This window comes from Corvus kubaryi, unplaced genomic scaffold (assembly GCF_017639235.1).
Source record: "Corvus kubaryi isolate FWS band 111438036 unplaced genomic scaffold, C.kubaryi_AGA036_p1.0 37398, whole genome shotgun sequence".
In the NCBI taxonomy this organism is placed as follows: Eukaryota; Metazoa; Chordata; class Aves; order Passeriformes; family Corvidae; genus Corvus; species Corvus kubaryi.
Genome location: NW_024581137.1, coordinates 1,339,942 through 1,408,083, shown reverse-complemented (window position 1 = coordinate 1,408,083; position 68,142 = coordinate 1,339,942). Strand labels below are relative to the sequence as shown.

At 42.6% G+C, this 68,142-nt stretch overlaps 6 protein-coding genes across 15 annotated transcripts; 1 reads left to right on the top strand and 5 right to left on the bottom strand.

Annotated features, from left to right (window-relative positions):
* Positions 1-11,505: 11,505 nt before the first annotated feature.
* On the bottom strand, positions 11,506-19,831 carry RBFA (ribosome binding factor A). 2 transcript variants are annotated; one of them, XM_042043647.1, is made up of 7 exons: positions 19,522-19,831; positions 18,476-18,518; positions 17,692-17,868; positions 16,297-16,409; positions 15,007-15,091; positions 13,285-13,355; positions 11,506-12,235 (listed from the first exon to the last, which is right to left on the bottom strand). In XM_042043647.1, the coding sequence occupies exons 1-7, from the start codon at positions 19,629-19,631 to the stop codon at positions 11,842-11,844; spliced, it is 993 nt and encodes a 330-aa protein (XP_041899581.1). In that variant the 5' UTR covers positions 19,632-19,831; the 3' UTR covers positions 11,506-11,841. The 2 variants fall into 2 exon arrangements, with proteins under 2 accessions (XP_041899581.1, XP_041899582.1); XM_042043648.1 differs by having other exon boundaries at positions 18,476-18,604; positions 19,522-19,606.
* A 278-nt stretch (positions 19,832-20,109) lies between these two features.
* Positions 20,110-25,423, bottom strand: LOC121671634 (probable 2-ketogluconate reductase). 2 transcript variants are annotated; one of them, XM_042043650.1, is made up of 6 exons: positions 25,347-25,423; positions 23,960-24,344; positions 23,042-23,213; positions 21,868-22,046; positions 21,257-21,353; positions 20,110-20,878 (listed from the first exon to the last, which is right to left on the bottom strand). In XM_042043650.1, the coding sequence occupies exons 2-6, from the start codon at positions 24,339-24,341 to the stop codon at positions 20,725-20,727; spliced, it is 984 nt and encodes a 327-aa protein (XP_041899584.1). In that variant the 5' UTR covers positions 24,342-24,344; positions 25,347-25,423; the 3' UTR covers positions 20,110-20,724. The 2 variants fall into 2 exon arrangements, with proteins under 2 accessions (XP_041899584.1, XP_041899583.1); XM_042043649.1 differs by lacking the exon at positions 25,347-25,423 and adding an exon at positions 24,843-25,286.
* Positions 25,424-29,776: 4,353 nt separating this feature from the next.
* LOC121671892 (probable 2-ketogluconate reductase) lies at positions 29,777-36,003 on the bottom strand. Of its 3 annotated transcripts, none has more exons than XM_042044179.1 (6): positions 34,843-36,003; positions 34,155-34,539; positions 33,491-33,662; positions 31,312-31,490; positions 31,007-31,103; positions 29,777-30,160 (listed from the first exon to the last, which is right to left on the bottom strand). In XM_042044179.1, the coding sequence occupies exons 2-6, from the start codon at positions 34,534-34,536 to the stop codon at positions 30,004-30,006; spliced, it is 987 nt and encodes a 328-aa protein (XP_041900113.1). In that variant the 5' UTR covers positions 34,537-34,539; positions 34,843-36,003; the 3' UTR covers positions 29,777-30,003. The 3 variants fall into 3 exon arrangements, with proteins under 3 accessions (XP_041900113.1, XP_041900114.1, XP_041900115.1); XM_042044180.1 differs by lacking the exon at positions 34,843-36,003 and adding an exon at positions 34,717-34,818; XM_042044181.1 differs by having other exon boundaries at positions 30,031-30,160; positions 30,973-31,103.
* A 95-nt stretch (positions 36,004-36,098) lies between these two features.
* LOC121671890 (probable 2-ketogluconate reductase) lies at positions 36,099-44,533 on the bottom strand. Of its 3 annotated transcripts, none has more exons than XM_042044177.1 (8): positions 44,470-44,533; positions 43,367-43,626; positions 42,601-42,842; positions 40,109-40,493; positions 38,675-38,846; positions 37,664-37,842; positions 36,839-36,935; positions 36,099-36,460 (listed from the first exon to the last, which is right to left on the bottom strand). In XM_042044177.1, the coding sequence occupies exons 3-8, from the start codon at positions 42,793-42,795 to the stop codon at positions 36,304-36,306; spliced, it is 1,185 nt and encodes a 394-aa protein (XP_041900111.1). In that variant the 5' UTR covers positions 42,796-42,842; positions 43,367-43,626; positions 44,470-44,533; the 3' UTR covers positions 36,099-36,303. The 3 variants fall into 3 exon arrangements, with proteins under 3 accessions (XP_041900111.1, XP_041900110.1, XP_041900112.1); XM_042044176.1 differs by having other exon boundaries at positions 44,356-44,525; XM_042044178.1 differs by lacking the exon at positions 42,601-42,842 and having other exon boundaries at positions 44,356-44,525.
* A 68-nt stretch (positions 44,534-44,601) lies between these two features.
* Positions 44,602-52,977, top strand: TXNL4A (thioredoxin like 4A). Of its 2 annotated transcripts, none has more exons than XM_042044184.1 (4): positions 44,602-44,692; positions 44,848-45,021; positions 51,882-51,985; positions 52,697-52,977. In XM_042044184.1, exons 2-4 carry the CDS (start codon positions 44,869-44,871, stop codon positions 52,866-52,868), a joined length of 429 nt encoding a protein of 142 aa, XP_041900118.1. In that variant the 5' UTR covers positions 44,602-44,692; positions 44,848-44,868; the 3' UTR covers positions 52,869-52,977. The 2 variants fall into 2 exon arrangements, with proteins under 2 accessions (XP_041900118.1, XP_041900119.1); XM_042044185.1 differs by lacking the exon at positions 44,602-44,692 and adding an exon at positions 46,355-46,432 and having other exon boundaries at positions 44,933-45,021.
* Positions 52,978-55,543: 2,566 nt separating this feature from the next.
* On the bottom strand, positions 55,544-58,232 carry HSBP1L1 (heat shock factor binding protein 1 like 1). 3 transcript variants are annotated; one of them, XR_006018657.1, is made up of 4 exons: positions 58,116-58,232; positions 57,931-57,997; positions 56,582-57,036; positions 55,544-55,995 (listed from the first exon to the last, which is right to left on the bottom strand). XR_006018657.1 is itself a non-coding variant. In XM_042044187.1 (4 exons), the coding sequence occupies exons 1-4, from the start codon at positions 58,158-58,160 to the stop codon at positions 55,990-55,992; spliced, it is 213 nt and encodes a 70-aa protein (XP_041900121.1). In that variant the 5' UTR covers positions 58,161-58,232; the 3' UTR covers positions 55,544-55,989. The 3 variants fall into 3 exon arrangements, 2 of the variants coding, with proteins under 2 accessions (XP_041900121.1, XP_041900120.1); XM_042044187.1 differs by having other exon boundaries at positions 56,942-57,036; XM_042044186.1 differs by having other exon boundaries at positions 55,909-57,036.
* Between the last annotated feature and the right edge of the window lie 9,910 nt (positions 58,233-68,142).

Below are 68,142 nucleotides of genomic sequence, written 5' to 3'. Positions count from 1 at the left end.
TAGTATTTATGAGTTTCAAATATCATTGGGAAATTTTCAGTTTCAATTACATTAGAAGCATTTTAGCCAAATTTGAAGAGAGCATGTCTAGAAAGATTAAATATCTCTCATTTTTAAAAAAATCCTAAAGTCTGTACAGTAATGCAGAAAATCTACTCCTCAGTAGGTGTAAATATTCTACTTTAAGAATTCCTTTAGAAAATACAATTCAGTCTACTTTTCATAATTTCACAAGAAAATGTTTTACAAGAAAATGTTAGAAAAAAACAACCACCAATGCTTTTGCCAACACTTTGCACATACAAGTCTGATATTTTCTTTTCAGATGTTTTCTGTTTTAGAAGACGAATTTAAAAACAGTTTTAACGAAATATTGGGTGTTGTCAATCTTTGTCTTTTTAATGCCAAACATCCCTTCAAGTTTGATCCAATTTTCTCTAGGTTGTTCTGGAAGTACAGAGGTATATGTTTACCAGTACCACAGGCAGATGACTAATTTAGGAGTACACATTTGGTTCACACAGTAGGGCTAATAAGGCTGAGTAAATCCACTAGAACGTCAATGTTTCTACATTATTTTGAACTTTATTGAACTGGAGGAGATATCAAAAGAATAAGCTGTATTTTTTTCTCACCTCTATTTTCTCCTTGTTCAAGTTTTACCAGCAAATAACTTTCCTGTGGTGCTAGATGTCACATGTAATTTGTGTAATAAAGAAGAACTTATTCATGCAGATTCCTACTCACTCAGTCTTTCTCCTGCTCACATCGGGCAGGCATTCTGAGAAAGCTGTAAACCGGGATCATACAGCTTCTTTCTGAATTATGTACATATTACGTATCAACTATTTTTCTTCATTCAGAAATAGTGTTTATCAGGTTCTTAGAATAAATGCAGTTCATGAATGTATTCATTCATATAACCACAGTATTCAGATTGTAGTCTTTAAGGACAGGCAACGTTGGATTACCCCATCTTGGTTCAGCTTCCTGTTCTGGGCATTTGATGGGAGATAAGATAAAACATAAAACAATTGATGTTTAACAGAGTTGCAGAGTAACCTATAAAAGAATAATTAGTGGCTTGTTGTCACTAGATTTAACATTAAGTGGAGTTTTTTTTTTAATTACCCAACCAAACTAATAACACGCCTTGTCACTGGCCAGGTGTAAAATCAATGTATTTTAGCTAATTCTGAGAAGGGCTGACTTTGGACAGTCCCTGCCCAATGGTTTTGGAGTTCTTTGAAATAAATTAAAGCCTTGTTTTTCCAGTCAGCATGCTGCAGACATACTTGAAATAATTAAGTGAATATTTAAATGTTTGACTTGTGCTATTCACATATAAATTTTTTTTTCCTATTAATTTGAAAGGTAACACCTTCAACTTCAAAATAATTGACACTTGAATTAAATATGCTGTTCATGGTCATTCTCAAAAAGTTCTAAATTCCTTTCTAAAAACATAGTAGTGTCATTTGAGTATGTCTGGGGTTGAAGATCCTTTGCATAGAGAACAGACACTTAAATTTAGAATTAGAGTGCTTTAGCTATGTAACACCGTGAACAATCTCTTCTCTTGCGTGCATTCAGAGGTTTACTGAAATATTGCTGGGAAAAAACCAAAACAAACCAAAACAAACCCCGAGAAATAAGGGTCACTTACTGTGGAGTCATTGCAATCTCTCTAGACAGCTTGGCCAGTGCCCACCACTGATGACTGGCAGACTTGCTCTTGGAAATTAGATTCTTCAGCTGAGTAGGTGAAAAAAATGATTGTGGTGCTTCTCCCTCTTCCAAAGCTGACCTATAAATCCAAGTCACAATATCTAAAAAGTTGAAGAGATTATTCCGTTTTACAACCTTTCAGATACCTTGTCTTGACATATTCCTAATGTGGACAGAAAGGTTTACCTTTTATCTTGTGAAAGATTGAGTTTATATTGAGTATGACAGGTACACATGTCAGCTGGTAGGACAGCAAGGAGATAAGTTTTTGTTGTCTGGTCTTGGCTAAAAATGTGTGGGTTGGACAAAGAATGGATTGATTTCATCAGTATCTCAAAGCAAATTCTGAATCATTTAGATGCATACAATTTCTTTTCTCCAAATTCTAAGTATTGCTTGAAAAGAGGATCGATGAAGAGGCCCATTTAGATAATATTCCAAGACTGCCTTGTCAAGATTAGAATCTTCCTGTTATCTTACCCTGATAGTTTGCCATACAATGGTTTGGCTAGAGAGGTCCCAATGAAGGCTGCTGGAATCTCAGGAAAATTGTAAAGGTCGAAGGCAGTGGCAGATTCACAGCTGACAAAAAGTGTTCAAGAAAAGTGGGGAAAATGTGTGATTTTTGTGAAATTTGGCTTAATACAGCTGAACAGATTCAATTGGATTCAGTGCTAGCAAAGGAGGAGCAGCATAGTGATGATTAGGAAGCATTACTTCAAAACACAGCACCTAGGGGTGATTGTGAAGAGCCTAGTTCTGTTCCTGTTTTTCTGTTCCTGTGTCTGAAGCTGCTAATATGAAAGTCCTCCAGACATACAATTTTTTCAGCCTCCTCACAGTTCTCTGGAATTCTCATCCTGCTTAGCTGCCTAGGGACTTCTCCTTTAAAGGAGCTATGCTTCACATCTCATTAGAAGACTCTGTATCTTTTTCTAAGATTAATCCAACTATCAAAGTCCTGTTTTCAAGCAGGTACCAAAACTGCCTGCCAACAAAGTGGCTGGTACAGTTGCTTGAACAGCCGTCGCTGAGATAATAGTGTCAGGGAAGTTCATGTTGAGGATGTCTGGGCTAAAGGACTGCTCCTCCTGATTCCCAGTCAGAAGAAGGGATATCAATAGCCTAAATTGAGAAAAAGCATGAGGCATGGTTAAAACAGGAGGGTTTACTTTTGGGAATAGTTGGACTAATGAGGTATAGCTTTCTCATCAACAGTATTTTACCATTGGGTTTCAGTGTCTTTGATAATGTGAAAGCATCCCTCATGGCTTTCTCCACATCTGGGGCTTGTAGAACACCTTGCTCTTTATCCTAGTTTCATCTGGGATTGAGTTAATTTTCTTCCTTGTAACCAGTACAGTACTGTGGGCTTGGGTTCAGTATGATCCTGATGTTGATAACACACTGATGGCTCAGTTGGTGCTCAGCAGTGCTTACCCTGAGCCAGGAGCTTTTCAGGTTCCTGTGCTCTGCCAGTGAGGAGCTGCACAAGGATCTGGGAGGGAGCATGGCCAGGACAGCTGACCCAAACTGGCCAAAAGGATATTCCAGATCATACGATATCATGCCCAGTATATAAACCGGGGGGAGTTGTGCTGGGAGGGGCATGTTCTTGCACTTAGCTGCATGGGGAACTGGAAGGGAAGTGTGCTTTGTGGAGGAACTATCATGGTACTAGGTGTTTCCTGGCTGCAGCAGATCATTGGGGAAAATAAGCAAATTTTGAGGGGCCACTTGTTATTTGTGACAGAGTTGCATTGTTGGACTAAGTATCAGAAGTTCTTCAAAATTAAGAATTGCCAAACGTATGGACAGAAACCCATGTTTTCAGGTTACTTGGACTCTTTCCACAATTAGTTCAATATGCAAGATGTCATTAGGGATCTAAAATCTTTCTTGCGCTGTCAGCTGGGTCATGAAACAAACAGGCTGTCTGTAACTATAAACTGTGTTTCAAATTTGTCTCTACGAGCATGAACCCACACAGAGAACAGTCCTGTGCAAATATGTGTCCAGTCAGGCACACATTTGGATGGTGTAATCAGTGGTACAGAAATAATCAACCTGCCCAGAAGTATCACCTCTGCTAGTGCCTTTCAGCAATAATGCAGCACTGTTATTCCAACCACTTTGGCAGCCAGACTGTTTCTTCACTGTCTGCTCTTGCTCATGGGGAAAAAAAAAAGCCTACAAGTACTGTGTACCAAGACTGAGAAACTAAATTTTAGAAATTTGAATTACTTAGAAGCTGTACTTAACCCAGACCTTTTGGAGGGAAATAAAGAATAACTTTACTTTTCAGCTTTGTAAGCACTCTTGTAACTTGCCTGTCTCCCTTTCCGACATCTTTTCCTAAACAAAAATCCTGAAGAATCCTGACAGATAATGTTTGTCCACAATCTTCCATGCTGGAATAACTATTCACTGTCTTGTGGCACAGCAGTCAGATAACATAGGAAAGGGTGCGGAAAAATAAGTTGTTTTCTAGCTAACACAAATGTGTTTACTGATACTGACTTATAAGTGTCTCTGATCATCTACTGACAGAGCAGCTTCTACATTTGCCCTACTAATGAGACACTTTGTGACCTCATGTAAATAATTGGTTCAACATCCACTCTCCTATTTTGAATTAGATTTTTAGAGTGTTGCTAGTAATCAGTTACAAAGTGCATAAACTCTACATATACATAAATATATATATAAAATAGAATCACAGAATGGCTTGGGTTGAAAGGGACCTTAAAGATCATCTCGTTCCAAACCTCTCTCCCATGGGCAGGGCAATTGCTTAAAGCCCCATCCAACCCAGCCTTGAACATTTCCAGAGATGGGGCATCCACAGCTTCTCTGGAAAACCTCTGCCACTGCCTCACCACCCTCACAGTTAAGAATTTCTTCCAAATATCAAATCTAAACCTACCCTCTTGGAGGCTCTGTATCCATTAGACCAGCACTGCCCCATCATAAAGGTCAGGAAAGATCAACCTTCTAAGCTTATTCCCTCAAGCTCTCAGTTTAATTTCCTGATTACTATGCAGTTTATTATCCACATTCTTTTATTACCAATTTGTTTGTCTGTTATTTTGGACATTCTTCAAGCCTTAAGTTGCACTTTGTTTCTATGCATAACTACCATTCGCAGGAATGGGGCATCCACAACATCCCTGGGAAACATGTTCTACTGTCTCACCACCTTCACAGTAAGGAATTTCACCCTAATAGCTAATCTAAACCTACTCTGTCAGTTTTAAGCCATTCCCCCTTGTTCTTTCACTACATGCCCTTGTAGAAAGTTCCTCTCCATCTCTCTTTAGCCCCCTTTAGGCACCATTTATCAATTTTAAAAAACCCAGGCAATGAAGTTCCTTTGTATATGAATAATATCATCAGTAATTTCATCATATTGACAATCTCACATGGTTTCAGGTGGATAGAAAAAAACCTCATTGCTTTTTGGCAGCTATCTTATAGGTGTGTAGGTACTGGCAATGGCCTTTTGGGGTTGGTTGGCCATCTGGCCAGCCACATCCTTACCCACACAAGCATGATCAGCAACAACCTTCCTCTTCACGAAATACCTGCAGGATTAATTTAAAAAGTTTCTGACCTTTATTCACAGTCCTGGAGAGTAAAGCAGACAGCAGTGCCACAAACTGCATCCCATTGACCCGCTAGTGTTTTACCTCTTGGAGCTTTCTCAGTGACTGGCACTTTCTCCAAGGAAACTTCTAAAATGGAAGTTCAGTTAATTCTGGCTGTGGGTATTTCCTTTCCTAGGAGGAGACATCCAGTGCTTGAGTGACTGGACATGGATTTCTGCTCCAGCCTGGAAATATGGGAGTAGGCAAATGTTGCTGGAGGCATGAACAGGTCACAGGGTGTGGAATTATTACTAGAATTACTGGGGAAAGATTACTGAGACCAAAGTTATATCCACATCCTAAGAAAGGATGCAATGGTAAGGAAACTTTCAGAGTGGAATGTGGTTGGCATGTAAGGAATCTGTTCCCCGAGCAAACATAGCTTGCACCTTTAGATGTTGGCAACACTGGGGGAGCTTTGTGAGATGACCTTAGAAGAAATAGAGTGGAGGGTGGAGCAGACTGGAGACACCACAGGCAGGCTCAGTTGTAAATCACTGCCAGTATGGAACTAAATGATGTTCTATAGCTCATAAACCACAGAGCATCTGCCACACAAGAGATGTATTGGTTGCTGAACTAGCAATTGATTAATTTTATGGTAAAATTGTTCCCTGTGGATGACATTTGCTCATTATAATACCAAAAAACACCTCCATCCCAAAAGCTACCTGCCTCCAAGGTGTGACCACTGCTCACTGAGCATGTGCTCGACATTTTTCCAACCTATACTTTTAAAATCAAAATGAGAAAATTCTACACCAATCGGTATGACAAGAGTCACTCAAGCTCCACCTAAACATAAAAAAACAGTACAATACCTTTGTGTGTGTCAGGCAAGATATTTTTGTAGGAAAGGCACACATTGTGCAAAGCGCTGGGGAAAACTCATCTGTACCACTGTGGACATTTGTCATTCCTCAGGTTCAAGGAGGAGAAATTCCATGTGAGGTGAAGGCAAACAAAGACTAAGCAGCTGAGTAAGGGCATGGAGGGCCTAGGGAATAAGAACGCAGGGCAAGACAAAGGTTGAGAGGTGTGTCATCACATTCAACAAAGATAACAAGGATGAAGACCAAGGAAGGAAAAGAGTTACTGAAGTGCAAGGAAAATGATGGTCAAGAACACAAATGAATTCAGTACTTCTTTCCAAAAGGAAAACCTCACCATCAACAGTATGGTAGCAAATGTCCCTTGGTGTATTGGGAAGAATGGTGAGGGAATCATGCATGTTCTCTATGCCTCTGCAAAGTTAATGCAAAGGAAACCAAAACCCTATCTTTCACCTCTGGCATCACCACAATCAGATATGCCCTTACTTACACAGTCTGAATGTACATATCAATTTTGACACCAACATAGAAAATTACAAGCATAATATATTCCTTCCTCTTTCAAGGCTCAAAATACTAAATCCTGAAGGAAGAAGAGACTTACCAGGCTTTTGTATAGCTTCTGACCATTTCCACATGAATGGAGATGAACAAATAACTTTCAGAAAGGTTTAAGTCACCAAGGAACTGTGAAAGTTCTACCCTGTGGATGGAGCCCATTTTGTATCCCATATAAACATAGCCAACTGGGCAGCTTAGTTTCAGTGGGAAAAGGAGATGTGAGGGTGATAGCAACAACGGGCTGTTTTACAGTTTGGAAATTTGCCTGGCTGTGCTTTGGGCATGGATCCAAATGTTCTAGGTCTGAAAACAAATAGCCGTTTGACCACACCTCCTCCCCCTTGTTTTTCAAAGCCTGTGTTATTTCCATAGTGGTCTCTTGGCACTGTTCATTCCAGCCAGTGGAATACATTTGATTGCATTCTGGCTTTTGAGCCAAAAGTATAGTGATGGCTTCAGGATGAGAGAGAAAAAGGCTCGGGAATCTCCTGGGAGATGTGACCAGTCTGTGCATTGAAGAGGTCTTGCTCACATACTCAGGGAATTGCCAGTTGCTAGCACTGAGATCAGAAGGGGTTTTCCCCCACTGCAGATTGGCACTGGTCCATGGGGATTTTTGCCTTCCCGTGCAGCACCAAGCATGACCACTGGTCAGGGCTCTCCAGTCCCTTTCTTCCAGGTTGCTCATGCACCTTGAAGAAGACCTCTTGTGCCCTGCAGCTGAGAGGAGGAAGGCTTTTTTTCCCCCCCATGGTGGGCTAGCAAGTGTCTCCAGCAGGTGTTTTTGCCTTCTTCTGCAGCACTGAGCATGGCCCCTTGCCAGGGCTCCTCTGGGCCCCTACAGCTTCGTTCCTGCCTGCTGCACTTGCGCTTCCCAGCCACCACTGGTGCCCTGGGTCTCTCTCACTCTCCTGCCCATTGCAAGCTTGGAGCAAGAGCGAGCTCTGCTCTCCACTTTGCTCAATTTTCCCAGGGGTTCTTGCTTCTGGTGAACAGCCTTGGAAGCCTTCCTTCCTTGCTTGGAAGGGCTCCGGGCTTGCTGTCCCATCCAGAGGGGATGCCATTTTTCCACTCTTTCAGAGGACAATACAAGTGTGGATCAGGGACAAGAGCACATTTCATTCATCCTTGGCCAAGAAGCACAGTGGAGCACATTTTGGAAGGCAAAAAGTGTGCTTGACATCGATATGTGTCCTACTTTGGATAATATCCCATGGTACCACACACCTCTTTGCTCTCTTGTGTGTGTAGTCAGTACCAATCCTCATTCTTTTCATCCTCACTCTTCAGGAAACAGAGACTGCTTGGGCTGCATTCCTGCAGCTGCTCTCTGTGCCTCTGTAGCTTTTCTTTGCCAAACTGCAAGGAATGTTTTTTCAATCTAAAGTGAAGAATGCACCAGCCTACTCCTGGCTACACCTGTACATTGTGTTAATGCTTGCAAGCATCAGCTATGAAAGAGACTCAGAAAAATAACAAAAAATGACATAACATTCAGATAGAAAATTCAGATATAAAAATAAAATACCATTTCCCTTTGTAATCTTTCAGATTTGTGTCCTAGAACATATTTTTGAAGATGAAAAAGACTTGGTATTTCAGGCAAATAAGAGTCTCATAGTTATTTGACTCATGGTGAGCATAGGGAATAAGAATAGAATAGAATAGAATAGAATAGAATAGAATAGAATAGAATAGAATAGTTCTGCTGTGTTATGCCCAGAGTTTTGCATGACAAGCTATGACCCAGGTCTGAGTGTTCCATCCAGGAGAGCAGCTCTCTGTAGTGTAAGTCCCAGGCCCATCCAGGAGACGGGGCAGAGACACCTACAGCATCACTCAGGCTGAGCTGGAATATGCTCCTGGAGCCCTGGGCAGGAGTGGGAGGTGGAGAGGGGAGGGCAGCCTACAAGCACAGCCAGGAGCCTGGCAGAAGATCTGCACTATTCATGTTCTCTCCTGTAGACATTGATGGTTGGCCACTTTGGAGACAGAGTTTTGGGCCAGATGAACCTCAGCTCTGATGGAGCACTGTTGTTCTCTGGGTCTTGTGTTTTAGTGGGTTTTTCCAAGGGAAACAGCTCAGGTATTTCTACAGCTGGGTACAAGGGAGGAAAAAAATCCACAGGGAAATGAACATGTATTGCTCACATCAAATGGTTTGTAACCATTTAGTTCTGAAGCACCTCTTGCTCCAGACCGAGGGATTGATCTTAAAGCCCAGATCTTTAATCTGAGTGTCAGAGATGAGGGAGTTTGCCATCCTGTGGAAGCCCAGCTAAACTGGATAAACACAGAAGACTTTCAAAAACCACAGTTTCTGTGTGCTTTTTGCAAATGTGTTCAGGTGATCAAATGCTCTTGAGGTTATCCACAGCTTTCAGCCCCATCAGAAGGTACATGTCTCCTTCCTACAAAGTGACAGAGCCAATGCCCAGGCTGGGACACTATTGCCCATTCCATCCCTTCTTCTAGTGAAGGGCTGGAAAGAAACGTCATCAAAGATATCCTGAGCATCTAGGGGTAAGGAAAGGAGGAGGAAGCAACAAGACCCAAATAAAATCAAATTGGATCAAATTGAATTGAAAAGAGCTGAGTTGGAAGGGATGATCATTGAGTCTAACTGCCTGACTACTTCAGGGCTGACCAAAATCAAAAGCATGGTATTAAGGGCATTGTCCAAATGTCTCTTAAACACTGACAGGCTTGAGGGATTGACCACCTCTCTCGGGAGCCTGTTCCAGGGTTGAACCCAGGGTTTGAACACCCACTGGGTAAAGAAATGCTTCCTCTTACCAAGTCTGAACCTCTTCTGAGGGGCACAGCTTTGAGCCATTCCCACATGACCTGGCACTGGGTCCCACGGAAAAGAGGGACCTTTTCCCCTTCCTCCCTTCAGAAAATTGTAGACACCAGTGAGGTTGCCCCTCAGCCACCTTCTCTCCAAACAAGAACACCCCAGTGTCCTGAGCTGCTCCTCACAGGACACCCTGCCAGCCCCTTCCACAGCTTCGGTGCCTTCCTCTGGATGCATTCAGGGACCTTCACATCCTTTTGAAATTGTGCAGCCCAGAAGCACACACAACACTCAGGGTGAGGCCACGCAAACACCAAATACAGCAGGATAACCCCCTCTTTGGAGTGGCTGGTGAAGCTGTGTTTGATGCATTCCAGGGCACACGGTTTGCCCCCTAGGCTGCCTGGGCACACACGGCTGATTCCTGTTGAGCCTCCTGCCAGCCCCAGACCCCTTCTGCAGCGCTGCTCTCCAGCCACTCCTCACCCAGTTTAGACTTGTGCCTGCCATTACTCCTTCCTAGGTGCAGAATCTGGCATTTATTCTTGTTCAATTTCATGCCACTGGTGTTTGCCCAAATGCTCCAAGCTACCCAGATCCCTCTGCAAGCCATCTTGTCCCTCAGGAGAGTCAGCAGCACCTCCCAGTTTGGAATCATCAGTGAACTTGCTCATGGTGCATTCAAGCCTGCATCCAGGTCATTGATAAATACATTGAACAGAACTGGCCCTAGGACTGATCCCTGAGGAACACCACTGGTGACCAGTCACCAGCCAGATGTGGCCCTGTTCACCACAACCCTTGAGCTCTGCCCTTCAGCCAGTTCTTCACCCAGCACACCATGAACCCACTCATCCCACAGTCAGAAAATGTGCCCCAAAGGATACTGTGATGGACAGCAAACAAAACCCAAGAAAAACTACATCCACCGCATTCCCTTCATCTGCTGGGCAGGTGACTTTATTATAGGATACTGAATTATTTAAACTGGACCTTTTTTTTTGTGAATCTGCATTGACTATGACTGATGATTGCAGTGTTCTTGAAGTGTAGTGATAGGACAAGTCCTAAGTTTTAAATGAAAAGAGAGTAGATTTAGATGAGATATGAGGAAGAAATTGTTCCATTAGGGTGGTGAGGCACTGGCACAGGTTGTCAAGAGAAGCTTGTCCATGATGCCCCATCCCTGGAAGTGTTCAAGGTCAGGTTGGATGGGGCTCTGAGCAACCTGGTCCAGGTAAAGGTGTCTCTACCCATGGCAGGGAGCTTGGGTCTAGACGATCTTTAAGATCTCTTCCACCTATTCTGTGATTCTGCTATATTGTAGGGCAACCTCCCCTGTGTTCACCTCCCCATTAACTACTGGAATTAAATTTTCTGCATTTCTGGTAGAATTCCCTTTTACTACCTTGTTCATTATAATTTCTTTGAAGCTTGAAGCCTTCTGCCTTTTTTCACTCATGCTATTATTTTTTATGTGCCTTGAGTCAGAAAGCTCTTTTTATATGATTCCCTATTAATTTTCAAATCTCAGTTTCTAGGACATTCTTCCCTGCTGCTCTTTCTCCGCTTTTCAAGTTGTTAATACATTTTTTTAAGTCACAGTCAATGCTTTGGCTGATTTTACCCAATGGATAAGCAGTTCTCCATTTTTTTCTGATTGCAGTTCCCCTTGCACAACTATCAAATTATTTTCTTTCAGGGTTGCAATTTTATTGGCCACAATTTCAGTAAGTTTCATCTTCTTGTGGAAAGTGTTCCTCCATTAGACTGGTCCTCTAGAGAAGACCCTGTCCTGGTCTTTGTTTGAGGAAGCTGAATACCACTGTCATTATTTTGCTTCCCTCTTCCTTCCTGATATCAGAATGACACCATCACTTTGTGATAATTTTTATACAGGTCGCTAAAAAAAAAATTAACAAAATAATTAAAAGAAATATTGCAATATAGCAACCATAATTTTATTGGAAATAGTCAACACAACTGCAAGAAGTTTTAACTCAGGGCTGCAATAGGTATATTTTTTCATTACAAAACTGCTCTCCAGTTGGAAGTCCCTCAACTGCAGCAACTTGAAAGCTGCTTAACAGAATATCACTAATGGCAGCTTTTCTTACATACTTTGTACTAGCAAACCTCCTCACATGTGGCAAATCTATTAGTTTGAATGAGGAAGTGGTAAACATGTTGTATAAAATGAATCTTTCAGTAGCTATGGCAGTCTTTTTTTTTTGCTATTGGCAGCCTCCATTTTGAAGGGAGTGGCTTTTTCACTTCATTTCAGTTTACCAGTAGACTGACTTAAAGTTTTGTCATCATCCATCTCCAACTCATCCACCTCTTCCTGTAATTCATCCTGCAGCTCATAGTCCGAGGCTGATTCAATGTTAGCATCCCAGTAATCAGCTTCGTATCTGTCCAGTAAGTGTTTCTGTGGCATAACATCGTCATTGTCAGGAGGATTCCTTGTTTTTCTCTTTTTCATTTTCTTTTGAATCTTAGAAAGCTGCTGCTCCTGCTTCTCTGTCCAGGCAATGCTTTCCATATGTCTTGACGCTTTCATTTTTTTATAGTCCATAATCTGTTTATTCAGCAGTTCATGATCAATACCAAAGAGATTAGGCCTCATGGGTGAATCTGAAGATTGAGTTGTTGAAGGGAAGAGTTTGCTGTGGAAAAGAAAACAAGTATTGGTTTGGGTTTCCTCCCTGCATATATTTTGAGGAATAATGCTATTTTTGACAACTTGAGTAACACAGAAATAAACTGGACTTTTCAGTTTGACTTTATTAACACCCTGTGTTCCCTGCATTACAAAGGAAGAGATAGCACCATATGATGTGTCCAAGGACAGTCTGTGTCAACAGATTTAATGGGAGAAGGCCAATAAAGCAACAACGTGCCAGATGAAACTGCTTGTCTCTGGGAAAAATGTGCACAGGTGAGCACTGGACCTGGGAGCCCCAAGGAACTCAAGACTTCTCCCAGCTCTTCCAAGAAGTGAGAAGCAGCAGCCTGTGCCCAAAACACATCAGAGTGATGTGACACTTTATGCTGGACTTGACTATTTCCCCAAGATACAGTGGAAGATGTTAGGTGCCCTTTGGGGAATCTGTTACAGCAATGACTTCCCACAGGAAGCTATTTCTGATTCACACCTGATGAACCATCCTGTGAGATGCCGAGGCACAGAAAGCATTTCTACCAACAGACTGCAGCACACAAGTGCAAAGGCTGTTGGCTTTGAGAGCATCCAGAACCACCATTCCAACAGGTTGTTCAGCCCTCTCTCTGCGCAGCCAAAAATCTCTCACAGAAGAATGCTAAATTAACTTAAGGGGATCTATCAGTAAACTGGCAATCCATGTATAACAAACCAAACTTGTATCAGAAAGAGGTGGACAAGTAGAGCAGTACTGGTAAATGTGGTTTTCATCCTCATGAGATAATTACCAGAAAGAAACAAATATTACTGCTGCAGAGCATTTTTAAAATTTTGATTATCATAAACACATCAAGTCTTGAAATCCTAGAAATTCTACACACATTTCCCTCATAAAAATTAAGATATTAATACCGTAACAAGTATAGGGTCTGTGAGTAACAATGTACACATCTAATTAAAATATACTTTCTCTTATGTCAAATAATACCAAATTTAATTGGCCAACAGAGATGAAAATGGACACTTGTACAATTCTGAATCAAAAAGACCCACCTTGAATCATTTTGAGATGTTTCTTCTTCTTCTGGAGGTCCAAAATCAGCAATTGCCAGTAAGTCCTCGACCTGTAAACACATGAAGGCATATTAAGGATCCTGTTTAAATCTACTTTGTTCACAAACAGACAAGTATCTAACAGCAAATATGTTCTTTTCTATGTTTGGAATATTTAGCAAAACCACTTCAAAACAGCCTTTCCCTTCATTTACATGGAACTGCTTACACTTCTTGCCTGGGATGTTTGTGTCAAACAGTGATTTAATAGACCCAGAGATTCCTACGAAGTTTTTTGCCTTACGTGCATTATGAACCCTTGGCTAGGGATTGTCTGACATATATCATTTTTGGTTTATTCGTTCTTACCTCATTCTTGCAAATCCTTTTTCATAACATCCTTACACTGAGATTTTTTTCACCTCTTCTCCCTTTCTGCAAGTTTGCATTTCTCTTATATGTAAGTATGGAATTCCAAAATCCCTTTTAACATGGCATCTAACCAGTAAATGCTACAAATCTATTACATGCAGTGCTCACAGACTATACATAATTGTGAAAATCTTCTCTCATTTGAAATTTTATTTCAGCTTTTCTTTAATTCCTTTCTAGTTCATTGTATTATTCCAATTAATCAGATTTTTTATCCAAGTGTTTAATTGGATGTTTTTTCCCTTACTTACAATACTTAAAAACCAAGTTCAGCATGTTATTTGAATCTGTGATTGACATAAATCTGATGAACTATGAAGCAGGAGAAAATAATCCATCTATGTGCTTCCCAGTGTCATTCCCTGACAGAAGTGATATAAAGAGGGTTTTTACTTGTCTTCTGTGAAACTCAGAATTTTTCTGACCACAGAAAGCTCAGGCAGTTCATTGCATTTCTAGAGAATCTGAAATTCTTTTTATTCCTTCCAGGTCTGCTCATGCACACTGCAGGAACCCATAAGTCTCTAACAGTAATTGGCTGTAACAGTAACACTATTATAAATAATAAGGCACTTCAGGGCACAGAAACATGAACACGTTCTTTTCAACTTCTGTTCACATCAACAGCTTGAGGAGACATTTCTCATTAAATTCTACTCATTGGTGTCATCTTTCTCTTATGGAAATCTCAGTGTTTTAGAGATCTTGCTTCACAGTCCCACTGACAGCAAATTCCTAGGAAACATCATTATTCTAGTAATATGTTGACTAGTTAAAACTATCAACACCTTGACAGGAAACATGAAATAGTAAAGACAATTTTAAAAATGAAGGAAAAAAAAATGTAGTATGAATAAGCCTACATCCCCTATGCAAAGATTTGCACTTCCCTAGAGACATTTTAACAATTCACAGATGGAAAGGGTTACAGGGAAAAAAATAAAAATAAAAACATCACTAGTTATTCAATTGCATCTTAAAAAGACATAACATTTAAAATGTGGAAAAGAGCTCCTCCAACCTCATTTCTATAATCATATACACTAGGCAACCACATATTAATCCTTAAAATAGTAAGTCAATTTTTTCAAAATTCTTCATTGGCCTAATGATACAGCCAACAATTCTTCTACATATTATAAATGCATCAATCTTACTCAAGATTGATGGTTAAAATGCTTTGCAACTATAGAGAAAGACTAATTTTTGATGTAAATTGGTAGAGCAACTACATGATCAGCTCTCCCCTAAGTCACTATATTTGTACATTGAGTCAAAGATTAGAATTACCTCTTTTACAGCTGCAGCTTCTTTGTCTTTTATAAATACTACTGGGGGTATGTTTCCTACAATCTGCTGACTCTTCAGAAGATACCTGGCAAAAATACAGCATTCACCGGCATGAGTATCAGTATAGCATCTCCAGGACGAGTAAAAGGTGTTAAATTAAATCCAGCAGCCCTGTACATTTAAAGATATGGTGTGCAAAACTTTGAGTCTGATGGGAAGCTATTCAGGTTAGTGCTAAGCAATACACCACTGCAGAAACCCAACTTCGAATGCACAGCATACAAAAACTACAGGCTGCAGGTCCAGCTGAGTATTGATGATTTTAGGTTTGTCTGTATCTATATGCATAGGCTGGCACAGGTCATTCCCCACTTCATTTGGTATCCTTATCCCCACTGTAGGGATAAGAGCAGTGGGGGATAGAGCCCTCAGAGCAGGGCAGGACAACTTATTCTACATGCTAGCTCCAGGAAGGACTGACAGGGCTCCCCTTGTCTTCTTCTCAGCCAGAAACCTTCCTTCTTAAAGAGTGGAAGCTGTGGAGTAGAAGAGAGCATTATGTTGGAGCAGAAATTACACAGCCTAGGGAAATGGGGAAAGGAAATGGCTTTGCAAGTATGCTTCTACACCACCTTCCACATGGGTGAAAGTCCTGAACTTCCAACAGACTGGCTGGATAGCAGAGGGAAAGCCAAGGAAAGGGGGGAAGAGACAAAAATCTCAATGATATCCTGAAAACTCACTGGACTCTGTGTTGGAAAAATGGGCAAAAGCATCACAATACATGGTAGCATTCTAAATTTTGTGGGGTTTTCTAGTATCAGTATTGTGAAGAATTTCTGTAATAACAGTCATCCCTTCCGGAGGCCCAAATCATCCCTAGCAATCAGAATTGCCCAGTGAATCTGCAAGGAGATCCTTGTAGTTGCAACTCCTTTGTGCAGCATCCCGTTCTGGGGTACTGTCCCACACAGCCTGTCCAGCCACCACCATGAGGACAGGGGAGTGAAACCTCATCCACACTCCTCTTGCTTTCTGCTCAGCCCACTCCAGCCCTGGGAAAGCACAGAAGCCAAATAAGCCAGCTGTGCTCCAGAAAAAGATCACACAGCTGGTCTGACACAGCCGCCCTTCCGTGTGAAGCTCATCACAGGAGATGCTCTACTCCAAGTATGTAAAAACCTAAAGCATGCCAGTAGGTCAAATCTAGATTGTCAGACATACTGAAGAAGTGGTACTTAAGAAATGGCTCTGGATTCAGGAAGTGGCCTGTCTATCCCACAGCAGTACCGTATACGTGGAGCGCTCTTTCGCAGCACATTTTCAACATAACTTTCCTCCTCCGTAGTGGAAACGGGGTTCCAGTACACACGGCATGCTGAAAAGTTGGATGACAGGGACACCTATAAAAAAGGCAAATCTGTCTTTAAAATGATATATATACACACACTCTTCATCACTTCATATACAATGAAGTCTCTGATGGATTGCAGAAAGCTTACTAGAAAATTTCTTTTGATAACAGAAGAAATTATATCAGACCAGAATCAGTTCATGAGTAAATCAGGACTGACCTATGCCCAGCCATGTCCCAGTGCAACACAGACACTGTGCAGCTGTAAGATCTGTATTGTATTGGGAAGATGGCTGTTCCTTTCCCTCTCTCATGTTGTAAGTTGTTTAATTTACAGCAATGCCTCCTGAAAGCGCTGTGTCTTGCCCACACCAGCCAGCGATTTTACATGCAGACATGTGATCTGAGACAAGCAATCCTCAAAGCTCTAGACAGACAGAAATACTCTGTGAAGGATATTGCACATACAGAGCCAAAACTTATCCTGCCCATGTAATTTTGAACACTTGTCTGACAACAGAATGACCTCAGCTGGCAAAATCACCTATTTCAGTCATGAATGAGAAACCTTTTGTCATAGATGCAGCTACAACGTACATTTTTTTTTACCATGCTTCTAAATACCAAAAGCTGAGTCCACCAAGCTTTTAAGCCAAACACTGCTATAATTTAATCTTTACAGAACAGCAAATGTAGAAGATAAAAACTACAGACAACAAACAAGAATGTGGAGACTGACTTACTTCCTGTATCAGAGCTCTTACATCCCTTTCAAATCCACAAATTATGACACTAGCTACAATTACATACAAATGTCAATTCTTTCTCAGATCTTGCTTGACAACGACATTTTCTTAGACTTGCCCTTTTTTTTTAACTGATCTCATGCATCACTTAGTTCTTCTGCCTGTAATGTTGCTGGTGAGCGGCACAAGGAGCTGACAACTCTCACACAGCTGCAAGAAAAGACTCTTGGAAAGATACACTTATGTTGGTAAAACCAAGCTCCTCCTTCTGAAAGGGCAAGACAAAGAGCTTATGTCTGAGTAACAGAAAAAAAAAAGTCATACCAGGAGAGTCACCATTTAATTGGCCCAAGTTGCATTTGCATTAGAGTGGCAAAGGTCTCCTAAGCCAGGTACTACAGTGGCAAAGCTCTCCGAGTGTGTACTCCAGAGCCTGATCTTGCTGCACTCTGCTACATCAAAAGCAATGCCGTAAAACTCCTCTTGCACTCATCACAACACCCAGGGGAGCTCCTTTGGCACATCCTTGCCAACTGCACAATGTAATCAGAGTGGCCCAGCACAAGCTGTAGCTTTGGCACTCACCTTGCAGATTTCCAGCTTGAGATCATAAAATTCTTGACTGACTTCACAGGTAGTTGCCATCCCTAACACAGCTTTATGAATAAGACCATTCAAGACTCTGCAGCGCATGTTATCTTTTTTCCTCGTTTCTGTCAGGTCATTTTTCATTAAAAAGTCCAACTTTGTTGGTTTATACAACTTTAAAAAGAAACAAACAACACGTTAAACAGTAGTTACACACTTGTATTAGGCAACTATATACAGATTCATGCACTTTACTAAGTATGCTCTTATTTCATTCCTGCAGCTGTGATGGCTTTATATAGGTCCTATGTATCAAGTGTTTCAATAAAGAATACTTCTGTTCACAAAATCTTTGACATTCATGTACTACAGTCAAAGTTTCTGAAGTTCCTTTTGTATTTTGTAGCAAGTTATGAAGCTCCATAGATGTTTTCTCAAATACAGCACGTATTGACTGAAAAGCTTTGCTTGTTTGAAAAAACAAACATTTAAAAAATTTTTCATTAAACTAAGCTCATAGAAGTTTTAATCTGGATCAGTAGTCAGGAGTGTGCAAGAGAGTGTTGATGCTGGCAAAGATGAAAGATCAGTATAGACAAGGAAACAGCCATGGGGAGCCAAATGGCAATCCTGTCACAGTCAAACTGGAGCCCTACTGTTCGTTCACAAAATCCTCCTATTTTTCCATCAGAAAATGCTTGGAAGTTACAATCAATGGCAGAAACACAAGTCTGTTCCTCCTGGCACAAATAAACACATCGCCTTAAGAGCTTGCACTTACCGTTTGCGGTCCCAGAGTAGGGCTGTCATACCAGAACTTCTTTCTTTTGGGAAAAGGAAAGGAAATCAGCCTTATCTTTCAGCAGCTCAGAGAAACAAGGATTCCCTGTGTAATTTATATTCCACCTGCCTGAAAGCACACAACACCCAGGTTTTCACGCAAGTAGCTCTCCCCACAGCAGAGGTGTGGAAAACAATACTTCCCATCCACAGTTGAAGCTTCACAGACAGCAAGGGGGTGGAAAAGAACAACTCTGAGGTTTCTTTAGATTCATAGAAATATTAAGGTAGGAAAATATGGCCAAGATCATCAAGTCCTACTATTAACCCAGCACTGCCAAGTCCAGCACTAAACCATGTCTCTAAGCACCACTTCTACACATTTTCTGAACACTTCCAGGGACAATGACTACATCACTTTCCTGGGGATCCTGTTCCATTGCTTGACCATTCTTCCCTTTCAGTGAAGAAATTTCTCCCAATATCCAATCTAAATCTTCCTTAGTGCACCTTGAGGCCATTTCCTCTTGTCCTGCCACCTTGTTACCTGGGAGAAGAGACCGACCCCCACCTGGCTACAACTTCCTTTCAGGCTGTTGTAGAGAGTGGTAAGGTCCCCGCGAGCCTCCTTTTCTTCAGACTAAACATCCCCAGCTCGCTCAGCTGCTCCTCATCGGACTTGTGCTCCAGACCCTTCACCTGGACACGCTCCAGCACCTCAATGTTTTTACTGTACTGAGGAAGCCCAGAATTTAACACAGCACTCGAGGCGCGGCCTCACCAGTGCCGAGCACGGAGGGACAATCACTGCCCTGGTCCTGCAGGACATACTATTGCTGATATAGGCCAGGGCCATTGGCCTTCTTGGCCACCTGGGCACACGTTCAGCCGCTGCCGACCAGCTGAGATGGGCGGCTCGGGGTCGCTGTCTCTCTCTCCTCCGCGCTACCGGGGCCGCGGAAGCGCCCGAGCCCCACAGCCCCCCTTACCCCAGGGCCACAACCCACCCCGCCAGGGCCCCGCACCCCGGGAGAGCCCCGTTCCTACTTATTCTTGCGGAGCATTTTCCGCAGCAGGTTCCTGGGGCCGCCCAGGGCGGCGGAGCTGCGCAGGGCCCGGCACCACCGCGGCACGGCGGCCCCCCGGGCGCCCCACATTGCTGCCCCGGCGCGCGGCGCGGCGAGCCCCCGCCTCAGCTCCGCCTGCGGCTCCCCCTGTCGGCACGGAGGCCCGGGCCGGCGGGTGGGGATGTCCCGGCTGGGCCCGGAGAGAGGGAAGAAGGAGAGAGGGAAGGAGGGAGAGAGGCCGAGCCGCCCTCAGGCTGGGCAGGGCTCTCACACGCAGAGTCTGGACGCAGGCTCAGCGCTTCGGCCCGGGGAGGGAGCACGCACCCAAGGGTCGGGATTGGTGCCGGAGCGGCGGGAGGAGCCGCTCCCACACGCCGGCTGCGCTTGTGGGTGTGCCAGGCGGGTCGTCTAATACACGATTTATATGGCCTTCAATTCGCTGCTGCATCGGTGGACATTTGTAAGGGAATGCGAGGAAAGTAAGTGGCAAGACTCTGGGGTCTGGAGTTTTACATTGAAGATCAAGACATCGCAGCCTTCCGCACAGAATCGCTGTTGGGTGTTTAAATAAATTAAACCTGTGCTTTATTTTTTTTTCCCTGTATAATACTGTGGGATAATTACACGAAAAGTGATCAAATTACTGTTTCTGCACTGATGGCATTGTGAAAAACGAGGTTCACTCTTTTTGAAATTTTAAGAAAAATTTAATAAAAGGGACAATTAGGAGACAGCAGCAAAAAGGGTGTTACGGCCGGGTGCTTTGGCAGAGATCCAAAGGCACAACTCTACATCCAAAAGATCGTCTTTAAAAGTGCATCTCTTATTTCATATGCATCACCATCATGCATAATTCATTTATTCTTTGGAGTTGCTAAGTATCATCCCATCAGTCTTATCTTCCTCCTTTGGCTCCATTTAGTCTGGTTTCGGGTTTTTCTTCTGATTAGATTCTCCAAGAATGTGAAGATTTTCTCTGCCTATCTTTTCTAAATTGACTACATAAACAATAGACATTCTATATCATGTATTACATTACAGAACCTAGGTAAAGTTTTCCTAACATTAAGGAACATGAAAAAAAAAGCCAACATCACAATACATTCATAACAATTATTTAACATGAGAAAAGCCAACATCACAATACATTTATAACAGGCATTAGTCCTAAGTGCAAGGTGCTCTAGAGCAGCACCTCACGAGGGATAGGAAGACCCGCCAAGCCCGCCTCTATGCTTTCTGCCATTTCCTCCATCATAACCCAGCGTGTCTTCTTGGTGGCACTTCCGATGTGAGGAGTTATGATAACATTCTTCAGTTTTAAAAAGGGGTGATCCCTGGGAGAAGAAAAGAAATGCTCAGCTAGTCACTCACAGCACATTCATCTCTTATTTCATCACCTGCAGGCAGCCAGGGAAATACATAAAATAATAATTAAAACAAAACCTAATTGCATGACCCAAGCATATTCAGAGGAGTTCAAAGTGCTGCCTAGCTTGGTGGGGCTTTATGCAACAAATCCTCCAAATGAGTAAGTGTGAATTTTATTGGGCTGGGATAGAAGGATTAGGAACATGGTTTCAGCAGGACTAGAGCACATACCTCATGTAGTCCTACTAACAAAATTACACAACTTCTCACATGCTCACAAAATTTTACTCAGTTTGCACATCACACATACACCCTTTTATGTTTAACTTAAATACATGTCCTACCTTGGCAAGGGTTCAGGATATGTCACATCCAGAGCGGCTGCCCTAATAACTTTGTTTTGAAGGGCTTCCACCAAAGCATCCTGATCCACTACCAGACCTGGGTTACAGTAAGAAGGATATGTTTATTTTCACGTTCCCTACTGTCCTCTCAGCATTCTTTTGGGCACAGTGGTCAGGCAGACAGCAGGGCAGGCCATGGTTGCAGTGCAGAAGCAGCAGCAGAGTGTGGTGGAGTGGGAGGGGGACGCTTGGGTACGTGCATCAGGGAATTAGCAGCATGAAACAGAGTGCCAGGCTTCCAAGTAGGCTGTGCCACCCTAATGTATGTTAGCAGCAACACTGCATTAAATAAATAAAAGGCTTAAGTAGGAGATATATAAATACATATGGGCTTCTAACACTCCAAGCTCACTAAAATTTCAGAGACCTACTTTCTCATGATTATGGGAACACTTAAATGTTTTACTGAGCTATGACCATGGGTGTCTAAATAAACTAGTAATCAGAAAATTTACGGAAAATTTCAGAGGGACAGAGTCTATATTAGAGGTTTTCCCAGGACTTGTCATGCCAGCAAACCTTAATGTAGTTTTGTTTATTCTGCACCTTACCTCTGCTGATATTAATAAGAGTAGCAGTGGGTTTCATCAGCTCCAGCTCCCTCTTCCCAATCAGTTTGAGTGTCTGTGGAGTTAGGTTCACAGCCAGCAACACGAAATCTGACTGCTGGAGCAAATCATCTATCTTCTTACAGTAAACAGCTCCAATGGCACTTTCTTCTTCCTTTTTTCTGAGGGGAAAATCCCAAAATTAAACTGCAGTAGCAAGAAACAAAGGAAAGACCAATTCACCAGTAGAGAAAATGTTTCTTTATTGTTATCTTCATGTTTAGTGCAAAGTAGTTAGCTGGTTGTCTGAAACTCAGTAAAGACAAAGGTCAAGCTATTTCCCACAATTCCAAGTGAACTGTACACAGAGGTGCAGCACTACACCTGTGGGGATGGAAAGTAAGAAATGGGTATCACATAAATGCACTGAATAAATTATAAACCAAATGCATTTCTGTCACAATTTCTGCTTATAATGGGGATTCTTTTGCTACCCAAAAGCAAGACTGATGTCTTGTGAAAATTCAGTAATTTAAGTAAGTCACGTGAAAATTACAGAGGAAACACACAAGACAGGGCAGGCATTAAATCTTTCCAAATCTATGTCAGCAACAGCCTGATTGCTCTGTGCATCAGTGCTGACTCACTGAAACCACGCGCTGCAGGACCTGCTAGTGCACTCAATCTGTATCAGGATGAGGTTGCCTGGCTCTCATCAAATTCCCACCAAAGAAAAGAATGGAATGGGCCTGATGGGAGCACAGGGGTACCCAGCACGTACACCTCACCTAGAAGACAGCAAACAAACTGGCAAGTCTGGCCCTTTATTGTCACATGGCTTTGGAAGGGTGAGATGTCTCTGCCGGAATCCCTGCCTCACCTAAGTCACAGGAGTTAAGTCCTCCCAGTTTTCTCCTTTCCTCAGTCCATTGCAATGTCACCACCATGACAGGAAGAACTCGGGAGCCCCAGCTAACGGCAAGAACAGTGAGATATATCTCTCCCATTCCTTCCTGACTTTCTTTCTGTATAAATTGGGAAATTATTGACCATCTTGAAACAACTTTGCCACTTAAAATAAAGAGCACTGTAAAAAGTGAAAGCACAGTGAAAAGTACAAATAACACATAAAAGCAGTGTCAAAATAGAGTTGCGTTGGAGCTGCAACCAGCTTTACCTCTGATTTCTGTTGTGGTACAAAATCTTCATTTCAAAGGCTTTGGCTCTTTCAGCCACTTTGTAACCAATGGTGCCCATTCCCACGATCCCCAGGGTTGCTCCAGAAACCTCAACCCCCAGCCAGTCAGCAGGGAAATACTCTGTGTCGGGGGAGACTGCCATCTCATGGCCTTGGAAGAGGAAAAGAAGAATTATGTCATGTAAGGGATGTTCCAGTATCTGGTTACTTTTCCTCCCTCTACTTTTTATCGATGGACAAGGCGGAAGCACAGGAGCAGTAATACGTTGTCATTGTGTTTCTGGACAAGAAGTGAGTAATGCTGCACTGCACGCATGGCTGCTGACACTGATTTCTTGCTCAGGAGAGAAACATACCCAGCGTCTCTTTGGCAGGCAAGCAGGCAAGGAAGGTAAGGCCAAAGCAGCAAGCAAGCAGCAAGGTAAGGCCATCCAGTTCCCAGCTACCTAGCAGGTACACCAAGGCTGGCAGGGAAAAGAAACACCGAGCATGGTGGGCAGATTTCTGGACAGCCTGTTCGTAATGAGTCAGATACATGGCAACTTGGCAAAGACAGGCTTCAAGCCTCCTTGAAAATACATTCTTTTAGTCCCCTTTTATTATAACTTGAAAAGCAAGACTGAAATGAACAAGTACAATGAATAAGTGGCTGTGGGCTAAGGGAGAAGAGGCCTGAATTTAGGGCTGTCCAAAGAAGAAAAAGCTCCACCTTGCCAATATGCTGGTTTGGAAATTGAATGCAAGGTATTGTCAACAAGATAGATTTATCTTAACTTCTTCCTTTTCCCCTATTTTCCATAGTTATAGTTTTAAGCTAACTTTTGCATCAGCACACATTTTCTGCATGTTTTGAAGTCACCTTTTCTATGAAAAGACTAAGACCATTTCAGTTATTACCTTCCACAAGTCTCCTGGAAGATGCCAGCATCAAAGCCATCCCTAAGTCTGCAGTGTCAGTGGAAACAATAAACGGAGTATTGGCCACCTTCACACCATAGCTGGAGAGGAGTTTCAGGTCCAAGTGATCTATTCCCACTCCAGAACTTGCAACTACCTTCAAGTTAGGCAAGCTCTGGAGAAGCTCTTCATCAATAGCTGGTTTGTGATACCACATATAGATAGCTCTGATCTTTTTGCTGAGAAATGTCTTGTTTTCAAGATATTCTTTCATGGTGATGAGATGAAAACGTTTCTTCAGAAATCCAACATGGTCTTCATATACTCCATACCTCTCTCCTATACAGTCAACTAGCACATAAGACAGTTCCTGACCCTCCATATCCTACAAAAGCAAAGAGAACCAAAGAACATGGTCTGAAGTGATCCATTATACCTTTTTTTCTAAAAGCCAGAAATTGATTGGCTCAATTACATGCTGTTTTCCCACTTGATGAAAGATAACCACTCCCACATGCAGAACTTTTTTGGGTTCTCCCAGTGTTATTCAGAAGGATGTTCAATTTCTATATAATCTTGTTAATAAGAAATGAAAACATAATTTCTGGCATACCAACTATGCTAACACTTAAACAAATGAGTGACCAGATGTTACCCCTTTTCAGCATTCAATATTCAACATTGAAAGCCAAAGTCTTGATAATTTAAGAATGTGGCCATATGAGTGGAAGGGTATCTTTTAGGACCAGAAGTTCTGCCACTTCTGCAACTATATTAAGCAATTATCATTGATGAGGTTATCTCAGCAAAAATCTCATTTAATGTAACAGAGCTATAATTTGTCAACTACGAACTTTGAAGTTACCCATGAACATAAATTTACCCTTTCTTTGGTCTCCTTCAGTGCTTTGCCAACTCTTCACTCTGCTGACACTGCAAAGAGCCAAGGCTGTGATCTCGGGTTAGAGCCGTCGCTCAGCCCGAGGCAATGCTCCCGCACCGCTCCCGCACCGCCGGCCCGGCTCCCCCTTCTCTCCCCCGACCGCCCCCGGAGCGCGGTGTCCCGGGGAGTCCTCCCTGCCCAGGGCGGGCTGAGCCCTGGCTGGAGGCCTTTGCCGCTGTGCCAGCCGGCCTACGCCTGGGACTAGAGATAGGAGGGAGCTGGAGCGGCGGCCGCAGGACTCTGTCCGGCCCTGAAGGGCGGCTGGGAACGGGCGAGATGCCTTCCGCTCCCAGCCCGAGCGGGGCGCGCAAGACCGCGGGAGCCCCCGTGTCCCGCCCACCCGGTGCTACCCACGGTGCCACTCCTCCGTGGGGCTCGGGGGCCTCGAGGCCGAGCCCTGTCCCTGCCCGGCAGAGGCGGTCCCGCGGTGCCGCTCGCACTCACCTCGCCGCGCCGGCCACCCCAGCCGTGCCGCGGGGCGGAGCGAGACCGGCCGCCGAGGAGGGCACTGCCCGGCCGCCCGCACCCCGCCCGGGCCGGCCGCGGGGTCAGTGGGGAGCGGGGGCGGTGCCAGGGCACCCCGATCCCTCGGGGAGCCGAGAGAGAGCAACGGGAACTCACGAGTGATTGTGTGTTTTTGTGGAAGTGTTTCTGTGCTGTTCGTGGTTTCAGTTCAATCGGGATTTTGCGTTAATGTCCTGCATGCTGTTTTTTCCATACTGTCTTTGAAGACTGGACGTGGCCTGATCTTTCTGCTGGTCATTTACACTATGTGCACACGAGTTAACATAAGATGAAGAGTTGTCTCTGACCGACAGACACCTGCACACATGAACGTCTTTTCCAACCTATATGATTCTAGGAATACCCTCAAAAATTCTCTTTGAGACCTAAACAACTGGGACAGGCTCAGCTGCTTGGACACTTGAGATGTTATCCCAGCTACAGGCAGTCCTGTGACAATTTCAGCTGAGAAATGTGTGAGAGCTTTTCTGATAAGGTTACTTGGTCTGTATCGTAGAATCACAAAATTGTTTTGGTTGGAATGGAAATTAAAAGGCCATCTATTTCCAGCCCCTCTGCCACAGGCAGGGACACCTTCCACTAGACCAGGTTGCTCAGACTCCCATCCAACCTGGTCTTGAGCACTGGTAGGGATGGGGCATCCACAGCTTCTCTGGGCAACCTGTTCAGTGCTTCATCATCCTCAAAGAGGAAAATTTCTTCCTAATCTTCTCCATTCTACTACCTAATCTAAACCTATTCTCCTTCAATTAAAGGCCATTCCCCTTGTCCTATCACTACTTTTAAAGAGTCCCTCTCCAGCTCTCTTGTAGTCTCTTTAGGTACTGTAAGGTTGCTATAAGGTGTCCTCGGAGCCTTCTCTTCTCCAGGCTGAACAACTCTCCCATCTGTCTTCATAGCAGAGGTGCTCCAGTTGTGTGGTAACTCAGTGGCCTTCTCTGGACCCACTTCAATAGGTCCATATCTTTCTTGTGCTGAGGACTCCAAGGCTGGATGCAACATTCCAGGTGGGATCCCACAAGAGCAGAGTAGAGGGGAAGAATCACCTCCCTCGATCTCCATACCCAGTGATGGGGATTGGGAAGTACAGCTTCAGTTCTCAGTTCACAAAAGCTGTGCTAAAGTGATTCCCCTTGCTGTGCAGGTGGTCATAATCCATTGGGGAGGATGCCTGGCTTCTGGGGTGAGAGCAGCTCAGGAGGCAGGACACAGCACTGCTGTGGGCATCCGGGGAAGTTTCTGCTTTCATGCTACAGAATAACCAGCCATAGGGTGCTGCTGTGTCTCTCCTGACTACTGCAGTGCTTTTCAAAAGAATGGATTACAAAATGCCGTCTTCTTGAATTCTGTCAAACACATTTCGATATGCTGAACATGAAGACAGTCAAATTTAACACCAATCCTCTATAAAATTACGAATAAAAAGACAAAATATAATAACGATTCATCTCAATTACACAAAACCATAAACTGTCCTTGTTATCTTGGTGATGATTTTTGAGTATCAGTTGCTTACATGAATTTCAAGTTCAGACAGTTAAACTTTAGAGCAAAAGTTAATTGACTAGCAAAATGAAGTTACAGCATGTTAACTGGATTCTTAGTTAAGTTTACTTGCATTTTCTTCCTTAAAAAAAACCCAACAAACATAACATGATTACACATTACCTCTTTCACATAAAAAGTTTCCAAACTGCTTGGGTGATAAGATGTAATGAGTTAGCTTTTAACTTACTGCTCACCTGAGATTGAAGGACCTTTGTAAAGTCCCTATCATAGACACAAGTCATTCTACCTGTGAACTGAGGAAGGAGGCCTACCACATTTTAGTCTTGAAGATAAACCTTTGGAAGGGCAACACAGTAATTTGTTCCTTTGTATATCAAATCCACAAATTTGAATGAACAAATTGAAGGAGGAATTAGTCAGAGAAGCCAAAAAAATAACAGTCAAAGGAATGTTACTCTAAGCAAAAATCCAGGATATGCATATCAAATGTCAAGAAACCGGGTGTGTTACATGGTTAGATGTGGAGAGAATCAGATGGTTTCAAAGCTGTTTTGTGCAACTTGAACATCCAATTTTCAAGCTATAGTTCAGGAGCTGATACATCTCTACAGAAGATATATCTGTATTGCACTGTATGTGACAGTTGTCAATTGTACCAGTGCACTGTCATGTTTTAAGTAGATTTAGTTTGTAGACTATAGTGTGTTAAACTGAATTACATTGTGTGTACATCATTGCTGTGTGCAAGTTTTTGCTTATAGAAAGGGATCTGATAAACCAGCATTGTACAGAGCACTCTGAAATGAGTAAGGTCTGTGGGTATATAGAGAGAAGTATTACACAATCTGTGGACTTCATTCCCACCATTAAATACTGCCATTGGTGCCCATGTAATCCTGCAGGGTGAGCTGATGCCTGCAGTGTTAGTAAGATGCTTGCATAATAGTTGTTTCTTAGGATTAGGCTTTTGAAGTATTGCGTTACCCTAAGAGACTTTTGTATAATGTAATGTATACATTTCCCAGGTGGGTTGTACAGACTAGCTTAAGCATGAAGCTGGATAAAGACATACATCTCCTATGTCTGCATTATGTTTTATAAAACAGTATCATATGTGAGCAGGACTTGTAGGACAAAAAAGCTGAGGCAGGAAATCTGTATTCATGAGCTTGTTGTTTCAGGCAAGGCCAAACCAACTGATGCATTTGTTTTCAGTGACTATAAACCATCATAAAGTGTTATCGCTTGCCCATCTGGTTGCTGTGGGTAAGGCCACCTTTCCCAGTAGACCTCTGTAGCAGCACTTTATTCCAGATTGTGTACTTTTTGCACATCAAAATGTTTCAAAAAACCTGAATCAATGGAGTGAACTATAATGGATCATCTCTCCTCTCATGTGGCCACTGCATTTTTGATCCACTTTCAGTAATCATGAGATTGAAGGTATTGTGTGTGAATCAACTCATCACTCCAGTGACTGACAGGCAGCTGTGTTTTCCCCTCTAAAGCACCCCACTGGCAGGGAGCACTTCTGAAACTAATCAGCCCAGATTCTTGAAATATCTGCAGAAGTAGCAGTAAAACTCCAAGCAAATGCCAAACATGTACAATTGTTTAAGTAGAAGTGAAGTACTGTATCCTATTTTGTTTGCTTTTTCACCTCTCAAGAAAAGTTTGCATGTGCAAAAACCTTGTGTGTTTTTTGCAGTTTTAGGATATTGATCTAAGTAAAGGGGTTTTTTTTCTCTTTTCTATTTTATTGTAACCTTGTTTTTCAGATCTGTAATTTATTGCTTAGCCTTTTATTTTTAAATAAATTTAACTTATTTTTTCAAGGTTATACAGGTCACAATGAAAGGTGTACTGGGCACCTGTACCTCAGAGAGCAAGGAGGTACCTGGGGCAGTCTTGAAATTCTTGACAGCCAAGAATTGCTGCACCTGAAAAGCTGCAATGTCTTGTCTCCTGGACCTTCAAGAGTTGGTAACAGCATCATACATTAAACTGATGGGAGGAAGTGTATTTTGGCAAGCACCCATGACAACCATCTGCAAGACAAAGGCTCTGTAAAGATTCTTAAGGCTCCAGGCAAAATCCTGCCTGCACTTAATGGTAACTTTGCTATAAATTTTACTGATAAATAATCATATGTTCCGGTTTGACCAAATTTAGAAATATATATATACTCTGAGAGAAGGCACAACCACCCCTCCCCCCACCAGGTTCGGGAAAAAAATAAATTTTCCTCGAAGGAAAGTGAAGAAGATAAAACTATTTATTTAACAAGCACACGGGAAAGGAAAATAATGTTAAATGGTAAAATCTTTCGCTGTAGAGGAAAAACCTGAGAAAGTGTTCGAGTCCTCCCTTTGGTCTCCTCGGAGCTGGGGCTTGGGCCGGGGCCAGGCCCTCTGTGCCCGGTGAAAAGTCCTCCCGATGTGCTCTGATGTTACAGCAATCAGGCAGTCCAGTAGAAAAGGGAGAAAATCCGAAATTCCAGAGAAGGAAAAGTTCAGCTCTCAGCCTCTCTCCAGAGAACAAGGAACTGCAAAAAACTGGCCAAAAACTGACTGGAAAAACTGCCAGCCGGGTGCTTCCTCGCTCCCCCCCCTGCCCCAGCTGAAAAAAAAAACCTGCTATCTTTATGTGACCTTGAACAAGTTTCAAACTGCTTTGAGAAAGTTTTGCTCAGTTTTTTCTTCCCCCTCTCAGGCTCAGTTCAGAGGCATAGAAAGGCCAATAATTAATTTCTGGGCATAGGCAGCGATATGGGATACACATCATAAGGTCACCCCAAGACATCATACTATTCATAAAGTCACACTACATAACAAAAGGCATAGCACTGCCACTTTGTGTGTTGGTTTGTCTTTTGGACTTGGATTAGACAACAGAAGTATAGCAACAACTGAGAGGGTGGCGGCAAACAGTTTCCTTCCAAGCTTTAGTGAGGTGGACGGACATCCTTGCTTTTAAAAAGACCTTTAGAGCTGATGTGGAGGGGAAAGATAAGAATAAAAAGAGAGAGAAAGAGAAGAATAAAAGACATGTGATATTCTTTCACACATCAGCTAGGGAGAACTTCACTGGGTAGGGGGAGACCATTCAGGGCTGCTAATATGTTTTCAACTGCTTCCTCTGTTATCATGTAGCTGGCCTTGTCTGTTTTAGTGCCGAGGTGAGGTGTTATAATGACGTTCTTTAATTTTAACAATGGATGATCTCTGGAAGAAAAGAAAAAAGAGTTAACTACTGTTGTTCATCTAACAGGAGTTTTACTTTAGCTTTTGTTTGAGCTTTTTATTTAAAGTTAATTTGATACAACTTTACAAGTCCACTTAGACCCAGAGAACCTGACCACCTATATTGAAGTAATTTTGGACTGTAATAGGACATACAAAGATTTCATAGCTGCTCTTTTCTCCAGAAACACACTTCTGCCATGAGGCAGCAATTTGAACTATGTCAGAAGAGAGGATTAAACCCTCCTGACACATTCACCCTACACAATAGTCTGAGCTGTAGTTATTTGCACACAGGCACAACTAGACCAAACTCCCCCCAACCCAAAATGCAGCCAGCACAGTTAACTCCAAAAGGCACCATCCTGGTAGAGCAGTCTTTTTAAAGAAGCTAAGCAGTCTCTGGGCCCAGGAGGTTTGCGGTACTTCAGCCCTGTATTGTGGAAAGAAGCCTGTGGAGAAGGACACCTCGGGGCCATGCAGCAGGTCTTAGGCCTCAAGCAGCCTCCACCCATTAAAATTGGCAAACTGTACTTTCTACTAAAGCAATTTGCAAGTGAAGCGCTGCTGCAGCTTCATAGGGTAATTCTAAGCACTGGGTTTAATGCTTTCCCTGCCTCCTGCTGTTTTCTGGCTCCCGGGCTTCCCTTTGGTCTGTTACCAGCCCCAACATCTGGGCTGTCTCCCATTCATATTCATGGCACTTTTATCCAAACTCATGCCAGGGGCAGGGGGGCTGCCTCGGCCAGCTTCCTGCCTGCTGCAGGGATGCCTCTGGCTTCAGCAGGGCTCACCCATCCTTCCTGAGAAAAAAGCAGAGATGGAAACCTGGGCAGTGGTTCTGGGGAGGTGACATCCAAAGCTGCGGCCCCGATAACACCAGTCTGCAGAGCTGCCACCAGCGCCTCTTGGTCAACTACTGCCCCTGGTGTGGAATTAGAGTGTCTCTGAGTGCACCTTGCAGGCAAAGAGCAGAGAGGGAAGAGAGAAGGGATGGGGATAGGGGGGAATTTCTGCCATGCCTGATCATCCTTGGCATGCACACCAGCTGTGCTGGATGCAGCACGGTGCTGCGTGGAACACAGCAGGAGCTAGACCACACTGTGAAGCTGGCCAATGCATCTGGATGGTACCTCGGCTGATGTTAATGAGGGTAGCTGTGGGTTTCATCAGCTCCAGCTCTCTTTTCCCAATCAGCTTGTGTGTCTGAGGTGTCAGGCTCACCACCACCATCACAAAATCTGCCTGCTGGAGCAAGCTGTCTATCCTTTTGCAGTAAGTGGCACTGACAGCTTGCTCCTCTTGAGCTTTCCTAGTAGGGAAAAAAGCATTTCAGTCATGGAAACATTTTCTTCAATGATGTCACCAGTATACAAACTAAAGGATTTGATTATCACATCCATATAGCAAACAGGTGGTGAACAAAGGTGAATTTACTCTCAGCTGGGTGTTTAGATCCTTCTGGAAGGCTTCAAGCCCTACAGCACAGGATTGATTGTATGCCTGCCTCTCAGCCATTCCAGTGCAGGGTCCCAAGGGCTTCTTATGAAGTCTGCAAATGAACTATGGCTGAGCACTGAAGCAGATGGCAGCACACAGTCCATTCTCCAGGATCCCCTGTGCACCTCAAAGGATGCAGTCAGTGCTCAAACCAAAGGAATGGTATTCACCAGAAATCACCCATGCAAGCTCTGGGCATGGCAGTGGTCCTCATCCTGTTGGCACTCCCAGTAAGCCTGCAATTTTTTTATGAGTGACATCAGCAAGGCAGCTCTTTGCCAGTCTCCTGGCTGCCCCAGGACTTTCACAGAATAAGTGTTCAGCAGAAAAAGTTACCACAATAGAGACATTTTTAGTTTTAACTTTTCACAGTGCAAAAGAATACTTGCCATTTCTCATGTTCTTTGTAAATGTAGCTGCCTGAACTTTGGGAAATAAAGAAGCAATGATAGGGGATCATGTGTACAATCTTCTGCTTCTGATTGCAAGAGAAGGGCTTTAAGTTAGCTACTCCCTAACCTAGAAATAAAGAGGTCACACTAAGAAAATAACTTCAATGTAACTTTGACCCATGTGTCTCCTAACAAATGCACTTCACTGTTTTTTTTTCAGGCCAGTGACCAGAGAGTAAGTGGAAAAAGATCAGATTGGAACTGCAGGCAGTTTTGCAGCATGCAGAGTGCATCTTGATTCAGCACACAAGCTGGAAGTGTTACTGTACTTTAAAATAAGTAGGTTTAATTAATTTCTGTTGCACTGTGCATTGCTCATTCATCACAGCACTCTTGCATAAATATTACTTTAAAGACTGAAAAATATTAAACAGAAGGAGTTAATGATGATACACATAAAAAAAGAGTAAAGATATTAGTTCCTTTTTAATCTTTTCCTTGTGGTTTGTGAAGAAATTTTGAAAGATCTTAAGGAGCACTTCTTTTAAATGTGAGTTTGCTCAGCTGTCTTTCTGAAGAAACAAGAATGCCAAGCAGGCTAAAAATTTCTGGCCTCATTCACCCTTGTGATTTGCCTAGGGCTAGCTAAAGCAGTGGCCCTCCCTCCATCTGCAGTCTACTTATGGAGAAAAGCCTGGAAAGCCACATCCTAGCACTGCAGCTTCTCCCTTCAGTCACAGAGGAGTAAAGTTCTCTCAGGATAGGTCATAGTTCATAGCAGTAAATATTTATTCTGCTCATTATCTGCACCTTGCCTGATTGCAAAGGACACGAGTTGTACATGGAGGTCCTACTCACTTTAAATTGAAGAGCCCCTGTGCTGAATGTCTAACAAGGTTCAGATTCCCAGATACACAAGCTAGGAGGGACTAGAAATAAAGGGTGAAACCCGGTTAAATACTTGCTAAAATTCCTACTGGCTTGAGAAGAAACAAGGTTTTCTCAAGAACAGCTCTCAATCATATTGTGCCAAATACATGTTTCCTAATTTCCAGCCACTGCTTCAATAATATCCCTCCTGAACTTCAAAATATGTAGAAAAAATGAACAACAAATAGAGTTATGTTGTCACTATAGTATGATATTATAAGAATAAAAAAAGTATAAGCTTGATTTTCATTTTTCTGCAGGAAACCTTGAAATTTCTAATATAAAACCTAAATTAAGTTTCTAAGTGTTTAATCACCGAGTAACTCTTTACAGGACTGATTTAAGGCAATCATTCTTTTTTTTTTCTTTTGTTTTAATCTAGGCCCTATTCCCTCATTTTTTGCTATATTTCTGACATAATTCCTTGAAAAGAAAATACTGACTATCTGGAAGAGTTTCTCCTGCAACTAGGGTCAAGACACATCTTTACCTCCGTGTCCTGTTGTGGTACAAAATGTTCATTTCAAATGCTTTGGCTCTCAGAGCAACCTTATATCCAATGCTGCCCATGCCAATGATCCCCAGAGTAGCTCCAGCAACTTTAACTCCCAGAATATCAGCTTCACAGTACTCCATACTTGAAGAAATGGAAATGTTATGGACTGCAAGAAAACCACATAAATATGAATGGAGTCCAACACAGAGGAACAAGGCAAAAGAGTCTGGACTTGTGCTACTATAGCACACTTTTAATGGTTACAAACACATGATTTTGTATTATCCAAGGTAACTCCCCAATGTATCATCTTTCCCTGTTACATGTATATATGATAATCCAATTTATTCTCACCATATTACAAAAAGCCTTTTGATGTAATCTCTCCAAAAAGTTTATTACTGCTTTAGAGTTAGGAAAATATTGCCCTGTTCCTCATCAACAATCAAAATAATTATTGCCAATAACAATGGAGAGTTTGAAAATATCATACGGAGAACAACACTAGATATTGGGTTTCCTCTTCACATTTGCCACTCTCCTTGGAAAGAAAAGTGTGACTTCTTTAAAAATCACAACTTGCTAGTTTCTCTAAGAAAAGTCAAATTAATGGCAGGTAAATCTTGTATGATTTTTAGAAGCCACATTGAGATGTTACCTTCCACTAGTCTTCTAGCAGATGCTAGCAGCAAAGCCATCCCAGTATCTGCTGTGCTGCTGGAAACAGCACGTGGAGCATTAGCCATCTTCACACCAAAGCTAACTACAAGCTTCAGATCCAGGTGATCCATCCCCACTCCTGAATTCGCAATCACTTTCAGGTTTGGCAGGCTCTGGAGCAGCTCTTTGTCAATTACTGGTTTGTGCCACCACAAATAGATTGCTTGGACCTTTTTACCTACAGCCTTTTTGTCTTCAAGAAATTCCTTCATGGTGATGAGGTGGAAATGCTTCTTCAGGAATGGCACATGGCTATGCAATATCCCACGTATGCCACCAATTTCATTTACCAAAAGCCAAGGTAGTTTTCCTCCTTCCATGATCTGCACAAAGAAGAAAGACACAAAGTGTCAGGAGAAAGACATATTACTATTTCCAGACATTTTCAAAAATAATCACTGCCATGTCCTGTTTCATGACATTTATGACAAGAGATCTTATAAACCACATAGGAAAGTAAGAAAACCAAGACAAGCAAGCAGCTCTTTTAAATATACTACCAATTATACACAAGGTGTCCACACACACACACAGAGGTATTCACATAACCAGTCTGAACAAGTTCTGTCCTTTGCGATCTCTAAGATTTCATATTACTGCTACCATGCTCAAAATACAACACTTACTTCTCAGTAATTACTTAGTTTCAGACCATGAACAGTCTGCAGTAAATAGTGCAATAAATCTCCTTTGCTACCCTGAAATCACAAATTATCCTAAGTGCTTTAGAAAAATGTTGGACCAAATCTACTTCATGAAAATAGATTGCATAGCTTCATCATGAACTTTGAGTTACCAGGTTAATTTTTAAATGCTTCATTGCTGACATTTTTGCAGCCTCCTGTCCTGAAGAGACCCCAGTGACTGCAGAGCCTTTTCCTAAGCTAACAAAATAACTAAATAGTAGATGCTTAGCAAGTGTTTTCCAAGGATATATGCACTCTAAATTATTTGGGGTTTTTTTTTTTTTCCAGAATCCCTGACCATCTGGTCCCAAGAGGGTCTGTGAACTGACAATTATTTTAGGGGTTTTTGACAGACTATTTATAGCTACCTTTGATTTTCTGTAGCACTTTTGGGAAGAGCTGTGGGGACAGTGTTCAATGGCTGAAGCTCTCAGAATAGCAATCCAGTAGCAATTCTGTTGCCTTGTTAGTATTATTTCACTGTTTCTAACTGAATGTCTAACTCTTGACCTGTCTACACTTCCTGTACTAGACCTTCATTTTACCATCCCTTCAGGGAGCCTGACCATATTGCAAAATAATGGAAAAGCTTTCTGATTTTATGGAGGTGACAACCACTTCACTGAATTTTCTGAATTTGTTGATCGCTAATAGGAAAGAGAATGTAAGAAGAAGCTTGGCTCCGGGCTGCAAGTCAGGACTGATCACTAATTTTGCTTCATGTTATGCCCTCACCCATGTGATTTCAATGGTAATTCTACCATTCTTTCATGGCCAGTCAAGATAAAAGCATCATTTTTTTCTGCATGGGGGAACCAAATCTCTTGGGATTTATTTTGGTTTTCAAAAGATCCCCTCATGAAAAATAAGACATTTTTTCAACAACTGCCTTTGCTTTAGCATGTAGATGAAGCAGGGCTCTTACATTAGGAAACCTTAGGCCTATGATCACTTCAAAGAACATTTCTTCAGTGTTTTTATATAAAAATAGAATATTGCAATATTGGCTGAGAAGTGTTTCAGGATACAGTCAAATTTCTGCAGGGAATCAATGCTCATTCATCTTCAACAGATTTGAGAGCGTTACACAAACTGCCTGGTGCGCTTGCTTATTGTTATGTAGCAACAAGAACTGGGAGCAGAAGATGGGTACTCATCGAAATAGACTGAAGGTATCAAAATGCATAACTACTCAGTTAAAATCTTTTAACAAATCTCTTTTATTAATTTCACTTTATTTTTCAGAATTGTAACTAACAGAACAGATCAAGTCTAGTAAGGTGACAGTTTTGCACCACCATGATGAGCAGTGCAGGAACAAGTTGCTTTTCTTTAGCTTAACAGTGGTAAGAAATAGTGCCTTCCCATACACAGGAGATTTAGTGGATCATCTGGCACTCATCATTTGGGAAATACTTCACTTGGAATGGGTTGGCCATTGAGAACAGCCAGCATGTTTGCTATTGCTTCTTCTGCCATCATACGGATGGCTTGGACTGTTGCAGTTCCAATGTGCGGGGTTATGATGACATTATTCAAGTTCAATAAAGGATGATCTCTGGAAGAAACACAAAGAACACAATGTATTACACAGGGAACTTACTCTGCTGCTATCCCATGCTAGTTGTGAAGAACTGAACCTCAGGAAATAGCAATGGCACATTGAGACCAAAGCACAAAGCTGTGGGACGCTTGCTTACGCATTTCTTCTTCCTCTCCATCAGTCTCACTTGTGGCCTGGCCCATGAGTCAGGCTGGCAAAGAACCGACAGATATGGGAAGGGGAATAACTTGTCATTTATTTATGATTGTGCAAGACAAGCTGAGGTTTTGCCCTTACACAGTTAATCTCCCCTTGGAGATCAAGATTATGAGCACACTTTGAACACAGTTTAAAACATTTCAGATTAACAGAATGGGAAACAAGTTTCTTTACCTTGGCAGAGGCTCAGGGTCTGTCACGTCCAGAGCTGCAGCCCTAATAACCTTATTCTGGAGAGCTTCTACCAATGCATCTTGATCAATAACTGCACCTGCATTGAAATGAAATCCTGATATCCTGATGAATTAATGAACACGTTTTTACCTAGGAGGTGGGGAAGGTCTCCAGGGTCAAGTGAAAAAATTAGAGGATCTTCATCTTGTTAGAAAGTAGAACGCCTTTCTAATAATCATTAGCCAAACAAACCAAAGATTTTATTTATTAATCTTTAATTATAGTATGATTATGGTCCACTGCATAAGGCTTTTCCTGGGATGAGACCAGTTTCGGTCCTTTCCTTTTTTTGACACTTTCTGTATTATTATAAACAAATCATTTAGTCTCTGCAGACTTTCCACTCTTTTATCCCTGCTTTGTTAACTGAAACAATAATCTCTCTCATACGCTTTTTCAGTGCCAACAGATCTGTCACCCATGTGAGGCTTCCTTTCTACATTGCTGTTCCAAATGTTAATGTTTTCCCTTGCATCCCGTTCTCCCTGTTGATGATAAACCTTTCAGTTATTTCCACTAAAAACCACTTCTCTAGGATAAGGCTAAAGAGAACCAACCACCTACTGAGTATCCCTAATTTCCATAGGACCTTTGAAGACAGCATATGATCCACATAAGTCACCCATTTGTAGACTGCCAGCTACTTCATGACTCAAACAACAGAGGGATATCACAGACTGAGGTTGGAGAGGGGAATGTCAACACAATGAGACAAAACACAACCTTAAGTGTGGAGCCACAAACAGTGATTTCAGATCCTCCTACCTCGGCTGATGTTTATGAGAGTAGCTGTGGGTTTCATCAGCCCCAGCTCCTTTTTCCCAATCAGTTTGCGAGTCTCAGGAGTCAGGTTCACAACCAACATAACAAAGTCAGATTGCTGCAGCAAGTCTTCCATCTTTGCACAGTAGTGGGCACCAACAGCCTCTTCCTCCTCCTTCCTTCTGAAGGAAAAATGCACACACCCCCAAATTGATACAACTATTTCGAACTGAGTTTAACAATCAACCAGCCCTAGAAGAGTTCCAGAACAGCACAGAAACTGAGAGGTTTGAGGCCAAGGTAAAGGGTAAGTCATTCATAGGCACAGGTGGTGGAATGGATGCAGAAAGGATGTGGGCTACAGGGAACAAGAGGCTAAAGGAGTGGTGGGACACTGGAGGAGTGATGTATGTGTGAAAGCAAAGCACACAGGCAATATCAGGTTAGGAGACTGGCGATGTAGTCAGACCCCACTCTTCTCTCCTGTGTCCATGCCAATTCCTGTGAAGTCTTTCCTTGCCTGACATGCCAGTTAGGACTTGTGGTTGAAAAGAAATGAAGAGGAAGTGAAGTGTGAAAGAAAGGGAACTACAAATCCATGAGAAATTAAGACCTTTGTCATGGGTGCCTGTGTGGTGAATGATCTGGCTAGGCTGAGGAGGCTGGCTGGGAAGAACAGGGATGGTGCCAGAACCCTGAAGAGGAATCTGACAGGACAGGGGACACCACGAGGGCACAAGACCTAGTTTGCTTGGGCAACATCTCCAGAATCCTTACATGGCCCTTGTTTCAAACTGGTAATGGCTAACCAGGGTAGGGCAAGTGCAGGAGGTGAGGGGGAACTGCTTCCTGAGGGAAGAAGGTGGAAGCCAAAGTGAGGAAGTGGTGACACGCTGGTGCTTGTCACACTGCTTACAACTGCCACAAGTGCATAGGAAGGACAGGGACAGAGCAGAGTTGTGGCTTCCATTACTGTCCCCTGGACAATTAAACACAGAAACCAGATGTCTTTACCTGCGGTTTCTGTTATGGTACAGGATCCTCATGTTGAAGGCTCTGGCTCTCTGAGCCACTTTGTATCCAATGCTGCCCATCCCAATGATCCCAAGTGTCGCTCTGGTTACTTCCACTCCCAGCCAATCAACAGCAAAGTACTTCGTGTCTGGAGACACCACGATCTGGCAGCCTGTGTGTAAACACATGCTGAATGGGTACAAATCACCCATAAACGTAGGCTTGGGGGAAAGAAAAGGTTTCTCACCATCACAGCAGTGGGGCTCTGGAGCACCCCTTACAAAACACTTTTGTTGACTTTGACTAGTTTACAGAAGGGCCTGGATGGTGCCAATTCCTGCACCGAGGCCTGAAGCCAGTAACACAGTGGGATCCTGGCTGGGTACTGTGCTGGAAGGAATGACTCCTTGGGGAATTAGCTCTTCCACAGCTGGTGTGTTTTCTTGGAAGTTCAAAAATGGCTTTTTTGACACCACCCTGCAAGCACTGACTTCACTTTCTTTTAGCTGGGGTAAATCTCACCATTTCTCTCCTGAATCACAACCTAAAGCAGCCTCACTGCTTGAGTAAAGGGAAATGTTTCAAATTCCAGCTCAGCAAGGGGTCTCTGTGAGCTTCTATACCAAGAACTTCTGGTTCAATAAGATGCAATAGTGAGAAAACATCATGGGGAAAGAGATGTTATTTCATGGTCAGGGGTGGAGCGGCAGTGACAAGACCATGAGGTCTTGTCATGGTCAAGCCAGAGGCAGCTTCTTGTGATAATCTCTACTGACACCTTCCTTCCCCAGAAAGGCATTGCATAGCAAGGATGTGGGGAAAGAACCTGCTTTTAGGGACACAAACTAATGCTGGTGGTACAGTTTGAAATAGCTTTGTCAAAAGGATTATCATCTATTTCAAAAATAATGCTGATGCTCTTCAGGAAATACAATCCATTGGTTTAGACAAACTCATCACAGAGGCAGGAAAAAGAAGAATTTGTACTAATTACTGCTCTGGAGTTGGAGATGTGGCCACTAATACTTTGTATCATCCGGTAGCTCCTAATGCTTCTTTCAAGGGGAAATGGAAAATGGTGACATTCAGTTTGGATGCACTTTGTATTCAGTTTTTACAGCTATAAACAACCCCCCCAGTGAACAGCCAGAGAAGAATTAAGCCCCAGGCATTATTCCAAACAGGATATCACAAGACTTTCAAGTGCATAATTTAGACAAAAGCCTCACTCTTGTCACTGTTGCTCTAAAAAGAAGTGGGACATAGGAAAAGTAGATGCCTCTGAAAATTAAGGCCTCTGAAAAGTTTTCCCTGTAAGAGCATCCCAAATGTTGATTCAGACATATCATTCATCTTTCTATCACAGAAAAAGTGAGATATGCCAAGGAAGTAGCTAAGAAGAAGTAGTAGGACCAGGAAAATTTAGAACATTACCTTCGACTAGTCTTCTGGCAGAGGCCAGCATCAAGGCCATTCCTATGTCTGCTGTCGGGTCTGCCACGGCGTGTGGGGTGTTGGTCACTTTTACACCAAAGCTCGAGATCATTTTCAAGTCTAAGTGATCCACTCCAACCCCAGAGTTTCCAATTACCTTTAAATTAGGCAGGCTTTCTAGAAGCTCACGGTCAATAGCTGGCCTGCACTCAAACACAAAAACAGATTGGATTTTTTTGCTCATTTCTTCTTTGTTTCCAAGAAATTCCTTCATGGTGATAAGGTGAAAGTGTTTCTTCAAAAGTGCTGCAAGGTTTTCTAGCACACCATGAGTTCCTCCTATACCCAGAATCAAAACACCCGGCAACTCTTCTTCTGCCATGACCTGTGACAGGGGAATAGAAAAAATACTCCTTTATTTAGGAGAACACCCTGAAAGGAGCAATGACGTTCCTTTAGAAGTTACCATTTAAATTCACACATGTAAATCAGGAAACTGATGGAACTCAATAGTGCTTTTAATCCACGGTCACTTGGTACTAGTGTGGTACATCACACAACTTCCAAGCACTTTTACCAAGTGCTGATTTAGACTATAACACCGAGGAATATCCATACTCTTCTATCAAAATCCAGTTCTACAAGGTGTTCTTCTTAAAGAGTTTCACTTTAGTCCTGAATCAATATTGAGTTAATATAACTTTAGTAGCTTTTCTGGTAGCTTACTCACCGATGCCTTTCTACAAGCACTACTATGAAACAGAGGCCACTAGAAATTTACTCAGTTTCTTGCCTGTTGGTTATGGTTGGTGAAGCCACAGGCAGTGTAGGGTGGCACTGAGGCCCAGATGGGTCCGACAAATTTCTGCCAGGGATGGTTGAGGTCTAACAAATTTGCACAATGAAGGGCCACCTTTGGATAGCTGTTAGACTGCTTGCCTTCAGTGTTTTAAACATTCAGATCTGTACCTGAACTTACCTCATGCAAAATTTAGCACACCCATGCCTATATGAACCAGTGAGGAAGAGCACTAGAGGTGGGACCATTGACAACACAGTCCTTCATGCTAGAACTTTCCTCTGCCCTGAGTTTTGAGCCCAGTCCTCTCTATAACACTCCTGCAAATGCACTGGGCCCTGCAATAAGATAGGGGTTCCACAGATAACCAAACACTTAATTTAACCTCTTATTGGCAAAAATGGTAGTTGAAGATTTGCTGCATATCTTAATAGGTGTGCCTAATTTCCTACAATTCTTTTTGCTGTGCTCCACTGACTTTTGGTCTCCATCCCATCATATGTCCTAGACTTGTGTCCAGAAACCTGATGTTGTGCTAACTGAATCAGAACAATTTTCCACAGCAGTATGCTGATTTATTATGGGCACACAGTGCTGGCCAGAGGTGTCCTGCTGCTTCACTCCTCTCACAAAAGCCTTCTGTGAGTAACCAGAACTCAAACCTGTAACAAAAAGGTGCCAATGTAGATTGGAAATTTTTGTGAACCATATTTACCCTTGTTCTGAACAAACTCAGACTTATCCCAACTGCGTCTATTAAATGCTTACAATCTCAACACCAGTGCCGCTGCTTTATCCTGGCCTTGATGTGCATTTCTGCCTCAGTTTCAGTTGGCTGCTGTACACAGGCTTGAAGGAGCCTCCATACTAGGACACATCTGCAGTTCACCACAATGTCTCTGATAATACTATCTGGTTCTCAACAGCAGCAAACAAAGCAATGAGATGAGTGGTGAAACCAAATTGCAAAGGAAGACCATGTTTTTGTACACATCTCATCTAATTTTTTGCCAGGTGGAGTTGCCAGCCCCATAGGGTTGTGAAAACTGTGCAAATTTCCCCAGGTATAGTCTGCATTTCTTAAGAGTATCACACAACATCACTAGGATAAACTAGATCTGTGTTCCAGAATGAATGATGCATAGAAAAAAGGAGGAGTTGATGTCATATTGTAATGGCGTTGTCCAGCTTAAGTAGTGATAATCCTGGATGACAGCTAAACCTTATGCTGTTAAGCAGGGAAAACTGGGCACCAGATATGACCAAGTGACTGGCAGATGCCAGTGAGGCAGCACTGTATTACTCCATTTGCTTTCATCACCACCTCCTCCCCCATTACAATACACCACCCATGATGGGCAGAGCCACACTTTCATTTTGGAAGCACATCCTACCCTTTGCAAGCAGAAAGGTTACCCATGAGGAAGCCTCTAGCTATAAACAAACTAGCTGGTGCACTAGAAACAGGCTAGTGGCATGTGATGGATCTTTTCATGAGTGCAGGCATGCTGAGCCTGCCACCATTCCAGCTGTGTTTGATGCGCACACGACCCATTCTTTGCCTGCAGCACTGTGTTCAAGAACTGGTGTTCTGCTCGTCCCAGGTACAATCTTAAAAAATCACACTGATAGCAGGAAACTAAAAACACTTAAAGGAACCTTGCAGAAGGAAGGGGGCTCTCCACATACCAACCTTTGTCTCAGCATTTATTGTTTGTCTTCCAGCACTACATGGGTGTGTCCTGTACCTCTGTTCGTAAATCACACTTCTGTGACAGCGATGTCCATGAGAAGCAATAACTGGATGAATAAATTTGTAAGCCAAATTTGATTGGCCAGACACCAAGGGAACCAGTTTCAACAGACTGAATGCTTTGCTCCTGAACATAATTATTCAGTTATCAGATGTCTTGTCCAGTGTGCTAAATGTAACACCTGTCAAGGATATGACAATTTTGGTTTTGGACTAGTATCATCTGCAAGATCACAAAGTTGTTGTTTTTGTTTGGTTTTTTTTAAAGTTGTCTCTACTCCTTTTGTATTTACATAAGACTAGATGCTACCATGTAGGTCAACAGTCATAATCATATATAACTCATTGATATAAAGTAAGTGTACTAAGTTCTGGTCTTGGCATTGCACAGAAAACTTTGCAAATATTACTTAGATTGAGACAATGGGGCAAATAAGAAGGACTACATTTAAGTATTAACTTCAGTGCTAATTGAAGCTGGCCTTATTTCATCTGTGGAGCCTGACTCACTCCCTACTCGCAGATTTGTTGGCTGGCACTGCTGTATCACTTCGGACTTACCCAAATCACAGCAAAACAAACCTATGTAATTTTTCCTAGCTCAGTTTTCAACTAAAGTTAACAGCCTGCGTTACCCAGGATAAATTCCTCCCACTAACTTCTTCTAAAGAAGACTGATTACCCGAAGAACAACCAAAGCACTAACCAGGGCTGGTTTCTTTCTAGCGACGTGCCCTTCACAGCTCGATCCGGCGGCAGCTGGGGAGCCGAGAGCTCACAGCTCCTGCTCTGGGCACACCCGCTGCTGCCCAGCCCCGCTCGCTTAACCCCGCCCTGCGCGGGCACCGCCGGCTCCGGGGCTGGCGGCTTCCAAGGAAGCTCCGGCGCGGGGATCACCGCCCCCGCTGCCTCTGCTCTTGTCCGCAGTCAGACCGGGCTGCCTCTCCTCTCCTCTCCTCTCCTCTCCTCTCCTCTCCTCTCCTCTCCTCTCCATAAAGCAAAACGAGGACTTGGATAGTTTCTGGAGAGCTCAGCAATTGTGGGGCAAAGTTATTTGTCACAAATTCACATTGTTCCCTACAGCCCAAGCTGCAGCTTGTGTGGAATTTTTATAGTGGAAACTATGCTTTTCTCCCTGCCTGCTGCAATCTAACCTTTTAAATGAGTGTCTACTGTGGAATTAAGGAAACAGACCGGTCTGGGATGGCCTATGCCAGTGGCCAGCTCGATTCTGGAACCCAATGCTGAAATGCGCTGATTTCGCTGCTGACCACTTGCACTGGAACGTTTGCCCAGTGTGCTCCCGTGGTGGCCTTTTGGTCGCCAGAGCGACGGGAGAGCTCATGGCACCCAAGTGCGAGTCTGGGAGTGGCTGGGCAGTGCAGCTGCCACGGCAGGGGCGGGTCTGCGGTGGGGCATGAAATTTGTCATTGCTGTGGGTGAATACACCGACAAAAACCTTCCACAACCAGGAGGTGCAATAGCACAGACCCACAGAATGGCTGGGTTGGAAGGGACCTTAAAGATCATCTAGACCCAACCCCTCTGCCATGGGCAGGGACACCTTTCACTATACCAGGTTGCTCAGAGCCCCGTCCAACCTGGCCTTGAACTTTACCAGAAATGGGGCATCTACAGCTTCTCTGAGCATATCTCTTTGATCAAATCCCATGGAGGTACAGGGAATGTATTAACATCATAGAGTGGTCAGCAGCAGAGAGTCGGAGATCCGGGCTCTTATGACCTCTGTTTCGTCCTCCCTGTGCTACCCGGCATCACCGATCCCCACGGCATGGCTCCGCATCCCACCTGCGAGGGGGGAGGCGGGAGTCCCTGGCCAGCGGCGCCACGGGCCCTCCCGCTGGGACGCACCCGCGGCTCGCGGGCGGCGGGGTCTCCTCCCGTCGGGCAGCGCGGCTGTGCCGGAAGCGCGTATGTCCCCGCGCGCGCGCATTCCCTGCCCTCCCTTCCGCTTCCCGCCCGTCCCGGCGCTGCCGCCGCCCCGTGTCTCTGAGGGAAGGACGCCCGCGGGGTGCGCTGGGGACGGGCCGGGCGGGGCTCGGTGCTGGCGGTCGGTGCCCGCCGGCGCCCCGGGAGGGTCCTGGGAGGGGGCGGGCGGGGGGCGGCGCGGGGGGAGGGCAGGCAGGGCGGACTGTCAGCTCCAGGGGCATCCCTGTCGTCCCGCAGGCTCGCCAGCCAGCCGCCAGGATGTCGTACATGCTACCGCACTTGCACAATGGGTGGCAGGTGGACCAGGCCATCCTGTCGGAGGAGGACCGGGTCGTGGTCATCCGCTTCGGGCACGACTGGGACCCCACGTGCATGAAGATGGATGAGGTCCTGTATAGCATCGCCGAGAAGGTAAACAGGAGCTTTCGGTTCATTCTGCGCTCAGTGTTCCCCGTGGCTTGCTTGGAGCCTGGGGCAGGTTATAACTGGGGTTCTGCACAGGTATCCTAGCTTTAGGAGGCAGCGGGGAAGCTGTGTGGTTTGCTTTCACGAGCGTCTCCTAAAGTCACTGACTGCCCTGATGTTTGCAGTGTTCTGGGAGGCGAAAAGAGCATCGCAGATGTTCAGAAATCGAGGTTGCTGCCTGTTGATAACCCGTCACTGAATGAGCATCGGCATTCAGGCAGAAACAATGCTCGGTGGTAGGGCAGCTGCGGCTCCACGTAACGCAGCACTCTCACTTTACAGTGGAAATGTGTAGTCCTTCAGGCTTCCATTTGAATAACTTGGAAAGTTACTTTCATTTTGGCTCTTGAAAATGGTGAAGTACTAAAAATATGCAGGATGGTGTTGATTAATCTGTCATTGATATTATTCTGATTAATCTATCAGTGATATTAATCTGTCACTGATGTTATGCGTGGAGACCAGTAGCATTCCACTGATTTGCATGGACTGAATTAAATTTTAAGAGCCAGACTCCAAAGCTGTTTTCAGATGGAAACGGAATGATTACCAACAGCTGGTCACTTGCTTAAGAAAGATAAATATGCGGGAAAAATTAGACTGTTAAAATACACAATCAACTATAATTGACCTTTTCATATATTTGCTAAAGGTTTTGCGTAGCAATAGACGTAGAGTATTGACAGCTCTTTAACTGAACCACATCAAGAAAGAAGCAAAAAAATCTGAATCAGAAATAGTAACTTGGGTAGGAAAAGGTGCCAGCTATCATAGAAATCATAGAATGGTTTGGGTTGGAAGGGACCTTAAAGATCATCTCATTCCAACTCTCCTGCTCTGTCATACACTAGATCAGGTTGTTCAGGGCCCCATCCAACCTGGCCTTGAACACTGCCAGGAATGGAACATCCACAATTTCGCTGCCTTCATATAAAATTCTGTGCATGCTGCATAGCTTGACATGGAGTTAATTTTGTCGTGCGCTCCTTTGTCTTCTAAAGTTTTTTTTTAATTAAATTAACTTGTGTCTTGAAAATCCCCACAATGAAAGATCTCTACCCACAGCCAAGTGTTAAGACATATTAGAATGCAGTAAAGAGTTGTGACATGTTTTAATTCAGTTGTTTTGTATTCAGCCTGGTGGGAGTGTTATTCTCAGATACTGTTAGTATGGACTTGTGGCAGGATGCTTGGCAGTTTGGCAGACCTGCTGGCAGCTAGGGGTGACTGGGGGAAGAAAGAACAAAGTAACTTCTTATTTAAAAATCTCCCTCTGCAGAAATGGCAAATTAAAGGGGGAGATCCTACCTCATCCTCTTGCTTACAAGCCATGTTTGGATCTCTGCTGTTTTAAAGAGTGAGTAAAAGTTCCAATTGTACAGGTGTTTATACTAGAGAATAATACAGAATGTTAACGTGCTGTAATTGCAGGCTACATTTGAAGACAGTGTAGCCATATTTTACATTCGTTATCCTGGTGCAATATTCTTTTAGACTGCAGCATGTTTTTGGGATGTATGTTTTTGAGTTTCCTGTACTTTATGACAGGAAAACAGGGTTTTTTTCTGCTTGAATCATTTTGGGGAAAAATAAACTAGAATGCTGTATGAAAGTACAAAGTCGATTATTTCCACTGAAATGTACTCCACTTGCAGTTTACTGGGTTTTTTCCCCAGTGTTACATGAAAAAGAAGGAAGGTTTCACTGAATGTCAAAACAAATCACAATTGTAAGATACTAGGTTTTTTTGCTTTGTCAGGGTTTCAATCAAACATTGATTGAAACAAGAATTGAGTTTCACAAATTTTGTCTTAAAGACCTTTTCTAAAAATACACTTCTTTCTTTTCTTTAAAGGAAACTCATAAAAACCTATCCCCTGAAATACAGTGATTGGTTCACTAAATTAATACACCTTGTTTAAGAAATGTTTTATCTAAAACTGAATAGTGTAAATCAGATAACTGTTGTATTGGATGAGTGTGAATTAGGGAGAATTGTTCAAACGTTGTGCATTTATTTAACCATAATCAGAAATGTGAATAGCTTCTGGCCTTTCCTCAAACATGAGTTGTGCCTTTGCATTTCTGCTAAGGTTACATGAAAAGTGAGAGAGGAAAAGAAGGTGAGACAGGGAAAGAGGTACCTATAGAAAAAAGCATATTGCTATTTTAGCTACTGGTGTTTGTAATTAAAAGTTGAGCAAAGTTAATCCATTTACTGATGTCTGTAGTTTTCAAAATTATTAGCTGCAAGTATTGCTCTTGACAGTATAATGTTCTCTTTTGCCCTAGAAATTTATCATCTAAACTTACAACATAATTAGCAAGAAAAAAAATTAAAATAAATATTGCTGGTACAGACTTTCAAGTTTGTACTTGCTCTGTTCAGGTCAGTAATGCAAGTCTGCCAGCCACCCTCAACTCGAGTGATTTGTTGCAAAAGCTAGTCTCAGTTCCTGTATTTTTTTCCTGCGAGTTTCTTGTCCATAAAGAACTGTTCTGTTCTTCTAAACAGAAAAAACCCATTGTCTAGAAGCTGGTTAGGAAGATAAGAAGATGGAATCTTAGATCTTGTTTCAGATTTCCTTATATATTTGGGCTGTAAGGTTTGCTTTTCAAAGGCAGCTGAAATCTTAACTAAAAAAAAAAAGGAGTATTACTTGCCTCTGACAGAAATTTCAAGAAACTTCATGATTTTTGTTATTCATCCTAGTCATGAATCATATTTCTGTGTCAATTTCATGTTGTAGGAATGCATTTATTTATTTTTAAAAGGATATTGTTAATGAAGAAAGTTGGGGGGACAACTTCAGAGGACAAATGAGTCCTATGCCCTATGATTTTTCCTACATCTGTGTTTCCTGTTTACTAGAAAAGTGTGTGATCTTCATGAAGATAGGATAGAGTCTTTATCTGATGTTAAAAGTCCTACAGATTCCTCTGCTTTATAGTCTTGAGCCATTCAGTTTAGAGATTTCATAGTAGTCCTCAGGCAGATCCAGTTCTGTGAAGTATTAAAACAGCCTGTAACTGTGGCTAGGCAGTAGTGTACTTCTGGGTTTTCTACATGTGTGCTCAGTAATGTAGATTATTAGGTTGATTTTTGAAGCTACCATCATTGGGGAGAAGGGGGAAAACAACCAGCAAAATTGAAGCCCAACCTGTGAAAGCAAGTCATAAAATTCTGAATCCATGCTGCTGTTTGACTTAAGTTTCCTACTCTATCCTGTACCCATGAACAGCAGCTCCAATGGCCTGGTAAGGCAGAGAAAGTTTTGAATTGAAAGATAGATAAAGGAAGTCAGGAGTGTCAGAAATAGTTAATACCTGTCTCTGAAAATGTTTTTATCTTCAGTTGTTGCAAAAGTGAGGTGCTGTCCAAAATGAAGTCTCTCACTAGAGTTTTGATTTTGTTTTTCTTCAGAAAGCAGTTGACTTACTGCAACAAATTTACTGTATTTAGTGTATGTTATGAGGTTAATCACTTTCAGAATAAACTTGTGTTATTATATGTTCAACTTCTAAAATACCACAAGGTTTTTATCATATTGTCTTTACAGTAAAATTTTGGTTTGTACTAACAAACTCAGCATAGTCTCCCTTGTAACAACTGCAACTGCTTGTATTTAGGGGGGTTTGCTTGCTCAGAGTTCCATTTTATTCTTGTTTTGAGGTCTCCATACTGTATCTTTAGTTACAACTCACAAGTCAGAAAGAAAACTTGCTAGCAACCACTGCCTTGACAGGGTAGCAAAGCCTGTTTTGTACAGGAATGTAGGTTTTGAACTGACAGCTCTGTCTGAGCAATGGATTCACGTCCCAGTGGGGAGAGGTCAACCTTTGGTTTGTCTCCACAAACCATGCACATCGAGAGCAGTCTGAATCCGTAAATACTTGAATTGCTTTTGCTTAAATTGAAGCCTAAGCTCAAGCTTTGTGAATTAGAGCTGGCTGTGTGTGAAGCCGGCTCAGATGCTGCTCTGTACTGCTGCTGTCTTGGCTCCAATATTGTGTCTGAGACTGGAACTGTTTCTTCAGGCTCTAAAACTGGTCAATACTTGGCAAAAAGAGGCATTTGAGTAATTCTGCAAAGCTTGTCTCGTGTTGAAATAAAATGTCTCTTGGTGACAAGCTTGCCTAGCCTGGCAGAGCCCCTTAACATTAAATAGGCCACTGCAGTTCTTCTGCATCACCCTCTCCATGTGTTTATCTAGTCCCTCCTTAGGCCTGAAGCCCAATCTCCTGCTGCTGTCCTTGGCAGCCAGTGTCCAAACTCAACAAAGCACACGCTCATTCGGTGTGCTTGCACGGTAACTCGTTTTGGAGTAGTGATCTTGCCAGATTTGAAATTAGGAAAGTGAGGGGTAAAGAATAGAGCCACTTTTAAAGTTTTGTATTCAAACTTGAGTCCACCTTTAAGGTCTGCTTTAGACTTCATAGGAGCTTTTCAGCAGGTGACTGTCATCAATTTCACTTCTAGAAAAGTAGGTTGGAGAGAAGGAAGATTTAATTAATGTCTTGGATGCTTGGATTATGGTGATGACTTGCACATGTGCTGTGCAAAAGTGATTTGAGTGATCCAGTCCTAATTTTAGTAAGATTTATATAACAACTTAATGCTTGTATAGTCTGTTTCTCTTGTATGAAATTCTAGGCTGTTGATGATCACTGCTAGTGACAAGCATTTCTGGTTCTGCAACAGCTGAACTAAATAAAATGCATATAATGTCAAACTAACTTTAAAAGGTTTTTTTGTTCCAGTACTGCCTGGAGTACAGGGTTCTTGAAAGTAAAATTTTGGTTTAGGAGTGCTTTTGGAGTGGCAACATCTAAATCTCCTTGGACTAATCTTTCATCGAACAAAACGGGTCCTAAGAATGTTTTATTAATGCAAGGTTTACCTTAAAATAATTTTCTAAGCTCCAAATTAAGTAATTGTTCAAAGATTGTGTGCTCTGTCAAAATTGCTGAACATGTTGTAGAAATTTCCCCATGTGGTGAAGGTGTGCTGCTGATGCTAAAAATGCCAGCAGGGTGGAAGAAGTAATGATAGGATAAAATGAAAAGGGCTCCTCAGGTGTTTCATTTTCTAGAAAAAAGGACCAAAACCCCCACAACTGTCTTTTGCCTACCAGGGCTCACCAGGAAGTAACTTCAGTCACTTCTCAGCTAAATTATGTTGACTCTGAACATCCCATTAAGCTTCTTAGAAGTCTTTAATGTAAAATTGAAATGGAGGATCCCTTCAGAGAGTTTGATATTATGACTAATTTAGTTTACAAGGCTTTTACCTCTGGCCTGATTTAGAACATGGCTTAAATGAGATGTTTTCATTAGAATATTTACTGAATCTAGGACTATAACTGGCTCCATAAAAGCACAGTAAAAACTTTAAATGCTGTTTCACTCCAGAAGAGATTTTACTTTCTTTGATAGTAATACTTACTTACATTCTTGAAGTGTGATTATTTTTTATAATTTCGAAACTGTCTTGAAGCAGAAGTCCATAAAAATTTATTTACTCTGCTCTTCTGAGTGTTTTTTTGTAAATAAACATCTCCATACTTTCTCAGTTAATGTGCCTGCCAGGGTGTCTACATACAGGCTACACAATGTATCGTATTTTTCCTCATACACACTAATCCTGCTCTGTGAACTAAAAAAAGTGTTCCATCAGTCAGATATTATACTCATCATAGCATTTCCAGACTTTTGATAGCAAAATTAACAAGTGGGCAGTACTGTCATGAACAGTGAGTTTGTCATAGATCTTAGACCACAAGTGTTAACCTCTGGCTAGTAATTCTGGGCAGTCAAATGGGAGGGACCAAAATTGTGTTAGCATGTAACTAAGGATGTGGAGGCGCAATTGTGCACTCATGGTGTAGTGCATGAGCATTTGATAATATACCTTACAGTTAAAGGTTTGTGCAATTTGGGTGAGTTCTGACTTAGAACTTAATGTGTGTGTGTGTTAATTTCTACTGTGCATGTATGAGCTAAGTTAAGAAACCAAAACTTCCCCTAATTCCGCTTAATGGCAAGTATGCTATGTCTAGGAAACAAAAGTGCGAGGTCGTTTTCTTGCAGGAATGAAGGCACTGACTGTCACTCTAGAGGGGAGGGATTCTTGTGCATCTAACTGAGTAACTCTGCAAAATGAAAGCTGGTTTTACCAGAATTGTCCAGACGATAGCTTCTCATCAAGGTCTTATTTCTTTAGCAATTACACTTTTAAGTTTTAGCTTTGCACCTCTCAAAAAAAGCTACCAGTTCTTAAATTAAAAGTTGCATTTCCATTTAATGAGTCTTGTTAGACAAACTGGATGTTATAGAAGGGGAAAAATGCTTGGAGGCAGGCACCAGGGCATTGTAGATCATTAATTTTCTGAAGTCTATAAGCAGCTGATGACAGAGGCAAAATGTGTCAGTTTGGCTTGCACAAAGCAGTTATTCTTCTTGTTTAGAGCTGTGCATGTCACTGTGAGTTCTCAGTTCTATATAAAGGGCATTTGTTTCTCTGGATGTTGATTTAGCATAGTATCTTTCCAGTTGACACTGGATGTGAAATGAGCTTCTTGGCATATTTAAAAATATTTTCCATGTTAATTGGTTGTTGTGGTTAAAAATAAAAGCAAGGCTGTTTATTGTGATTTTATGACTTAATAATTTGGAAAATAAATGTTACGGTAATGAAAGCTTATGTCTTTTAATCAGTAATATCACTGATTAAAAATGAAAGCTTATGTCTTTTAATCACTGATATCAAATAATCACTTTTGTATTTCCTGTTTTCTTTTGCTTAGGTTAAAAACTTTGCTGTTATTTATCTGGTGGACATCACTGAAGTACCGGACTTCAATAAGATGTACGAGTTGTATGATCCCTGTACTGTCATGTTTTTCTTCAGGTATGTGATGGTTCTAGAATGTAACTCATTTAAACTTTCTGTTTGTCAAATACAGTGTCTCAGCAGATCATTTCCAAATGTATAGTAGCACGCTGATGCCTATGTTTTCATTGCTCTACAAAAGAGAAAACTGATTAAATAGGAAAATAGCTTGTTTTCCAATTAGCCTGGTAACAGTGTTTGATAATAGAGTGCAAACTAGTGATAGAGGAAACTGGGTTTATTGTCCATTCTTAGTTTTAAATCTCAAACTTCCTGTAGAGAATACTGTAGTAATACAGCAGTCAAGCTTGCCAAACTTGCTTTCAAGATAAATCAGAAGTAATAAGGTTTTTTTGGAGTTAGGGTTTCTACATTGATGAGATAAAATGTTCTACTGACAAGCATGGAAGTGTCTCTGGAGATAGACAGTAGTGGGAAAGAAAAACAAACAATAAGGAGTATGCTGAAGGATAATTGCACTGAGTAGCCATTTTGGGGCCATGTTTGGAGTCCTTATTCTTGCTTTAAAAATTGGCAGTAAAATGTCAGCTTGAGTGAGAGGAGTGGATACTCTTCCTTTAATGCTTGTTTTGCAAGCCTCTCTATGTTATAAGGGCTTCCTTTGATCCTACAAAGCATTTTGGGGGGGAAAGGAGGTTTCTTTCTGAAACCATAGTAATTCTGAATACCATATTAACTTGGGTTTTTTGTTGTTCTTTCTCCTTAAAGGAACAAACACATCATGATTGATTTAGGTACAGGTAATAACAACAAGATCAACTGGGCAATGGAAGATAAGCAGGAGATGATTGACATTATAGAAACTGTTTATAGAGGAGCCCGCAAAGGTCGAGGTTTGGTGGTGTCGCCAAAAGATTATTCCACTAAATACAGATATTGATGTTTCTTTGGGCTGCCTTTTTTCCTAATCCTATGTCCACTTAAATTTATTTCTGTGTATGTGTGTACATATATGTATATTAAAAGAAAAAACCCTACAAGTCCTTGAATTTTGAGCATAATTTGAATTATTTAAAAGATTTGAGTTCTATTTGAAAAGTAGAAGACTCAAAGCCTGGAACTGTCTTGACTGTAGCTGAATTTTGGGGTTTTATTTTTTAAAGACTTTATCCTTTGTTGTCCTTTTGGTATTATGTATTTTGGTACACAGCCTGTTTGCAGAAAAACATTTCAACTGGTTTTGTTTGCTTTCATTACACAAATATCTGGGAAAACTATACTACAGCTTTTTTAAAAGAATATAGTGTGTTCCAATTATTTACCCTAATTTTTTTCAGCTAATTAAATTTGAGAATGAAGACAGGTGTAATTGGATGCAAATTGTAATGTTGAAGATGAAGACTTCTTACTTTTGTCAGGATTTCCTTGCATATCATACTAGTCCCATGTATCCACTAAAAATGTGAATAAACACGGTGCGTTTATTAATATTTAGCAGAGCTCAGACAAAACATCTCCCATGACTTTGCACATCACCACACCCCCATCAGCTTAATGGACTTGTGGTGCCGGACCCCTTTTCCATGGTGGTTGTGTACTCACACTTTGAAACACTTGCTGACTTCTGCAGTGCCCAAGCATAATTTCAGTTCTGGAGCTGGCTGCACACAGTAGCTGAGGAAACCACAAGCCGTGCTGTCACTTGACCTCCAGTTTGTCTAAGGGTACACCAAAATGCACAGGTACTTGGGAGACTTGGATTGGATTCCACTGTGGCATAGCTTTTGAAATTTCCATTTGCATTTCTGACAACTTTTATGGTAATGGAGTTTGTGTTGTGTGGGAGTTTGTTTGTTTTTTGAACTGATACATGCATATTTGCAGATTAATTAAAACCAAGCCAGGCAAGCTTCTTTCTCCAGAAAGGAGAAATCCAGTTTGCTACAAGACAATGTAGAATTTACTTCTACTACCAAGTGTTTTAGAGGACTTAGAAAGTGTCAAGGAAGTAAAAGGGTCTCAATTTCTGCTGAAGTTAATCTGGTTTAGAGTGATTATTAATTTTGGAATAATTTATATTGGAAGGGACCATCAGTCTCCCAGGAATAGTCAGTTCCACATGGTCAGGTTGCCCAGGATTGTGTCCAGTGTTGAATATCTTGGTTGGATTAAATGATCTTCAAGGTGTCTTCCAACCTTGATGATTCCATATTCTGTAAGGATGGCGATTCCTCAGCCTTTCTGGAAGACCTGTTCTGCTGTTTCAGCACCTTCATAGTTGAAAAAGGTGTTTCTTGCATCTAATGGGAATTTTCTGTGTTTCAGCTTGCCTTGAGTAACTGGTGTACAACACCTTCAGCAAGTGTCTGTTCCCCATGCTCTGCCCTGGGACAGTGGTTGGCAGCACAAAGCCACGGTTGTTCCTTAAGGCCGAACTAACAGATTTCTCTCAAATCTTGTATCTGCTGTACTCCACCGTATCTTGGTGGCTCTGTTTTACCTCCCTCACACCACTGTCTCTCTTGAACTGGGGGGCCCCCAAATTGACAGACTATTGTGGGTGCGGTCTCCCAGTGGGGTGAATGGATTTGCTGGCCCAACTTGTGCTAATACTGACCAGTGAGTTGCTGCAGCCCTTGCAGCCCGGGCACCCTGCTCAGTCAGTCAGCCTTTCCACCAGACCCCATTCCTGCAAAGCAGTGCCAGCCAGCCCCTCACACCCACCCAGCGTGGCATTTGCCTTTGAACTTCATCAAGGTCCTGCTGGCCCATTTCTCCAGCCTGTCCTCCAACCTCTGCCCCCAGTCTGACAGCGCATGCAAGTCTACACTGACTAAAGCATTAATAGGAATGATTTCTTGATATTAATGAAGGCTGTAACAGAAGCATTTCTCCCTCATTATCTGAGATATTCTGTTAACCTGGCAGTGCTTCAGTTCCTGCATTTACAGTAAAAGGTTCCCATTACATTTCAAACTTAAGTCTTTCCTGCAAAGAGTGCCAATGTTTTGGAGTACAAACACTTTAAAGTTAGTGCAGATGTCCTGTGTTCTGACTATCAATTTCTTCTGGACACACTTGGTAACTAGAATTCCTCATCTATCTCCAGGTTTTTAAAATAAACTTCTTTCATCAAAACAGTTAACATTAAAGAACTGAAATTGTCACAATATAAATACCTGGGTGATGCTACCTGCACCAGTGTGCACAGCCTTGGGTGGGCTTGTGAAAAGATCAACAACCAAGCAGCTGAAGTCTACAAAGACTGCCATTTTTTTAGTACAGAATGGTTTATTCTAAGAACATTTAAGTTAAAAAGGAAACAAATATTATTATTGTAAAATTGCAATAAATACATTTTCATACATTCAAAAGGCTTGTGATTGGGTAAGTTCACTATATAGGATATAGTTTTCTATCCAAAATAGTGGCTTTGCCTTCTCTGAAACTAACAGTTCTCTCTCAGCTCCAGGAAATACAGTGCCCCACTTACATGAACAAACACAGCTTTCTACTTTTTTCCTGGGGCAATAATTAAAAAAAAAAGTTTCAAGATTCTGTGATGACATGGTGTTGCTGTTGTACTGAGAACGGCAAAAAACGACACGAGTCCAGTTTCAGGATAAGTGGCCAAAATGGCTGTATTTAATTATATAAATCAGCTTATATAGCCTTGTTCGCAAGGGTGGCATGACCCCATTGGTCACTTGACCATCCACCTCTCAGGGTGATTGGCAGAATGCTATAACACCCATTCAAAATATTTTTTCCAGTGTACCAAAACAAGAGCTGGAAAACAAGTTTGCACCTGTGAGATAGAACCTTGGTTTACAAAAACCTAAAACTGTTTCTCAGCTAGCTTGCATGAGAAAGAACAACTTCACAGGATGCTGCAGCAGCTGGAAAATTCCTCTGCTCCTAGCACTTTAGTATCCACAACACGGTGCAAACATGTTTATTTTCCCTTAACATTTTTTGTCAATGTGTGATACTTGACTGTAAAATCTTGGAGTCAGTGCAGTGCTGTTCTGCTTTTAATCTTCCTTGAACACATCTTCATTTCAGTGCTGCAAAGATACAGTGAATAAGTAGGTTAGTGATTTATTCATGAATGTGATTCAGCGTGGAGATAGGAAGATCTCTGTACAGTTAAACACATCTTTGTGGATTGTCTTTCTGTGTTTCTGAAAATTATTGCGTAGCTTATGCAAAAGGCATCAGAATGAATAGATACCTAAATTACTTCAGAATATTTACAGACATTCCCATCTTTCACTGGGAAGTGATTTCAATGACAAGAATAATTGATATGTCTCAATTTAAATCAGGAAAGTGTGCAACAACAGGAAGACAACATCACTTGCATCCACAGAACACGGAAGCAGTGCTGCCTCATAAATACTAAGAGCACAGAGTCAGGCATCCATCAGGGAGGGAGTTGGCATCTGCAACAGACTGTTATAAAATCCAGCATACAATCCTGAAATGTAGCATGATTTTATATTATAAAGTGTTTGACTATAATTTACTGCTGTGTTTGGGATGAGTGCACGTGAGAGGTGTGCTCCCAGCCACACTGTGACACTGCAGCAGGTTTAAGAGCAGATGTACGTAAATTTGTACCAGCGAGAATCCTCAGCTAGGTTAGCATACCTGAGGGACAGGAATGGTGGGCAGGAGCACTTTAAGCCACACACATTTCACTGTGAATGGACAGCCTCAGTTTACACCATTGAGGTGAGTTAGCACTCCCCCCCTTGTATATGGCACTCAGCTGGAACAGAGGCAGCAAGATACAGTTTTTCTTTTGTAAAAATGGTTGCATTCTTTGGCCCTTGGCAAAAAAAAATTCCAAGATAATTTTAAATATGTTTTTAAAAAGTACACTTTCAAATCCAAGAAAATGCAGGTACAATAAATATGTAAATACTGTTTTCATGCAAGTTGCCGCCCATCACTCAAAACTAAGTGGAAATATATAAAATACAGAAAAACTTAAGTAAATGTCTTTACTCTCAACTCTTCATCGCTGTTTTCTACCCCAGCCTCTGTCATCAGGTCAGCAACACACTTCTCAAGGTCATTGATGCGCTCGCCCATTTCTTCCAGTAAAAAGTTAAAGATAACTTATTTTTAAATAAGAGTTCTATAATTTTACAGGCTTCTTCTTCTGTAAGAACAAGCAGCTTTCTTCCAGATGTGCCAGCCTCTTACTTGTTCACGTTTAATGCAAGATGAAGCATGCACAAGGTGGTATTGTTGGAATACAATCCCACATTCTCTTGTGACAGATAAGCATTCAAATTCTTAGTATCAAAAGCCTTTGCAAATACCCGTGAGTGAACTGTGTAAGAGGTTGTTTTCTTTCTGAGGAACTATTTTAGGTGATACGATGCAGTTAACCTAAATAATCAGAGTATGAGTGCCACTAAAACATTATTCAGGAAGCAGCTGCTTCCTGAAAGGTCAAGTTTCTGAAAAAGAATTTAGTAAATGCTTCAGAAAGCAGAGGTAGTTTCTGTAAGTACATGTAATGAGAAAGCTCAGAGCCCCTTCAGGTCTGATCTTCTCCTTTTGAGGGCTCACCTTGTCACACTCAGGCCAACAGCTGCTTTTAAACCGTGGCTGGTTTGAGTTGCATTTTTGAGGATGGATGCTTTTTTAAATGCACCTTCAGAACCTTTACACATAATTCGATGCCTATTTTACTTGAAAGCCAGAATTGCTGCACAGAGCCTACCTTGCTACTTGTAGTGAAATATTTTTTAGGATTTCCTTCTTAGATATATAAACAGGTGTGTGGGGGGGGAAGTCAGGTGTCTTTACGTCATAGGTGTTTAGCCACGTCACTCATTATACGCTAATTTGATGTTTAAGAAAGAAGCCCATCCTGCTGTTAGAAGCAAAGAGCCCGCCCGCATCCATCAGCGCGCAGGGGGCCCCAGCCACAGGATCCGAAATATCTGCAGCGGGGCGGGTACCCCACATTCCAAAGAGGATATTTCTCAGCGTTAACTTCTCCGTCAGAGCCTGAAAATTCTCCTGCAGCCGGCAGAGCAGATTTTCCGCCTGCGAGGGGGAAATAAAGACAGGGGAAGCAGAAGGCAGAGGCCCCGGCCGTACAGGAGCCCTGCGGCCAAGGCACCCAGCCCGGCCCCGCTCCCACCCCGGAGCCAGTCTCGCTCACCAGCTGTGGCAGCTCCTCAGCTCCCGGCGGGTCGGCGGCTGCCATCGGCTCCGGCTCCGGCTCCGGCTGCAGCCCCCACCCCCTGCCCGCCTCCGCGGGCGCGCCGGGGCGGGCAGCGAGCGCACGGCCCCGCCCGCACCGCGCTCCGCAGGGAGCCGGGGAGTCCCTAGCTACCCGTCCTTTATTTGCCAAAGAATTCGTCATTCCTCCCGGCAGTAACTAAATAAGGATGTCGAGGTTTGATCTTCAGAGGCCTTACTTTTTGTTTATTTATTTTAATTTTTTTTTAAAGGTTTGCTTCCTTTTCCCCGTGTAATTAAGTTTTGTGAGATGGAGTGGTAGAAGTTCCTTGCACTGCAGTGTCGAGCGAGACAACACCAAAAGCATCAGCAAGAGTCACACAGTGCCTCTTGCAGCCGTACCACCATCTAGGTCATCCTGGCTTTTGGGCTGCACAGTGTAAAAAGCTCCTGGTGCAGCTATTACAGAGGTGTCTTCTCGTTTGTGCAGATGACCTGGATGCTGGGACTGTTGTCTGATGTAAATGAAGAGGTTTTCAGTTTACTGTGTCTGTATGGTTAGGAGCATATCACTGTTGGGCAATAAATTACCTTAGTCAATTACTTCGCGTAATTACATATGCTAGATACGCCAAATATGTCTTCATCCACAAGAAACTTGTGAGTTAGGAATGACTTCAGTTGCTGTAAGCCTACCACTTAGAATCTTTCTTAACAAACTTAATTGCTTTCCTTCTTGACCTTCCCCACCTCATTTGTGAGGGTGTCTTAATCTCTGAGGTGAAATTCTGGCATCAAAGCCAACTTCTGCATTGCTACCTGCTTCCCGTAATTGTGGCTTCTCTCTACAGCCTTATCTTCCCACTCTTGCAGGTTGTCTGTGTTGTAAAAAGAAAAATCAAGCAAGTGTTGCAAAGCTTGAGTGTTCTAACAGTGTTACTGCTCTAGAAAGCTTCTACATAAAACAATTCAAACCATGTTATACATGTAGATAGGGTTTACTTTTGTATGTAGCCACTAGCTTCAACCACATAGACTTTTTGTTCTGTTGCATAATAAGGAACAATTGGTGCTTCTTACCTGTTTATTTGTCGGTAATAAATCTTTCCTTTAGGGCTAGGTAGCAGAGCTGTAGTGCTTTTGCATTTTTACTTCTGATAACAGCCATAGTCTTCCTGGTTTTCCCTCCTTCGAGAAGAGCTACAAAAGCTTCTCTCTCACGCAGCAGTATTTTCACCCAGAGGCAGTAGAAGCAGCTCTGTCTGCTTGTGCCCAGTTATCTTGAACAAATCCATAGAGTCCTATTTGTAGTGAAGAGCTTGCAAGGATAAAGAACCAGCTGGAAATGCAGAGGAGCAAGCATTATACAGACAACCAATTCACAGGAATTCCACATCTACATCTTTGTGGCGCCACATTTTAGCAATGGCCAGGTTAGAGTTCAACTGAAAACAAGCATAACTTGATAAAGGCTTTCTGTAATTAGCTCCTCATTTTTGTGAGGTAGGTCAGTGTGGTCAGAACAAAAAAAATATAGTATCCAGCTGGCACAGCAAAGGACAGGCAATTAAAAGTGTGAAAGAGACTGAAGGAAATATTTCACCGTGCATTTCCCCTTTCAAAGGTCTGGTTCTTTTACTTTGTGGGCTCGGCAGCTGATGTAAATGGCCCTCTTAGTTCAGATCTGGAGCTGAATTAGCCCAATAGTGCACAGCTGGGTTTATGAAATAAAAGTGGAAGTGTCTTTAAATCTAAAAGTGGTCATGGAAAGTTCCAAAGTTCAGAAAGCCTAAGAATAGAAGAGACAAATGGCAAGACGAAACAGAGTTTGCTTAACAATGAGTTTATTTATAATAGAACAAGCATGCTTGCTTTTGCTCTGCTGTCCTCTAGTCTCTCCCTTCTCAGAGGGTTTAGAAGTTCAGAGCTGAGCAGTTGCATACATTTCCAGGGTCTGAAATCTGGGGATGTAAGATGAGCCATATTTTAAAAGCATAGTCCATGTTGGGCATGCACCCATGGGCTAAGGGAAGCTGAGCAAAGACCCTTTCATTTTGTTTCAAAAGCAGAGGGTTAGCTGAGAACCAGTAAACCACCAGTGCTCATAAGAGTATTTACTGCAATAAGAATGCTTAATTTACTAAAAGGATAACAAGAAGTTCATTTTGGCAATGAGTACAAAAACAGGTCCTGAGGGCGTTTGAGAAAGGAGCAAAAGAGAAGATTTGACAACATAAATTATTTTTCCATGCCAAAATATGCTCTATGCTACTTTCTTTCTGTAAAAAGCTTAGACTTTAGACACTTTCAGTCTAAATCTGTCTTCTTGAACACGAAGTAAAAATAAAAAATAGGGTGACCTCGAGGCTGAGGTGCCATCTGCTTCCATCCTATTTCAGTATTGCAGACCTGTGCTGTGAACTCTTCACAGTGTGCGCTGAAATGGTATCCGAAACATGTTTCCCTTGCTTTTTCCTAGGGAAATTCCAGAATTCCAGTCCCTCCATGGCTGGAAGGAGAAGTCAGGGTAGCAGGATAGGAAATAAAAACATGTTTAAACATTTATAAGACCTAAGCTCCAAGTTCACTGCCATGCTATAAAAGCCTGTGGTGCGGAGAGATAGAAAAACTGTTGTAGAAATGCATTATTCTTGCTGTTTGGATGTTACATGGAGTCCCTTTCCCTCCTCTTTGCTGACAAATAAGATTTTATATACCGGGGTAAGGAATCCTCTGGTCATGTACTCCAAGCACGTCTGGCTCAGGGTTGCTTTGGAATAGAGGTGAGGTCAGAGAGAGCACGTCTCAAAGAGAAGCCAAATACTACCTGTGTGGTAAGAAAGAAAACAGGAAATTTACTCCTGGACAGAGACAAGGAGGCAAGTGTTCCTCGGCCAACATGGCAGCTTGTTTGGCTGCAGATCAGAACGCAGGATGCAAATGGCACTGCGAATTTTGTGGGTTTGCGCTTTTTTCTTCCTGGTAGAGGCATGGTCAATATGAAAAGTTTTCTCTGAAGAGAAAAGGGCTAGGTACAAGTTAGTACCTGCACCACAATCATGGTGCTTTTGCTAACAAATTGTTGGGCTGGGTCTTTGAGTCATGCTTCGCTTGATCCTTCCCTGACACAAGCTTCTCTTGTGTCATTTTGCAGTCGTGATTCAGAGGGACACAATGTGCAGAAACAACTGCCTGGCTTTGCTAGGTCATCAGCTTTTATATGCAGCAATCCTAAATGGCGCTGATAGTTCTTGCAGCAAACTTTAACATTTACCCCATCTCTTGACTGGGCATAATGCAGTTCACTGAAAGCTTGTTCCACTGGAGTACTTCCTGGGGAAGGCATCGCTTTCCTTTCATATGGTAACATCAGTAGAAGTAACAAGTTGTTATTTAAAAGCATGGAGGGACATGGTGAGTGAAATGCAAATGCCTCAGGCCGGGGAAAAGGCATTAGGGTCAGTGGCGTCTGACAGCTGGTGCTTCTTTGAAAGACAAAGTCATTTGAGGTGAATATTAAAAGCCTGGGTGTTTACTCGTGGTTCAAATTTCAGGTTCTGTATCTTTGAAGAGAAAAGGGTAATTCCAGCCGTTGGGAAACCTGATCCCTGATGGAGGTGCTCTGCCTTTAATAAAAGTGTTCTGTTTTGGGACTGCTGCTCACAAATTCCCTTATTGTGAAATTTTCCAGTCAGCCCCTTTCTGCAAGTTTCTTCAGAAAGAAAGCTGACAGGGTTAAGGATAATCTTGATCAGAAGTTCAGTGTGTGCTGTGGGCATCATGTCTTGCTAAGCAGCTGTAACAGAACACAGGGTGTAGTTTTCCCTGTAAGTGTTTTGCACCGGGGATAAATGCAGGAGCAGCAGAAAGGTGACTACAGAGGCTGGCGTGGTGGGTGGTGGTGGCATCCCTTAGCTCTGTGAAGAGCTGCATGTAATTCATGGCTCTGTGAAATCACCTGCCTAGCTGCTGTTGACTGAATTATTATGTGGTGATCCAGAAATCTCCAGCTGTGTTTCCCAGACGTGGCTGGTAAGAGATGTTGCTTCCTATGCTTTTTTGTGCTCCAGCCTTGCTCCATTGTCTTTGGATAGTGAGGGTGAAGGAATATTCACCACACAGTTCCCCTCCTGAAAGGCTGCAGGAGGGAGCTGGAGGTGTTTGTCCCCGGTGGTATGGGGGCAGGGTGTGTTTCTCTGGCCTGGTGGCCTGCTGCTGGCACCTGACACTGCATCTGATGTAAATGGCTGTGTTCAAACCACCCCGTGGCCTTGCTCCTTACCCGTGCACAGAGGAGCTTTCTCGAAGAAAATGCAGTGTGTAACAGGCAAGGCTCTGCCATGAGGGCAGGACGGGCAGCCCCTGTGGCACAAGGACAGGGAACTGACCTCACCTGTTCAGATCCCACAGCCTGGTGTGGCTCTCTCCCAGGGACCTCATGGCCCAGAGCAGAATGTGCATTTTGTGCACAGAGATTATACACGACATGGTGCGGTGTGTGATGGAAAGAGCATTTTTCTAAAATATTTGATAAAGAGAGCCTGTGCTGCAGAGGTTGGAAGCTGGGCAAAGGAGGGACTGGTTCATTGGAAAATGCCCATTTTGCATTTCCAGAAGGTGTAAAGAACTGTGGGTGAAGTTTCCTGTGACCAAGCTGCACTTATGCTAATGTTTTCTTGCAGCTTCAGAGACAATTTTTCTCAGAGAAGGCAACTGGAGTATTTTCTGGTACAGGCAGCTTAAATTCACCCTGAATTAGTGGAAAGCACTTAGTATGGTTGCATAAAAGATTAATGGATTAGGGCAAATATGGGTAATAACACTGAGGAACATCGGGTGTAGGACACATGCTCTAACAGCAAGATGTGAGTCAGTGAGCAATGACAGTAATAAAAAAAGCCAAGAGTGTGGTAATTTGATTCTTCGGCTTTTTTTTGTTGGGAGAAAAAGCTTGCCCTTTCTTATCTGAAACAAAGATCTTTTGCAAATATGCCCTTAAGACTGAAACCTTGACTGGCAGTGGCCTGCCTGCTTCTTCTGTGAGGTATTTGTGGCAGAGGGGAGGTGCTCAGAGTTATGACAGATATTTTATGCCACTTGGTTGCTGTAGGAGGCCCTCCTGCCTTGGCTCCATTTAGTGTTCCACATGGTGTTTGCCAGCAGGAGACATTTGGATGCATATTCCAAGCATGCCTGGCAAAAGGTGTCTGAAATTACAAGGACATAGAGGGGCCAGAGGGTGCCAAGGAACACTGCCAGCATAGGTAGCACAAGTGTCAGCTGAGCAGAAGAGTGCTGGAGACTTGGCCTTCCACAACTGGGGAAGAGGTGCAGTGGCATGGGCCCCCAAGGCTGCTCCCACTTTTTGGGGTTAGTCAGAGGGCCTCAGAGGACACATGAGAATGTTAATTTTCTCTCTGGGATAGATGCTGTATTGATCAAAAACACCTACAACTGCAGCTCCTTGGGGTTTCAGAAAAATCAGTCTGCAGTGTTTGTGTCTGTCTCATCTAAAGTATCTTCGATTCAGGTATTACTCTTGCAATAAGTTGGTCTTTGGGGGTTTTCCCCCATTTTGCACTCTTTGCTCATGGTAAGGAGAGCATGAATTTAGTTTTGTTCTGTTCTTAAGTGTACCAGAGATGTTGAGCTTATCTAACAGAAACAAGCCAGGTGTGTGCTACGATGTGTAAATGCCACCAGAAGCACTTTGTCCTTGTCCTAGAACAGAGAAAGAAAAAACAGTTTACAGGGTGCTGTAATGCTACTGACTCCAGGTCACCTGGTGGTATTTTGAATCATGATGAAGCTGTAGTTTCTCTGTCATTTTTCTTTTCTCTTTCTGCTTCTTATTTACGCCACAGCTTCATCAAAAGTGAGAGAAAATGAATCAGAGCAGGCTAGGGATAGTTCTCCTGACACTTTAGACACTGCATTTGCACCCTCACTTGTTCAGTGATAAAGCCAGCTTAAGGATTTCCCAAATTGCATTTCATGCCCTGTGTTGGCTCTGGCTAAGATGGAGCTAGCTTTTTCCACAGTGGCCCATATGGTGCTGTGTTTGATTTGTGACCAAAACAGCGCTGGCAGCACACCAGTGTTTTAGCTGTCACCAAACTGTGTTGCACAGCATCAAGGCTGCCTCTGTTTCTCACCCTGCCCTCCCCCACGAGCAAACAGGCTGGGGCTGTGCAAGAGGGTGAGAGGGGAAGCAGCCAGGACAGTTGACCCAGCTGATAAAAGGGACACACTGGATCCACAGCATCACACTCAGCAATAAAACCAGGAAGTTTCTTCCAAAGTAGCTGTTGCTTGGAGACTGGCTGGGCATCAGTCTGTTAGTGGGAGGTGGTGAGTGGTTGCCTTTGCATCACTTATTTTTGTTCTTTTTATTCACTACTAGACTTTTATGTCAAGCCATAAGTGTTTTTCCCATGGTTTCACCCTGCTGATTTTCTCCCTTATCCTGCAGGAAGAAGTGAGTGAGCAAGTGGCAGTGGGGGCTTCTCTGCTGCCTAGGATCAACCCACCACACTACACTTTCCCAGCTCACTCTCCAGTATCAGCAGCTTCTTTCAGAACACAATTGATCCTGTAATTAGTGAGCATTTTGCCCCAGGGAGGGGTGAAGTCCATGAGAGAGGGAGATGGTGCAGAGCTCTTTCGGCATCACGTCAAGAAAGGTCCAACAAAAAATGGCTTAATAAAATAGCCATTTTAATAAGATGAAATAAAGAGAGGAATCTGGATCTTTAATAGACCTTATATCCCTTCTGATGCTGAGCACCATGCTTTGGCTCAGCAATGAATGGAGCCTGCATGGTATTTTCCCATGGTACACTGTGCAGATCCTATCTGTGGAGACATCCCTCTATTACATATTTTCTTAAGAGAAAGCAGCTCTGCTCCTGAAGGTTGTTGAGGTGAGAACTTCTGGCTGCGTTGTTGGACATGGGCAAGGATGTGCAGGTGGATCGGGAGCTGCCTATGGGCATCTCTGCTGCAGCCAACTGCTGAGGTGACCTTGAGGCCATGGGACACACCAAAGGCATCCCAAGAGCAGGTGGGGAAGAAATGATTGTAGCCAGCTGGACCAGTTTGACAGAAGGGTAGGCTGTGGGTTAAGCAGTCCTGGTTCAGCTTCTTACCTGTGTAGCTGATTACTTCAGTAAGAAGTTGAACCAGGACTGCTGTTTGGTTATTTCCCCACTCTGAACTTCGCCCATTGTTTACAAAGCTGTAATGGCTGTAATGAAGAAGGGTTCATGTATCTCTGCCAGCTGTCAGGCTGATTCCTGCTCTGGCATGTTTGCTTTAGTGTTTTTTCTCCACTTGTCTGTGGAGATGGTAGCAGTCCAAGTACAGAGAGGAGTCTAATCATCAGCCTGCATGGTCCTGGTTCCTGCTCCTCAGTGCAAAGCATGTGACTACTGCCCAGGGATGGGCTTGTAGGCTTGGGCATGTTTGTCAGAACTCCTCCTTGAAAGTGCAGAGGGTGTTCCACTCATGCTGATATTCACTGTTCTGTTTGCAAAGCCGGGCACAGAAGGAGAAAGGAAAAGTGGTGAAGATGTGCAATAAAACTGCATCTCCTATTAACGCTAGCTTGATTCTCTCCATCAGCTGCCAAAACAGGGGCTCACCAGTGCTAGAAGGGGCCCAGAGGTAACTTCTGGCTCCAGATGCAGTGGGGAAGAGGACAGCTGATTTAGTGATAATACATTATTGTAGGAATGGCCAATTTCAAGACACTTAAGACCCACTTACTTGTTTCACGAACAGTACAGTGAATATTTCTTTTTAATCTCCCCATGGCTGTAGTTGTAGAATGAGATTTACAATGTGATAATTGAAGGGAATTTGGTTACCATAGGGATTCACTTTATCCTTATGACGATATTTATTGTGCAATGTGTTCAAGGAGTGACTTAGAGCTTATCTGCAGTTTGGCCTATGTCTTGCAGGGACTTGCTAGGCATGCTTCTGTGCAACAGCATTTCTCTAATGTAGAATATAAAATAATTTTAATACTTACCTTTCAAAATCACTCGACAGAACAGCAGTTGGGAGACTTGCAGCAATCTGCTATTTTTGCTACTGCAGTAACTACAAGTGAAGCACCAACAGCTGTCCTCCTCCTTCTCCTCCTCTTCCTCCTCCTTCTGTAAAAAACTGTAGAGGTAGCTAAGGCTTGTCATGAAACTGGTCCATTGGGTGGTTCATTCTTGTGTCCTATTGGTCCCAGTGTCATCCTGACAGGAATATGGCCATATGGAGTCACCTGTAGAAATGGGGCTCTGCTTACTTTTATAAGTCAGTAGACCTATTTGCAAAAACTAAACCTTATATAATAATTTTTACTACCTGTATCAACGTTAAAAGCCCTTTGAAAACATCCCATGTCTGTTCACCATTTTCATCTTGCTTAAACCATATCCAAAGATACTACAGGAACATTTCTTATCAGATTTCTTAATCTAAAATAAATAAAAGTTCTCATTATGTCTGGAGGTTTGAGGACTACCTTGTCACCAAAATGTTAACTGCTAGAAGCTAGTTCATAACTAGGTGACTAGAGCTGTTCACATAATCAATTTCAATTCTCCTACAGCAGATGTCCTAAAAAGATTAATTTAGTCTTCAAGGATCTGGTGTGAAACTTTGCTTCTCTTTTCTGAATGGGTAATGTAGTTCTAGCAATTAAAGGTTTGTGGTTTTTTTTAAATGGGGGAATTTTGCCAGTCTGTGTGGAAAAATAAATGCACCTGTTCTTTTTCTCCTCACTTGAAATAGAGGATTGCTGTCTAGCAGTGAAGCAGTAGTGTTTCTAGGGTAGGCTCCGCTTTTACACCAAGGGAACGGTCCTTCTGAGCTCCCTCTCAGTTACTGTCTCCCAGTTACTTTATCTCCCAGATAAAGAAATCTACTTTGATATGAAGCCTCACAAGGCTCGTTCTTATGTGACTGCACTCAGACCTGCAGGTTGCGGAACTTTTCCTTGATGATGCAAGACTTTCTTCAATCACCTGTTATCAGCCCAGGTTTAGATAAATTTCCTCCAGGACACTCTCCTACTGGAGTCTTTCTGGGTCTGCTGTGGTTAGATGTTTGTGTGCTGGGCAGGGTGCTAGGCTGGAAGCAGCAAGCACCTCATGATGGTACCACTACCAAAAAACCTACCCCTGGCTTTTTAGAATATCCTGAGACCTGAAGGGTCCCTCCCTGACACTGGCACAAGATTTTGGGCAGCTGCTCAGCCCAAGGAGTTCAGCCAATCTGTCATTCCTCCTTCTACCCAGTGTCTGGTGTCACTGGTCAGTTTAGCTTACATCCATGGATTAACTCCTGAACAACTAGGACGTTTTTCAGTGACCAAAACTGGACTGTGTTCACACAGAAACGTGCTATAATTCAGAGTTTTTACCTCTACAGTTTCAAGTAAGGGAGAACAACCTAAGTTAAGGCAGTTGTCTGTTTCCAGTTGAGTACTTTAGAATCTTAATATTGTGTACAATTTGTTATTGCATAGACTTAAGAGCATCCTGGAATAATTCAGGAAGCTAACCTGGAGATCTGGTGCCAGCCTGGGCTGTTTCTTCTATGCAGGTAACTATTACTTCAAAATACCTATTTTCTCAAGATCACTTCTCCATGATTTCTCAAAATACTTGTATTTACATGAACAAAAATTGGCTTCCTAATCTGAGCTACTCTTATTTGCAGCTTGAGGTTTGTTTAGACTGTTGTGCTTAAGGAAAAATAATGTGCTAAGGGCTCCAAGGAAAGTATGGAAAGAAGTTGGCATAACTGCCTGATGATAACAATGCACAAATGATATATGAAATATGAGCCATTAAATAATAAAATATGTTTTAAACAATGCAGTTTATACATAATTGGATTGTTCTACTCTCTCTGAATGAGTCAGATGCGATGAAATCAGGAACTTCAGAATTGTCATCCAAAAATCAGAATTCAAAACATCTGCAATGTATTTTTAACTTTGG

Coding starts and splice junctions, on each gene's coding strand:
- LOC121671890 (XM_042044177.1), bottom strand. CDS start 42,795: ATGTTCAGGAGCAAAGCATTCAGTCTGTTGAAACTGGTTCCCTTGGTG. Junction 40,494..42,600: donor CAATAAATGCTGAGACAAAG/GTTGGTATGTGG, acceptor CCCCTGTCACAG/GTCATGGCAGAAGAAGAGTT. Junction 37,843..38,674: donor TACCATAACAGAAACCGCAG/GTAAAGACATCT, acceptor TTTTTCCTTCAG/AAGGAAGGAGGAGGAAGAGG.
- RBFA (XM_042043647.1), bottom strand. CDS start 19,631: ATGTGGGGCGCCCGGGGGGCCGCCGTGCCGCGGTGGTGCCGGGCCCTG. Junction 15,092..16,296: donor AAGAGCGCTCCACGTATACG/GTACTGCTGTGG, acceptor TATTTTTGCCAG/GTATCTTCTGAAGAGTCAGC. Junction 12,236..13,284: donor ACATCTCAAAATGATTCAAG/GTGGGTCTTTTT, acceptor TCTTTTCCACAG/CAAACTCTTCCCTTCAACAA.
- TXNL4A (XM_042044184.1), top strand. CDS start 44,869: ATGTCGTACATGCTACCGCACTTGCACAATGGGTGGCAGGTGGACCAG. Junction 45,022..51,881: donor TGTATAGCATCGCCGAGAAG/GTAAACAGGAGC, acceptor TCTTTTGCTTAG/GTTAAAAACTTTGCTGTTAT. Junction 51,986..52,696: donor ACTGTCATGTTTTTCTTCAG/GTATGTGATGGT, acceptor TTCTCCTTAAAG/GAACAAACACATCATGATTG.
- LOC121671634 (XM_042043650.1), bottom strand. CDS start 24,341: ATGGAGGGTCAGGAACTGTCTTATGTGCTAGTTGACTGTATAGGAGAG. Junction 23,214..23,959: donor TTCCAGGAGACTTGTGGAAG/GTAATAACTGAA, acceptor TCCTCTTCCAAG/GCCATGAGATGGCAGTCTCC. Junction 21,354..21,867: donor TCTTATTAATATCAGCAGAG/GTAAGGTGCAGA, acceptor ACTGTAACCCAG/GTCTGGTAGTGGATCAGGAT.
- LOC121671892 (XM_042044179.1), bottom strand. CDS start 34,536: ATGGAAGGAGGAAAACTACCTTGGCTTTTGGTAAATGAAATTGGTGGC. Junction 33,663..34,154: donor TGCTAGAAGACTAGTGGAAG/GTAACATCTCAA, acceptor GTTTTCTTGCAG/TCCATAACATTTCCATTTCT. Junction 30,161..31,006: donor TCCCCAGAACCACTGCCCAG/GTTTCCATCTCT, acceptor CTTTTCTTCCAG/AGATCATCCATTGTTAAAAT.
- HSBP1L1 (XM_042044186.1), bottom strand. CDS start 58,160: ATGGCAGCCGCCGACCCGCCGGGAGCTGAGGAGCTGCCACAGCTG. Junction 57,998..58,115: donor CTGAGGAGCTGCCACAGCTG/GTGAGCGAGACT, acceptor TCCCCCTCGCAG/GCGGAAAATCTGCTCTGCCG. Junction 57,037..57,930: donor GGAGAAGTTAACGCTGAGAA/ATATCCTCTTTG, acceptor TTAACTTTTTAC/TGGAAGAAATGGGCGAGCGC.